Source organism: Triticum aestivum, chromosome 5D (genome assembly GCF_018294505.1).
Source record: "Triticum aestivum cultivar Chinese Spring chromosome 5D, IWGSC CS RefSeq v2.1, whole genome shotgun sequence".
Classification (NCBI taxonomy): domain Eukaryota; kingdom Viridiplantae; phylum Streptophyta; class Magnoliopsida; order Poales; family Poaceae; genus Triticum; species Triticum aestivum.
In genome coordinates this window covers 513,896,508-513,968,596 of record NC_057808.1, presented here as the reverse complement: position 1 = coordinate 513,968,596, position 72,089 = coordinate 513,896,508, and the positions used below count along the sequence as shown (strand labels likewise).

Sequence of the window (72,089 nt, the reverse complement as noted above, 5' to 3'; positions counted from 1 at the left end):
GAGACATTTTCATCATGACTAGTGCAATCATCATTAGTACTATGGATATTCAAAGAGTTCATACTAACAACATTGCAATCATGCTCATCATTCAAAGATTTAGTGCCAAACATTCTAATGCATTCTTCCTCTAGCAATTGAGCACAATTATTGGAATCCTTATTCTCATTAAAGATATTAAAAAGATGAAGCATATGAGGCACCCTCAATTCCATTTTTTTGTAGCATTCTTTTATAGACTAAACTAGTGATAAAACAAGAAACTAAAAGATTCGATTGCAAGATCTAAAGATATACCTTCAGGCACTAACCTCCCCGGCAACGGTGCTAGAAACTGCTTGATGTCTACTACACAACCTTCTTCTTGTAGACGTTGTTGGGCCTCCAAGTGCAGAGGTTTGTAGGACAGTAGCAAATTTCCCTCAAGTGGATGACCTAAGGTTTATCAATCCGTGGGAGGCGTAGGATGAAGATGGTCTCTCTCAAACAACCCTGCAACCAAATAACAAAGAGTCTCTTGTTTCCCCAACACACCCAATACAATGGTAAATTGTATAGGTGCACTAGTTCGGCGAAGATATGGTGATACAAGTGCAATACGGATGGTACATATAGGTTTTTGTAATCCGAAATATAAAAACAGCAAGGTAACAAATAATAAAAGTGAGCACAAATGGTATTGCAATGCTAGGAAACAAGGCCTAGGGTTCATACTTTCACTAGTGCAAGTTCTCTCAACAATAATAACATAATTGGATCATATAACTATCCCTCAACATGCAACAAAGAGTCACTCCAAAGTCACTAATAGCGGAGAACAAACAAAGAGATTATGGTAGGGTACGAAACCACCTCAAAGTTATCCTTTCTGATCGATCTATTCAAGAGTCCGTAGTAAAATAAAACGAAGCTATTATTTCCGTTCGATCTATCATAGAGTTCGTACTAGAATAAAACCTTAAGACACAAATCAACCAAAACCCTAATGTCACCTAGATACTCCAATTTCACCTCAAGTATCCGTGGGTATGATTATACGATATGCATCACACAATCTCAGATTCATCTATTCAACCAACTCAAAGAACTTCAAAGAGTGCCCCAAAGTTTCTACCGGAGAGTCAAGACGAAAACGTGTGCCAACCCCTATGCATAAGTTCACAACGTTATGGAACCCGCAAGTTGATCACCAAAACATACATCAAGTGGATCACGTGAATATCCCATTGTCCCCACAGATAAGCACATGCAAGACATACATCAAGTGTTCTCAAATCCTTAAAGACTCAATCCGTTAAGATAACTTCAAAGGGAAAACTCAATCCATTACAAGAGAGTAGAGGGGGAGATACATCATAAGATCCAAGTATAATAGCAAAGCTCGCGATACATCAGGATCGTACCATCTCAAGAACACGAGAGAGAGATCAAACACATAGCTACTGGTACATACCCTCAGCCCCAAGGGTGAACTACTCCCTCCTCGTCATGCAGAGTGCCGGGATGATGAAGATGGCCACCGGTGAGGGATTCCCCCTCCGGCAGGGTGCCGGAACAGGGTCCCGATTGGTTTTTGGTGGCTACAGAGGCTTGCGGCGGCGGAACTCCCGATCTATTCTGTTCTTTGATGTTTTTAGGGTATATGGATATATATAGGCGAAAGAAGTTGACCAGGGGAGCCACGAGGGGCCCACGAGGGTGGGGGGCGCGCCCAGGGGGGTAGGGCGCGCCTCCCTGCCTCGTGGCTTCCTCGAAGATTCCCTTATGTCTACTCCAAGTCTCCTGGATTGCTTCCGTTCAAAAAATAACTCTCCCGAAGGTTTCATTCCATTTGGACTCCGTTTGATATTCTTTTTCTTCGAAACACTGAAATAGGCAAGAAAACAACAATTTGGGTTGGGCCTCCGGTTAATAGGTTAGTCCCAAAAATAATATAAAAGTGTTTAGTAAAGCCCATAAACATCCAAAACAGATAATATAATAGCATGAATACTTCATAATAGATACGTTGGAGACGTGTCAAGGAAAAAACGCATATGTGATGAGCTTGATGCTCGGAAAATAACAATAATAAGCTTCTGTCCAAGAAGCCTCCAGGTATAATGGACGTACATATTTGAGGATGTGTACGTCATAGGTGCACGTTTTAGCCGCACGAAAGCTTTAAGGCTAAAAAAAGAAAAGGCGAAAAGAGAGGAAAAAATAATGGAAACAATAGGGAGATGGAGACGAACAAAGAGTTCGGCGCTAGGCATAGAATCTTCGGAGTCTGGCCGCGTTCCAGGGGTTCGGCTCTAGGCGATTGTCTGATGCATCACGCAGGCGGGATGCTCCTCCAGTGGGAACTTCGTCAATGATGAAGGGACCCTCCCACTTTGTCTTGAGTTTGTCCTTTTTCTTCTCTGGTAAGCGTAGAACGAGTTCACCAACATTATAAGTCTTGGCCCGCACTTCTCTGCTTTGATATCTGCGGACCTGTTGTTGATAAAATGCGGAACATGCTTTTGCAACATCGCGCTCCTCCTCCAGGGCATCTAGGCTGTCCTGCCGATCAAGCTCGGTCTCTCTCTCTCTTCGTACATGCGCACTCGAGGCGAGTCATGAATAATGTCGCAGGGTAACACAGCCTCTGCGCCGTACACCATGAAGAAATGTGTATATCCGGTAGTGCGATTGGGCGTGGTCCGCAGCCCCCAGAGTACGGAGTCGAGCTCCTCAACCCAGTGCTTGTGTGATTCTTTCATAGACCGCACTACTCTGGGCTTAATGCCACTCATAATAAGACCATTGGCTCGTTCGACTTGACCGTTTGTTTGCAGGTGATAGACAGAGGCGTAATCGAGCTTAATGCCCAGATTAGCACACCAGGTTTTCACCTCATCGGCTGTGAAATTGGAGCCGTTATCGGTGATGATGCTGTGTGGAACACCATAACGGTGCACAACACCGGATATGAATTCTATCACTGGTCTTGCTTCGGCCGTTTTAACTGGTTTGGCCTCTATCCACTTAGTGAATTTATCCACCATGACCAGCAGATACTTTTTCTTATGGCTTCCTCCTTTAAGGGGTCCGACCATCTCGAGCCCCCAGACCGCGAAGGGCCAAGTGATGGGGATTGTTTGTAGAGCGGTGGGTGGCATATGGCTTTGGTTGGCGAAAAACTGACATCCGACGCAACGTTGGACAAGGTCCTGTGCATCTGCTCGGGCCGTCGGCCAATAGAAACCTGTACGGAAGGCCTTGCTTACAAGGGCCCGATCCGCGGCGTGATGACCACCGAGACCGGCATGAATTTCAACCAAGAGCTGCCGCCCCTCTTCCTCAGAGATACATCTTTGAAGTACTCCGGTAGCGCTTTTCTTGTAGAGTTCTCCGTCGTGAACCTTGTAGGCTTTCGAGCGCTAGACAATGCGGTGAGCCTCATTCTGATCCTCAGGGAGTACTTGCCTATTAAGGTAGGCCAAGAAGGGTTCGGTCCATGGGGCAATGACTGAAGATGCGGGGGAGGGGGAAGGGATCCTTAGGGCAGGCCTTATTAAGGTCTTTGAAATTGACGCACAAGCGCCAGGATTTATCCTTCTTTGGCACCATCACCAGGTTTGCTAGCCAGTCCGGGTGTTTTATTTCTCTAATGAATCCAGCTTCGATTAACTTGGCTAGCTCCTCCCCCATAGCTTGACGTTTGGGTTCGGAAAAGCACCGCAGTGTTTGCTTGACCGGTTTATATCCCTTCAATATATTGAGGCTGTGTTTGGCCAACCTGCGTGGGATTCCTAGCATATCAGAAGGGTGCCAGGCGAATATGTCCCAATTCTCGCGCAGGAACTCTCGTAGCGCGGCGTCAACCGTTGGGTCCAGCTGTGCCCCGATGGATGCTGTCTTCTTGGGGTCTGTTGGGTGGACTTGAAATTTGACTATTTCGTCTGCTGGTTTAAAGGAGGTGGATCTGGGTTGCTTGTCCAGGATTACATCGTCCCTATCCACCATGGAGTGTACTGCGGTTAATTCTTCAGCCGCGAGGGCTTCGGACAATGCCTCGAGGGCCAGGGATGCGGTTTTATTTTCGGCGCAGAGTGCTATGTCCGGATCACTGGCAAGACTGATGATACCATTGGGCCCGGGCATCTTGAGCTTCATGTACCCATAGTGAGGTATAGCTTGGAAGCGTGTAAATGCATCTCACCCTAATAGGGTGTGATATCCACTGTTGAAAGGGGCCACTTGGAAGGTTATTTCTTCGGACCGATAATTCTCTGGCGCGCCGAATACCACATCGAGTGTGATTTTTCCCGCGCATCGCGCCTCCCGACTGGGAATAATTCCTTGGAAGGTCGTGCTACTTTGCTCGATGCAGCTCCTGTCTATTTCCATTTTGTTGAGTGTGTCCTCGTAGATGAGGTTTAATCCGCTGCCGCCGTCCATGAGCACTTTGGTAAGCCGAAAGCCGCCCACGATTGGACTACGGACCAAGGCGGCTGGTGCCCGGACTGTCCTGAATTTTGGTTCATCGCCGGCATTGAAAGTTATGGCCATGTCGTTCCAGGGGTTTATTGCTGCGACTTGGCAGACTTCGGCGAGGTCACAGAGTGCCCTTTTGCGCCTGTTATTTGAAGCGAAGGTTTCGAAGACCGTCAATACTCTGAGGTCGTCGGCTTCCGGGGGGTGTTGATCTGAGGTATTTGTAGTGAGGAGTTCCTCGCCACTCTTGGCCACTTGCTGGAGTATCCAACATGCTCTAAGGCTGTGGGTTGGTATGGTATCCGGTGTTGTGTGTATTTTGCATGGCCTATCGAGCCATCCCTCCAGAACGGAGGAATCTGGCCTAAAAGTTATGGACTGTTTCCTGAGACTGTTGTCGTATGTGCATGAGATCGTTTATATCTGGGCGGGTGGGTGGCTTTAGATCCGAACCCTGACCCGATTTGGAATCCGGAGTTTGAAAAACTTCCGAACTTAATAGCTCGGGCTCCGGGATATCAACTGATTTTTCAGGCCCGTCATCTGATTCTAGGTTCGGAGGGCAGGGCGTATCTCTCCAAAGGCAGGTATCCGGCTCTTCGAGCTCGGAGATCCGAACGTAGTTCGTCCTCAGTATAGAGGAAGAGTTGTCATCTTGCTCCTCTACTACCGCTATCTGGTGGGTGATCGGTGGAGTTTTAATTTCTCTCTAGTCGGGTTTAAGCCCAATCCGATCATAGTCTGTAGCGACCCCCAAGGCGGCGATGCGATCTAGGAGCTCGTTTAAAGATGACAACTCCGCCGGATTCATCTGCTTGGAGTATTCGGAGTCAACACGGAGGGGATTTGCGATGACTCGAGAAGTCATCGTCGGCTTAACGGCCGAACGGGCAGTCATGGTAAAGCCGCCCAGCCGGAGGGTTTTGCCTGGGGCCAGTACTCCTCCGGAGGTGACACTGTCCTTGATAACAAGGCGAGCCATCAATCCTGTCTTTGACGTCACAGCGGAACTCTCAATGAAAGCACCAATGTCGATGTCAAAACCGGCGGATCTCGGGTAGGGGGTCCCGAACTGTGCGTCTAAGGTTGATGGTAACAGGAGACGGGGGACACGATGTTTACCCAGGTTCGGGCCCTCTCTATGGAGGTAATACCCTACTTCCTGCTTGATTGATATTGATGAATATGAGTATTACAAGAGTTGATCTACCTCGAGATCGTAATGGCTAAAACCCTAAAAGTCTAGCTGTATGACTATGATTATGATTGCCTCTACGGACTAAGCCCTCCGGTTTATATAGACACCGGAGGGGACCAGGTTTTTACAAAGTCGGTTACAGAGAAAGGAATCTTCATATCAGGGCGCCAAGCTTGCCTTCCACGCCAAGGAGAGTCCCATCTGGACACGGGAGAGAGTCTTCGATCTTGTATCTTCACAGCCCATCAGTCCGGCCTACGTACCATAGTCCGGACGCCCGAGGATCCCTTAATCTAGGACTTCCTCACCTCCTACGGTCGAAACGGGGTCCTGTTGATCGGGAGGGGGTGGCGTACCGCAAAACGGAGGAAACGGACTTGTGTTGGGCGCTAGGGTCGAAACGGGGGTCCTGTTCATCGGGAGGGGTGTGGCGTACCGCAAAACGGGACTCCACGGGATACTGTTCATCTCCACCATCGACCTCCTCCAGCCTCCACGTGCGACTGTTCATCCACGGGCTCCTGTTCATCCAGTCTCCATCGCGCGCTCCTCCACCGGCTACTGTTCAACCAACCCTCTCCATGGGGTCCTGTTCAACCACCCCTCCACGGGCTACTGTTCATCCAGCCCTCCACCGGCTACTGTTCAACCAGCCATACACCGGCTACTGTTCAACCAGCCCTCCACGGGGTCATGTTCATCCACCGGCTCGATCGATCGGGGTACTGTTCATCCAGCGGCAACGGCCTCTACTACCATGGGGTCCTGCTCATCCAACCCCCCACCGGGAACTGTTCATCCAAACCCCCTCAACAACGCTCACTGTTTATCCAGGGAAGGAGGCAGCAGTGTTCGATCGGCTTCAGTTAGCAGCAGTAGCGAAGGAATCACTCATGTTCAGTTAACAGCAAGGGATCGATCGATCGCTCGGGTTCAGTAACGCGTAGCCTGCAGTGCAATCGCGCGGGTTCAGTTAGAGCCCAGCGCCTCGCTCGGGTTCAGTTAGAGCCCAACGCCTCGCACACACGCGCGTACGTACGAGAGAAACGCGCGTCGCTCGGCCCCCGGCCACCCACCGTAACCAGGAAATCCCCGATATTTTCTTTGCCCTCGCTTCTACCACGGTTTTTTCCATCATGGACGGCCCAAAGAATGTCATGCAGCTGCGTCTCCGGCCTGCCCAGGACGAAAAGCCCATTTTCTGCCATGATTTTTTCATAGAAGTAGGACCCCACCGCATCTATGATGATACCGGGTTTTGTCACAATTATCGTCATAGAAGTGTCATAAGTGTGACATAATTTTTTTTCGTTCGGCCCAAAATGTCACGGATGTGTCTTTTTTTTGTAGTGCTAGCGGTGCATCAAGGACATAATTCTTCTGTGCAGCAACGAGGATAATCCTCAGATCACGGATCCAGTCCGCATCATTGCTACTATCATTTTTCAACTTATTTTTCTCTAGGAACATATCAAAAAATAAACGGGGAGCTACATCGCAAGTTATTGATCTACAACATAGATATTCAAATACTATCAGGACTAAGTTCATGATAAATTAAAGTTCAATTAATCATATTACTTAAGAACTCCCACTTAGATAGACATCCCTGTAGTCATATAGATGATCACGTGATCCATATCAACTAAACCATGTCCGATCATCACGTGAGATGGAGTAGTTTTCAATGGTGAACATCACTATGTTGATCATATCTACTATATGATCCACGATCGACCTTTCGGTCTCAGTGTTCCGAGGCCATATCTGCATATGCTAGGCTCATCAAGTTTAACCCGAGTATTCTGCGTGTGCAAAACCGGCTTGCACCCGTTGTATGTGAACATAGAGCTTATCACACCCGATCATCACGTGGTGTCTCTGCACGACGAAATGTAGCAACAATACATACTCAGGGAGAACACTTATACCTTGAAATTTAGTGAGAGATCATCTTATAATGCTACTGCCGTACTAAGAAAAATAAGATGCATAAAGGATAAACATCACATGCAATCAATATAAGTGATATGATATGGCCATCATCATCTTGTGCCTTTGATCTCCATCTCCAAAGCACCGTCATGATCACCATCGTCACCGGCTTGACACCTTGATCTCCATCGTGGCATCGTTGTCGTCTCGCCAACTATTGCTTCTACGACTATCGCTACCGCTTAGTGATAAAGTAAAGCAATTACATGGCCATTGCATTTCATACAATAAAGCGACAACCATATGGCTCCTGCCAGTTGCCGATAACTGTTACAAAACATGATCATCTCATACAACAATTTATATAGCATCACGTCTTGACCATATAACATCACAACATGCCCTGCAAAAATAGGTTAGACGTCCTCTATTTTGTTGTATCAAGTTTTATGTGGCTGCTACAGGCTTCTAGCAAGAACCGTTCTTACCTACGCATCAAAACCACAACGATTTTTCATCAAGTGTGTTGTTTTAACCTTCAACGAAGACCGGGCGTAGTCAAACTTGATTCAACTAAAGTTGGAGAAACAAACACCCGCTAGCCACCTGTGTGTGAAGCACGTCGGTAGAACCAGTCTCATGAACGCGGTCATCTAATGTCGGTCCGGGCCGCTTCATCCAACAATACCGCCGAATCAAAGTAAGACGTTGCTGGTAAGCAGTATAAATATTATCTCCCTCAACTCTTTGTGTTCTACTCATGCATATAACATCTACGCATAGACCTGGCTCTGATGCCACTATTGGGGAACACAGTATTTCAAATTTTTTGCCTATGATCACGCAAGATCTATCTAGGAGATGCATAGCAACGAGTAGGGAGAGTGTGTCCATGTACCCTCGTAGACCGAAAGCGGAAGCGTTTAGTAATGCGGTTGATGTAGTCGAACGTTTTCGCGATCCAACCGATCCAAGTACCGAACGTACGGCACCTCCGCGATCAGCACACGTTCAGCTCGATGACGTCCCTCGAACTCTTGATCCAGTTGAGGCCGAGGGAGAGTTCCGTCAGCACAACAGCGTGGCGACAGTGATGATGAATTACCGGCGCAGGGCTTCGCCTAAGCACTACGACGATATGACCGAGGTGTGTAACTCTGGAGGGGGGGCACCGCACATGGCTAAGAGAATACTTGGTGTGCCTTTGGGGTGCCCCCCTCCCACGTATATAAAGGAGGGGAGGAGAGGAGGCCGGCCCTAGAGGGGGCGCGCCAAGGGGGAGTCCTACTTGGACTCCCGGTCCAAGTAGGATTCGCCCCCCCTTTCCTATTCCAACTAGGAGAAGGAAGGGAAAGGAGAAGGGGGAGAAGGAAGGAGGGGGGCGCCGCCCCCTCCTAGTCCAATTCTGACCAGCCCATGGGGGGGCACGCGGCCACCCCTTGAGGCCCTCCTCTCCTTTCCACTAAAGCCCATTAAGGCCCATTACTTCCCCAGGGGGTTCCGGTAACCTCCCGGTACTCCGAATTTCACCCGAAACAACCCGAACCATTCCGGTGTCTGAATGTAACCTTCCAATATATGAATCTTTACCTCTCGACCATTTCGACACTCCTCGTCATGTCCGTGATCTCATCCGGGACTCCGAACAAACTTCGGTTCATCAAAACACATAACTCATAATACAAATCGTCATCGAACATTAAGCGTGCGGACCCTACGGGTTCGAGAACTGTGTAGACATGACCGAGACACATCTCCAGTCAATAACCAATAGCGGAACCTGGATGCTTATATTGGTTCCTACATATTCTACGAAGATCTTTATCGGTCAAACCGCATAACAACATACGTTGTTCCCTTTCGTCATCGGTATGTTACTTGCCCGAGATTCGATCGTGGGTATCATCGTGCCTAGTTCAATCTCGTCACCGGCTAGTCTCTTTACTCGTTCCGTAATGCATCATCTCGTAACTAACTCATTAGTCACATTGCTTGCAAGGCTTATAGTGATGTGCATTACCGAGAGGGCCCAGAGATACCTCTCCGATACACGGAGTGACAAACCCTAATCTCGATCTATGTCAACCCAACAAACACCTTCGGACACACCTGTAGAGCATCTTTATAATCACCCAGTTACGTTGTGACGTTTGATAGCACACAAGGTGTTCCTCCGGTATTCGGGAGTTGCATAATCTCATAGTCAGAGGAATATGTATAAGTCATGAAGAAAGCAATAGCAATAAAACTTAACAATCATTATGCTAAGCTAACGGATGGGTCTTGTCCATCAGACATTCTCTAATGATGTGATCTCGTTCATCAAATGACAATACATGTCTATGGTTAGGAAACTTAACCATCTTTGATTAACGAGCTAGTCAAGTAGAGGCATACTAGGGACACTCTGTTTGTCTATGTATTCACACATGTACTAAGTTTCTGATTAATACAATTCTAGCATGAATAATAAACATTTATCATGATATAAGGAAATAAAATAATAACTTTATTATTGCCTCTAGGGCATATTTCCTTCAGCTAAGCCCTAAGTCTCCTGGATTTAGTACTGGAATTAGGGCCAGTCCTAGGTTTAAGGTTAAAGCTGAGAAAGTCAGACTTAATCAATGTCATGCAGACAACAACAATGTAACAATGAAGGGAGTGGCAGTGTTCCACCAATGGCACAAAGTGTTGTACATGAGCTAAGAAGAATCAAGAGAAAACTTGTGTTAGGAAAAGAATCCCCCTATGAAAATGGCAGTGACAGTGATGACAACAAATGGGATTTAGACTGGGTTGACTCTGACAATTAAGTAGGTAAAGATGATGATGATCTTTATGAAGAATGGGTAGATGAGAAATTTTAGCAAAAAAAGAAGAAATCTAAAGGGGGGAGGACTATGACTATGATCCATATGAGTTGCAAGAGCTGCAAGATTCGGAGCTTGAAGATAGTGATTCAGCAAAGGAAGTGTAAGTAGTTGATGCTCAAGGAAGGAAAACATGAAGAAAAAAGTGAAGCTCGAAAGGTGGAGGCCAGAGAACATGAAAGATGTGAACTTTCACATAGGCATGGTGTTCTTGACTGTGATTGAACTTAGAGCAGCAATTCAAGAGTACATTATCAACACTGCTAAATGCATGACTAACGTGCCCATTTTTTAACAAGAAATTGATGTGGTTATTTGGCCCATATTCTCAATAGTAAAGTTGGCGAGGATTGGGTTCAATCTGGTGCACAAATTCACACACACGAGAAACAGAGAACTGGTTTCGAAATGAACAACAGTGAGCAAAGCACTAAATCGAGCAAAAGTTCAATCTTACATGGTGATTGGGGCACTTATATAAAATCTTCCAGGGTTTGCCTCTGATTTAGACACAATACCAATGGTTGACTGAAAGCGGCAGCTAGGGCACGACACCAACGACAGTGTCCCCGCTGGTAGCGGCAAACAAAGAAGGGCATCTGTCGGCGGTGGAAGCAGCGCTGGTAGAGGCTTCTTCCTGCCACGCTTCCTAGTGTATGAACTACTTGAGGGGAACATGGCGATGAAACGGACGCAGGCAGAGCAAGAGAGAAGATCCAGGGACCATGGAATGAAAAAAAGATTTGCAAGGGACGCATTGCATAAATGCCCAACCACCGGCCCTGGGAAATCTCCTGCCCGGGCCCTCCTGTCGATGTGGCCAGGTTCAAAACCCCAAGCAAGCTGGTCACCGTTGGTCAGACTGATTTAAGACCTCAGATGAATCACTTAAAAAGAACTAGGACGTAGATGTGCATATTGAAAGAATTATGACCCAATTGATACTTTGGTGAAAGATTAGGACCACCCATGCATTTTACTCTTGTTGCACTCACAGTTTATTCATTTGCTACTGAGTGGAAATTTAACATGGGATCCAATACCTAAACAAAATATGCTGACATACAAAGTTAGTTCTCTATCAAACAAAGCACTAAAAAAAATGCTGGCATACAAAGATAGTTCCCCATCAAACAAAGCACTACATTGTGCCGCACTTCCAACTCTCGGCATCCTCACCCGTTTCTCCGATAGCGCCGCGACGAGGAGCGAGGACAACGATGAAGACACCACAGATTGCTTGGCTTCCTCGTCCGTATCCTCGGCTCGAGACGCCGAGGGAAGAGGATGACGACACGGACTGCTCGACCTCCTCGTGCGTCTCTTCGGTACCACGCGCGAATGTGCAAGGACGACGACGGCGCCCAGATGGGACGCTCTAATCACAAAACAGGCTACTAGGCATGATTAAGTCCGTATTGCATGTGTGTGCTGGAGAAACAAGCAACCATATGATACATACCTTATCCAGAAGGTGTATTTTGCAGCAGGCGTCCTAAAAGAAGGAACTGAAGGTCTCGTCGTCACCGCAGCTACAAGATTCTGCGACCTTTGACACAGACACAAATAAAAATCTAGCCATCCAGATAATATAATTTCTGCTCAACAACAGTGACAACAATCTTCTCAAAACTGGCAACCCAACCAATGAATAAAGCGTCGTTGATCTGAAACACAGTGCCTTGCAGTTGTAGTTTCAACATAGATAAGAATCAAGTAATATATATTAAAAAATGCTTGTGTTCCGTTGGACATGAACAACCTTGTGATTCCCGAGCCGGACAAACATAGCAAAATAATAATGAAAAATCGGCATGAGGAAAGGAGAGAATGAGATTTATTTATAACCTGGAGAGGGCTAAAGAAAAAAGACAAGTACACATTTTTAAACGGGCCTTTTATTTTTGTTATTGGGCCGGAATTATGTTTTCTTGTACAGCCTACAAATCACAACATTTTTTGACGAAATTTAACACGTTCTTACAGAATACATATATATTTCCATGGATTTTTTCAGATTTTTGGAAACTTTTAAATATGCTTTTTGATATTTTCAAAATACCAAGCTCACTGGAGCTCAGCCTCCAAAAATCCGCACTCATTTAAACCCGTCCTAGTCATATTCGAAACTTCAAAAGGGTGCAAATGGCGAGACTTGGGCTTCTTTCGTCGGAAATAAAAAATGCACTTAGCGCTGGAGGGACAGGGCCCGGCCCAATACGAGCCTCTCCATCCAAAGCCATAGCGAGCAGCCTCAGTCAGTCCGAAACCCTACGGCGGCGAGCGCGCCTCCCTTCGGCGATCCCCTTCCACCGCCAATTTGATCCTTGAAAGATCCTCCTTACCCTTTCATATCCAGAAGATTTACTCATGTCGGAATCGGACCGTGGTAAGGAAGCAAGTTTTATTGGTTCCACACATGCTAGTTATTGCCCTCTTTTCTTTTCTTGAAAATCGTTTGTGAATGTCAAATTTTCCAATCTAAACTTTGGAGTTTAAAGTTTTCTGCGTGGTCTTCAGATTGTTGTTTAGCCTTTCTACGTCCTACAGTTTTAATGATTCAAAATTTAAATATACTTTTCAATGTTAATACCAGGCACAAATCTCCCTGTTTCAGACAACCAAACAACGGCTCTGGACAGTTCTACACCATTGGGGAAAAACGAGGCTACAGTCATTACTCATCATGGAGATTATTACGATAAAGGTGAAGAAGGTGCAACCTCAGATAATTTGGATCCTTCCCGCTCTTTTCTGGTTCTCAGAAAAAAAAAACGTTTTCGAGGTTTGTTAACTGCCAAATTTATTATCTCCCTCTCAACTTCAATTATCTTCCTTTTAGTACTGTCTCTTACAGTCAAAACATGATTTTTTTTTTGTATGGCAAAACTACACAATTGTCTAGTCATTAATTTGAAGTGATAATTTAGAAGATCGTTTATCGTGAAACTCACTAAAAGAATCAATAGGAATATTAACCATCACGTGACGTGTCTCGTGATCCGGTCAAAAGACTTGGTCTAGTTTTCCTGTTTCGCCATCCAAGAAGAGAAATACAAATTAGCAGAACTATTTATTTGGGTGCTGATAGATGGTTGAACCTGCTTACATCATTATGATGCCATGGCATATCAAAATTAGGAATGTAAACATCAAAATTACCCTTATGAAAAGCTAGTTTTCAAATAAACATGTTTATAATACCCTGGAAAATTACCTAACAGAGCAGATACAGACTTTGCTTATACTACTCACCTATGGTTCCATGGAAAACCTGCCTCGTTATGAGGAGAGATACAACTTCGCTTAACATACTGGCCAACAATTATTAATTTGGTGCCATTTAAAACATGCTTCCAATGCACAAATATTATAGGATACAATAGAGAATAGTTGCAAAAATCAAACTCTGCACTGTGGAATTTCTTGGCTGCATTAACCACCTTTTTCACCGTGGGCCAGATAAGATAGATGCTTCACGAACCGAGTATAGGTATTGATTATCTTGAACAGACATGACTGAGTTTGCATTGAGAAAGCTCTGAATTATGTGACTTTCAACGCTTATAGCACCTTCCAACACCTTGATCACCATTGACATGGAAGGCCTATGGCTGCTATCATTCTGCAAGCACCACATTGCAAGCTTCATCATTTGGATCACTTCCTCCTGGCCTGCGACCATATCATCACTATTATTATCGACAATCAGATCAATCCACTGATCATTTTGAGCCTTTTCTCGTAATAAGTAAATAATATGAACATCCTCCTCAGGCCGAGAACGGTCAATACTTTTTCTTCCACTTATTATTTCCAAGATAACAACACCAAAGCTGTACACATCGACTTTTTCAGTGATATGCGATGTTAACCATTCTGGTGCCAGATACCCAGGTGTTCCTCTCATCATTGTCATTACCTTGCTTTGGTCCCTGTCTATTAACTTGGATAGTCCAAAATCAGCCACTTTGGCATTGAAGTTCTCGTCTAAGAGAATATTTTCTGGTTTGATGTCCAAATGAGCAATTTTTCGTCTGCACCCTTCGTGAAGATAGCATAGGCCCTTTGCAATATCTAGAATAATCTTGCACTGGGTGGACCAGTCTAGACGGCCATTATTACGGCGGTTATAGATCCACCTATCAAGCGACCCTCTTGACATATATTCATATACCAGAAGCCTCTGAGATTTCTCTGCACAGAAACCAATAAACTTTATGAGATTGATGTGTTCAATGCTGCCAATAGTTTCAACCTCTGCCAAGAATTCTTTCTTTCCTTGCCTAGCTCCTTCCAAACGTTTCACTGCAACTGTCTCTTCATCGAGTTTCCCTTCAAAAACAGAACCAAATCCACCTCCCCCGAGTATTTTACTGAAACCTTCGGTGCATTCTCTCAACTTCTCAAAAGAAAACCTCGTTGGCATTCCTGATGATAATTGATCAAATTCAGAGTCTTCATCGCTGTCTTCATACTTCCTCTTCCTTTGCAGATAAAGAATGGCAACAATGAGAAGTGATACAAGAATACTTGTTGTTGGAAGTGTAATGGCTAACATGACCTTCCTTTTGTTTGGAGAAGGAGCAGAACTGGAGTTTGAAGGGCTAAGCTGCACCTTGAGATAAGCAGTGGAGTTGTAATGAGCAGCTTCAGGCTTTATTGATTGCAATGAGAAAACCTTTGTTACCCAGAAACATTCATCATTGGAATCTTCCTGGCCATACCTGAAAATAACAGCCCTGCAGGAGCAGTTCTTCAAACAGGCTTGCTTACAATCATTTCTGTTTGTTAAATTCACAATGGCGTGGCTCTGATCAAAATAGGAAACATCTGTAAGCATTAAGAGCTCATGGTGTTGCATGTCCTGACAAGAGATCGGACTCAGTGGCGTACAACCAAGATTTGCTTTCCGGTCATCCACTGGCTTGAAGTAGTTCGAACTAGTAGTACCCTCAGGAGGACATGTGCACTGTGCATTTGTGCATATCCCGTACGCCCCGCACACTGTTGGGTAAGCACAATCACCAGAGATCTCGTACTCCCTCCCGCACGGTGTTAGGAAATCACAATTACGAGAGATCTCCATTACATCAGACGTAGTCCACCTATTTTCATTATCAGACCATTGATACAGCCTTAGGTGCCCATCAGACTCTAATCTCATATACTGACTGAACTGGGATAGTGGCAGCATGAGATAATCAACAATACCATAGTAGAAAACGGTAATCTGTGAGTCATGATAAGGTTTTTTCGGTGCTTCTAAAATGATACTAAGGTTGCCATTCTGGAATGTAACTTTTGTTGGATCAGTTACAGTCTTATTACTTTTCACCGGTGGATATGAGAAGTAGAGTTGTGGTGGTGTGGATTCGACATAACCGTATAATCCATCTCGGAGTACAGTCACATAAAACTGATTCTCAGTCGAATTTGTTGCAGATGTATTAGCTGTGAGCCTCATACCTTCCGTAAGTGATTGCCCGGGTACCAATGAATCAGTCGGATGGTCAAATGACTGCCACACGATGGCATTCTTCTGATCAAACATCACCAGGTTGCCGTGCTTCGTGATCTCCATGCCAGCCACGGATTTTCCTGAAGTGCCACTTGACCAGACCGTCCTCCCATCAGCATCACGGAGGACCAGGTCGCCATGCCTAGTAAGCTCAATGGTGGCGTTCTCCCTGACAGGGCTAGCCCTGCTGGCTGACCAGACAACCTGTGGTCCCGACGAGGTAAGTGGTGGTGATTCTCCATTCTCATAGGCCCCGCCGTTGGTTGCAATGAAGACGGAGAAGACGAAGAAGTCGCAAGGGGAGGCGCAGAAGAACCCTGCACCAAAAGACCACCCCTGAAAGCGCCCGCCAACCCTCGTCGAACGGAGGACGATGGGGCGCACGGTTGTGCCGTCGGCGTACTTGTTGTCTGATAGGGAGACGTTGTTGTTGATCCACCGTGTTGCGAGGGAGGCGTTGTTATTGATCCCCAGTCTTGCATCCGGGTTGTAGTCATAGTCGCGGCCCTGCACGGCCAGAGATGATGCTGCAGCTGCGAGCACGACGAAGAAGAAACTGGCAGAACCCATGGTGCCTGCAAGAATATGAATGGTGTAAGAAGACACTGCATTTTTGACGAATTAGGTGGCAAGAAACGGGAGGTGCAGATCGGAGCAGACTAAGAAGAAATTATCAAACCTGCAGACCGGAGCCAAATGAGCAGATGGATTTGCTCGCCGGAAAGGTGGCCTCGCCCCAACGAGAGGTGCCTATAGACTCGGAGTCTTGGTCTTCCTTCGTCTCCGGTTCATTGAATCCAGCATCTGAGCCTCTCAGCGTGGTTTCTCTTTTTCAGCTCTCCGTACGTGGACTGTCCAAACGCGTGCCAAAAGGTCACGGGTTGGCTGTTCAAAGTCATTGCATGAGAAAATGCTCGTCCTAGCCTGTCAGAATCATACTGCCGAGAAAAGCGAAAAAAGAATCATACTGTCAAGAAAAGCAGGTGTTGATGGCAAGGGAGGCATTTTCAGAGTAAACACAGTTAAACAAGAAGCTTCGTGATTAAGTCTGCCATGGAATCCTCCTTGCTAACCGTCGATCCTGGGGTGCATGTTGCTTGGTTGCTTATGTTGGCTGCTCAGATATTTACATTGCGAATTGTTTGTCGATTTCACGAGTTTGTGTACTGAATCTGCAAGTTGATGTGCAGCGTTTGTTCTTTTTTTCTTTTCAACACAATGCTATCTACTTTTTCTTCAACTTATAAGGCTATGATTCTTCGTAACTATTTATAAGTAAAATGCACTTGTAGTTTTTTTTCCGAGCAACTGTCGTGGTGTTGTAGGTTGTCATCTCTGGTTGCTTGGGTGATTGAGTCGGCGACTTGTCTGGTCCACGGTCTTGGTGCCGGCGTGGATGTCGGAGCGACGACTTTAGATCTGGTTGTAGAGTGTCCGTTTTGTTTGCTCGGGTGGTGGAGCCGGCTCGCGTGGTCTGCAGTTTCTTCTTCATGTGTACATTGATGACGTATTGGTTTTCTGCCAGCTTTACTTACTAACTGACTAATTTTTATTCTTTTTAATGAAATGAAAAGGAGCTTCTGCCGGTTGCTCGAAAAAAATGTTGTACTACTATATATAATCACTAGAGGAAGCCCATATGCATGTCGGCAAACACTTTGCCGAGTGCTGCACTTGGCGACGGCGACTCGGGGTACCCCATGTCGGCGAAGGGACATACGCCGAGATCCTTTTCAGTCAAGGTCTGAGGATGAATCATTCTATGTTTTACAATTTATGGTATCAGTGTTGTACTTTATTTTTTGAGTCGGACTAAACTGCTGTTATGTGAGTGTCGGCCTTGCGTGCCACTCGTGTGATCGTTTTAGTGCTCACCTTTTCAGCATGTCATCTCCTGTCGAAGTTATGCTTGCTTAATTTGGAGAACCGCAGATTAAGTACCAGTGGTGTTGATCTCATGAACATAATGGATATTCTGGGCATGCAACGTGTGTGTGGAACTACTTGCTCAGACAGGAACTACCAGTGGTGTGAGGCATTTTCAGCAGGAACTCAGCGTATTAGTGTTAGATGTGTACAGTCTCTCTTGCACTTTACCATACACATGTATATGTATTGGCCCTTGGCCCTCCAGTGAATAATTCACTGTTGCCCATTTCTAACATGGTATCAGATGCTTAGGTTCCTCTCCCGCTCCCGCACGCTCGCAGCTCCGTGCCTCGCTCCCCCGTCGCCGGCCTCGCTCCCCCATCGCCGACCTAGCTCCCCCGTCGCCGGCCTCCCTCTACCTCGTCGCCGGCGCCGGCCACCTCCTCCCTCGCCCCCGGCTCTCTCCCTCCCCGCCACCACGCCGTCTCGCCCCGGCCTGCGCTGCCCCGAGCTCGGGTGCGGCCTGCTGTCGCTGTCCCGCGCCGCCCCGAGCACGGCCGCGGCCTGCCGTTGCCGCCTCGCGCCGCCCCGCGCCTTCCCGTGCTCGGCCGCGGCCGGCAGCCCCCTCCCCGCGCCCGGCAGCCACCTCCTCGCGCCTCCCCGCGCCCGGCCGCGACCTCCCCGCGCCCTGCCGCCCCTGGCCGCCTCCTGCTGCAGCCGGTGCTGCTCAGAGCCGGCCCCTCCCACGCTCGCCCTCCCCCCCGCTTCCTCCATCAGGGCTGGATCGAGCCAGCGCGAGCCCGATCCCGATCTGGATCGGGGTCTCCTGTAGCAGTCTACCGTAGCAGTTGACCCAAAAAAAAGAGCTCCTCATGTCCTCTTCGGGCTATGTCGCCGTTCCTCGGTGCTCGGTGCTCTTCGATGGCACCAACTATGCCGAGTTTGCGGGGTTTATGCGTATCCACATGCGCGGTCTCCTTCTGTGGGGTGTTCTCTCTGGCGAGGTCCCCTGTCCGCCTTGCCCTGTTGCTCTAGTGGCTCCTACCCCGCCAGCACCGCCGGTTCTTGCTGCTGATGCTTCTCAGGCTGATCGCGATGCCGCCAAGGCTCTCGATGATACTGCAGTTGATGCCTATGATCAGCAGATGTCAGCCTATTCGGATGCCCTTTCTGCCTATCGTGATGATCTGTCTGCTTACACTCAGTGGTGCAATGATGATGCTCGTGCTGCTGCTGTTCTTACTGCGAGTGTCCTTCCTCAGTTCGCCTCGGAGTTCATGGGACTTGGCACAGTTGCAACAATGTGGTCTTATCTCTGTCAGCCCTATCAGCCCTCTGGTGATGCTCTCTACCTATCTGTGGTGCGTCAGGAGCATGCACTCCAGCAAGGTGATTCCTCTGTTGATGAGTTCTATTCACAGTGCTCTGCCATCTGGCGTCAGCTTGACTCTCTTCGGACCGTCATTTGTGGAACTTGCCGTTGCTGTCAGACTACACGGTCCGATTTGGAGTTTCAGCGGGTTCACGAGTTCTTATCTCGTCTTCGCTCTGAGTTCGAGCCTCGCCGTGCTCACCTGCTCGCTCGTGGTCGTGTTCCTATCTCGGAGGTACTTGCTGAGCTTCGTGCTGAAGAGACCCGCCTACGCTCTGCTGGGTTACTTGTGCTTCCATCAGTGTTGGCCGCCCGAGCTCCTATGCCACCTGCTCCAGCACTCCTGCCTACTCCTTCAGGGGGGGTGGGTCATCCTTCTTATGCTGAGAGGGGCCGGTCGCGCCGTGACACCTTCTGTGGCTACTGCTCTCGACCAGGTCACCCAGAGTCTGATTGCCGTGAGAAGAAGCGAGACCAGAGGCGCTCCTCTTCCAGTGGGACTCCTGGATCCTCCTCGACCCCGTCACTCACTGACCAGGACATTATGAGGCTCAAGCGTCTCTTAGCTTCCACAGGCTCTTCGTCGACCGGTTCCGTTGCTGCTGTGACTGCAGCCACTGCTCCAACACCGCAGGCATCTACACAGTCAGGTACATCTTCGTGGGTTCTGGATTCTGGAGCCTCTTTTCATATGTCTTCTGATTCTTCCGTGCTGTCTTCTCTCCGACCTCTTGATTCACCTGTTAATGTTCTTACTGCTGATGGCACACCTCTTCCTGTTGCTAGCCGTGGTCTTCTTTCCACTCCATCTTTTTCTGTTCCTAGTGTTTCACATGTTCCTCGCCTCACCATGAATCTTTTTTCCGCTGCCCAACTTACTGATTCTGGTTGTCGTGTCATTCTTGATACCGACTCTTGCTCCATTCAGGATCGTCGCACCAAGGCTTTGGTTGGTGTTGGCCCCCCGGCGCCGTGAGTCAGAGGGCCTTTGGGAGGTTGACTGGCTTTGTGTTCCTTCCGCTGCCACCACTTCAGCCAGCTCCCATGCTCTTGCTGCCTCTTCGTCTGCGTCCTTCCAGCAGTGGCATCATCGCCTTGGTCACATATGTGCCTCTCGCTTGTCTTCTTTAGTTCGTCAGGGCCTCTTAGGGTCTGTATCTGGAGATGTTTCTTTACATTGTAATGGTTGCAGACTTGGCAAACAGACCCAGTTACCTTATCCTACCAGTGAGTCAGTATCTCAGCGTCCTTTTGACTTAGTTCATTCTGATGTATGGGGTCCTGCTCCCTTTGATTCGAAAGGTGGTCACCGCTACTATATCTTGTTTATTGATGATTTCTCTCGCTACACTTGGCTCTACTTTATGAAATCTCGTAGCGAGGTTCTCTCTATATACAAACGTTTTGCTACCATGGTTCACACCCAGTTTTCCACGCCCATTCGTACTTTTTGTGCTGACTCCGCTGGTGAGTTTATCTCCTAGCTGTTGCGTGGTTTTCTTGCGGAACAGGGTACTCTTGCCCAGTTCTCATGTCCTGGTGCACATGCTCAGAATGGCGTTGCCGAACGTAAGCATCGTCATCTACTTGAGACGGCTCGTGCTCTGATGATTGCCGCTTCTCTCCCACCCCATTTTTGGGCTGAGTCTGTTTCTGCATCCACCTATCTCATCAACATACAGCCATCGACTGCTCTGTAGGGTGGTATTCCTATGGAGTGTCTCACTGGTCGCTCTCCTGACTACTCAGCTCTTCGTATGTTTGGATGTGTGTGCTATGTCCTTCTTGCCCCGCGAGAACACACCAAACTGACTGCTCAGTCGGTTGAGTGTGTTTTTCTTGGCTACAGTGATGAGCACAAGGGCTATCGCTGCTGGGATCCTGTTGGTCGTCGTTTGCGCATCTCGCGTGATGTGACCTTTGACGAGTCTCGCTCTTACTACCCACGTCCTTCTACCTCGAGCTTCTCTGTGTACGATCTTTCTTTTCTTCTTCTCCCTGATACACCCTGCTATGTGCCTCCTCATGTTTTTCCTCCTCCGCCTGCACCTCTCCTTCCTTATCCTTCACCACCGACACCATCTTCCCCATCCTCCTCCTCCAACTCTCCACCATCATCTCCAGTCCGTCGCCCTCTCTCACCATTTCCTCTTCACTATACTCGTCGGCCTCGTTCTGAGGATGTTTCCCCTGATGCGCCTTCCACCTCTGGTGCACCTCCTTTCACGCCTCCCCCGGTTCATAACCTCCGTGCTCGGCCTCGCCCCCCACCTGATCGCTACTCTCCTGATCGGTACGGTCTCTCTGTTATTGCTGAGCCCACTTCCTATCGGACTGCCATGACTCAGCCTGAATGGCAGCTTGCGATGGCCGAAGAGCTTGCTGCCCTTGAGCGCTCTGGCACATGGGATCTGGTTTCCCTCCCTTCCGGTGTCCGTCCCATCACCTGCAAGTGGGTCTACAAGATTAAGACTCGCTCTGATGGTTCTCTTGAGCGCTACAAAGCGCGCCTTGTGGCCCGTGGTTTTCAGCAGGAGCAGGGACGCGATTATGATGAGACATTCGCTCCTGTGGCCCACATGACCACTGTTCGCACTCTTCTTGCTGTTGCTTCTGTTCGTCATTGGTCTATCTCTCAACTTGATGTTCAGAACGCTTTTCTTAATGGCGAGTTGCGTGAGGAGGTTTATATGCAGCCCCCACCGGGGTACTATGCTCCTGATGGTTTGGCCTGTCGACTTCGCCGCTCCCTCTATGGTCTTAAACAGGCTCGTCGCACCTGGTTTGAGCGCTTCGCCTCTATGGTGACTGCCGCTGGCTTCTTGCCCAGTGATCATGATCCCGCGTTGTTTGTTCACACGTCTCCTCGTGGTCGGACTCTGCTCCTTCTCTATGTTGATGACATGATCATCACTGGTGACCACTCTGACTACATAGCCTTTGTTAAGGCTCGCCTTCGCGACTAGTTCCTCATGACTGATCTTGGTCCACTTCACTATTTTCTTGGGATTGAGATCTCCTCGACCTCTGATGGCTTCTACATCTCCCAAGAAAAATATATTCAGGATCTTCTTGCTCGCGCTGCTCTCGGTGATGAGCGCACAGTTGTGACTCCTATGGAACTCAATGTTTAGCTTCGTGCTTCTGATGGTGACCCTCTCCCTAACCCCACTCGCTATCGTCACCTTGTTGGCAGTCTTGTCTATCTTGCTGTTACGCGTCCTGATATCTCCTATCCTGTTCATATCCTAAGTCGGTTCGTTTCAGCCCCCACCTCTGTCCACTATAGTCATCTCCTCCGTGTTCTACGATATCTTCGTGGCACGCTCTCTCAGCGCCTTTTCTTTCCCCGCTCCAGCTCTCTTGAGCTCCAGGCCTACTCTGATGCTACCTGGGCTAGTGATCCCTCTGATCGACGTTCGCTGTCTGCTTATTGTGTCTTTCTTGGTGGCTCTCTTATTGCCTGGAAGACAAAGAAACAGACTGCCGTTTCTCGCTCGAGTACAGAGGCTGAGTTGCGAGCCATGGCTATGCTGACGGCTGAGGTGATCTGGTTACGGTGGTTACTTGAGGACTTTGGTGTGTCTACTACTACCTCGACTCCCTTATTCTCAAACAGTACTGGTGCTATCAGTATTGCGCGTGACCCGGTGAAGCATGAGCTCACCAAGCACATCGGTGTGGATGCCCACTTTGTGCGTGCTGCTGTGCAGGATCAGACTCTCGCTCTTCACTATGTGCCCTCTGAGTTACAGTTGGCGGACTTCTTCACGAAGGCACATAGTCAAGCGCAGCATAGTTTTCTTCTCTCCAAACTCAGTATTGTTGATCCACCATGAGTTTGAGGGGGGTGTTAGATGTGTACAGTCTCTCTTGCACTTTACCATACACATGTATATGTACTGGCCCTTGGCCCTCCAGTGAATACAGTTGCCCATTCCTAACAATTAGATCCTTGTTTCATGTAATAAAATTGCAAAATAAAGTGAAATTGACATCTGTGGACAACCTGATGTAATAAACATGCACCTTAATTCCACATGAAACAAGGATATAATATGCTGTGTTTACTTGCGTTGGCCAGGGGTATCGGCTTCAATTACTCTTGGGTTTTTGATAAAGCTAACCTTTTTATTATCTTTTTAGGTGAAACTGGTTTTCTTTAGGGGATTTTGTTTTTGAGAAAAGGTGAAACTGGTTTATGGGAGCATTCCCAGTCCGGAAGGCCGCCGAAGCTCTTATCCACGACCACCAGGAACCCGGCCCAGCCCAGTAACAGCCTCTTTCTTCCTTAGCCTAACGAGCAACCTCAGTCCAATTATGGTCGCCACTTTTCCACTCCTAGAACTGGCAACAGCGAATCCCCATTCTCCGGCGAGCGGCGGCGAGGCCCTCCGCTGCTTCCTGCAGCATCCAGATCCCCGTCCCGCTGCCTTACCTCGGCAGCCTCTCTACTGCTTGCCTCCTCGCCGACCACGCTCGCCGACCGGAAGCAACCATTACGCGGTAAGCTCCCATTCCTCTCCTCCGGGCTAATGCCGCATGTTGGTGCTGAGTGTTGTTTCTAACCCGAGCTCGTGCAGATGCAGCCTGGCTCTCACCGCCGTCCGTTCCCCTACCCCTAGGCCCTAGCTAGTGAGCCATCCTGTAAACTGACGCATTTCCCTCACCCTATCGTCTTCGTCTGCGAAATGAAGTCGCGGTTTAGAGCGTATGATCTCATTTCTGTTGGTCAGTCGCACTTCGGATGGATACTGTGATACTATTGATTTGCCCTAGCACCTGTCTCAACTTTTGACGACTCCTAACATGTCCCTAAGATTATAGATCCTGCTACATATCTACACTTTGTTTCTCATTGCGCATTGTGACAACAGATGTATCATGTTTCATTATTGCCGGCTTATTGTGAAATGAATTGTGAAGTAATCATGGAAAAAATATAGGGATTGTGTTATTACATATAACCAGTAGATATGTAGCAGTACCCCGTGTCAACCAAATGGTGAATCCCCGTGATACCACTCAGCATAGGCCATAAGCCCATACTAAAATCTGCTTCAATTTTCCCCGTTTGCAAATTCTGGTGTAAACCGCAAAAGCATTGTTAGAAGGGGATCAACAAAAAAAATCAGTCATTGTTTTTAGTGTGAAAGTTGGATAGTAATATTTCAGTTCAAATGACAGAGATGATTCTACATCCATATTTCCAGCATGTAGTCAATGTTTACCATTTATCAAGTTCTGATCTCAGCTTCAATCCATTAATTTTCGTAGCTTCCATTAATCGTTAAAGTATGGGTATCATTGCTTCTTGCACTTTTGCATAAACAATAAGTTTCTCAGTTTTATATCATCTATTTTCTTCTCTTTTGTTGTAGATATAAGTTCATCTGCTAGATAAGCTCAAAGGAGATATGGAACCTCGGCAGGGGATGACCACAACCATACTAACTGATGATTTGGTGGTGGAGATCTTGTCTCGGCTGCCACTGAAGTCTTTTTGCCGTTTCAAATGTGTCTCCAAGTCTTGGCTTGCCTTCTCATCTGATTTGCACTACCGCCAGAAGCTCCCTAGAACTCCTGTCGGTCTTCTGTACCAAAAAAGAGAGCATGACACTGCCATCCATCTTGCGGGACTTCCCTCAAGTGACAGGGATATTGACACAACACTTAGCTTTGTGCCATGTACTAAGCATCCCTTAGAGCTTAAGTATTGCAGCAATGGCCTAGTGCTTTGTTATCATGGTGGTATGTCCTCGAAAGAAATTTCCGACGCCATCGTGTGCAATCCAGCAACTCAAGAGTGGATGACACTTCCAGATACTGAACCTGGACCAGCCGTCTCTTATGCTCATCTCAACACTTCTATGTCTTCAAATTTGAGTCAAGCTCAAGCCCAAATGGTGGATATGACACTAAAGTTAAGGTATTTCTCTCTGAGGATTTCACATGGTCTAGTTGTCTTTGGGAAACGGACGATGCATTTGATGGTTATTCGTTGTTCCTAAATGGGGTGTTGTATGTGGAGCACTTATGGGGGCATTATCTTCTCGCACACGATGCACCTGACACATGCACACAGTTGCTCAATCACAGGACCTTTCGGTTGCCAGGGTTTCCATATGGACCAGATCAGAGGTTTTATTGCTTTGACGGGCGTCTTTGCCAGTCATCTGGGGTCTTATGTTACGCACAACAAGAATCGGATGGTTGCATGATCCAAATTTGGAGTTTGGAAGGATCTGATAGGTGGGTGGTGAAGCGTCGTCTAAGTATGAACAATGTATTTGGGAGGGACATAATGCTCCGTACTAGCAATGACGGATTTTGGTATTTTGATTATGAAATCCTGGCATTTGACTTGGAGAGAGAGCTAGTTATCCTTGCCGACACAATTGCTAATAATAAGATCATCTCATATAGCATCAGTACTGGAAAAGTCTGCCAGATTCTAAACATTCCAAGGTTCATTGACCTGTATCGAAGTCTACTCTATGTGCCATACTATGGCAAGTTTCCAGCCTCTGTGTTTCATGGAGCTCAAGACAAATGTTAGAATATTTACCTGATGAATGCTGCAATCTCTAGTTATCTTTTGTGCACTAGCTGTACCAAACATCTGTTATGTGTGTACCAGATTGTTGTTATGTGTTATGTTCATATATTTGGCACTTCTCATTTCCCCTGTCAACTCTGGTCTTACTTATGCTAGCGTAATCTGTAAGTGCATCTAGTGCCCCTTAGTGATTTTGGTGTATTGAAGACTTATAGGTTAAGAGACTGATGCGTTTGTGAGTGTACACAGGTCTATAAGTCTATGAGGAGTTTGATATTTACAGAGAAAGTCGACCCCTAAAAATGAAGTTCTTCGATTGAAGACTTTGGATTTCTGAAGACTTTGAAAGTGAAGAAATTGGTGTGACCTTCAAGACTTGGTATTCATTCGAGGAACATGAAGCGTGAAGACTTTTGTTTTCGTAGTTTCATTTTTCTCTTTCTTGAGTCATAGGAAACACCGTACTGTTAAAGGGGGTCGAGGAAATACTAAGGAAAAATTTTCAAGTGATGCTCAACTCAAAATCCTACACCTACCAATCCCTTTGAGTGAAGCCATTGGAAATCTCATACAGTTCAGTCAATTTCTTCAGTGACAGAGACGAAATTCTTCTGGTCTCTGAGGAATTTGTTCTGACCGAGGAGTTAGGAATTCGCCAGTGCGGATTGCCTACAAGTGAGGAACATGATAGCCCTGAGGAATCTGAGCCTCAAATATCCGACCGTTGCTGTGCTACGCGCCAGCTGTCCCAAAATATCTACGCACCTAACGGTCATATCATGAAGGGCATTTATGTCTTATCATGTCGGGCTGCTCCCTAGGCTATAAATAGCCGCCCCCTGCAACCACTAGCTGGTCGGCTGCTCCGAGAGAAACTGACACTTGTCATTTGAGAGCATCCCATCCTCCGAGGACTTTGAGCGAAAATCATCAAGTGAGGAAAACCCAAACCCAAACACCTACAAACCCAAAGTGATTGAGCATCACTGAAGAGATTGATCCTACGTAGATCGCCGAGTGACCAAGTTTGTGAAGGTTTGGAAGTCACCTGAAGATTGATCCTGCGTAGTTGGAACTTGTCTACCAAATCATTGTCTTCACCAAGCCTACTGCTTCTATTTCCTCAACTCTTCCATTTCCTCATTGCTGTGTTGTGTGCTTGTTCATATCTGTTTGAGGACTTTGACTGAAGACTTTCTTTATCTCCTCAGTTCAATTTTTTCAGTCAGTTTGTCTTCATCCTGTGTTATCCTGTGCTTACGCTTCTCGTACTCTGTGTCTGTTTTCATTTCATCATAATGTCCAAGTTTATGTTATGTCATATATGCATCTGAGTACTTATTCCGCTGTAAGTAGTTCTTCACTTAGGAATTTCCTCATCCTGAAATTCCTCAGTGAAGAATTCATAAAAATCGCCTATTCACCCCCGCTCTAGTCGACTTAACGCACTTTCAGTTGGTATCAGAGCAAGGTACTCCCTTGTTATGTGTGATTTTGGTTTAACCGCCTGGAGTTTTAGTTATGTCGACCGCAGGAATGAAGACCACGTCATACCCCATCTTTGATGGTCATGATTATCCCAAGTGGAAGGCCATGATGAAGAAGCGCCTCATGGCGATGAACAGCGAGCTGTGGACCGTCACTGAGATTGGTCTTACCGATCTGTGCAAGACGGAACTGATGACATTCGCAAGTACACTCTTCTCAACCTCACGGCGAAGGGCGTCATTTGCTCCTGTCTGTCTCAAAATCAGTTCAGGAATATCATGCATCTCAATCATGCGAAGCTTATCTGGGACCGACTCTCTGAGGTCTATGAAGGTTATCAAACCCGTCATGATCCTTGGTTTGAGGATTTCAAGGAATCTCTCAAAGCGATGACATTCGAACCAGAATCATCATCTTCTACACCATGCCTTATGGCAAAAGGTGCTAAGGTAACTGAATGCTACCTATCCGAGTCCAGTGATGATGAATCTGGTGATGAATTTGGACCCAGTTATGTCAAACTTGCTTCCCTTTCCACTAAACAACAAAGAGCTTTGGAAAAAGTTCAATACATGCTAAATAAGAGTGATGATATGTTGGGTGAAGAAATGGATCGCACTAAAACCTTGACTGAAAATCTTCAGAGACTTCAGTCCAAGTTTGACAACCTTCAAAGTCATCATAACACTCTTATCTGATCATGAGAAGCTTTCTTATGAATTTATTCAAAGAAAGCAAGATCTTGAAAAGCTAAGGGTGAGTTATGAAGATCTTCAGAAGGAGCGCGATTCATTACTTGCTCAACAAATCAGCGCTGCTCAGGAAGAATTTGTTCCTCCATGTTTGAAGTGCATTGAACGTGAATCTTCTAATTCTTCACCTGAATGTTCAAATGCTTCTAATACTACAAATTCTTCACCTGTCTCTGCTATCACTAATTCCTCATCTGAGGACATTGCTAGTATCACTGATGATGCAGGGCTGAAGGAATTGTATATGACAGACATGTACAAAAGCCTCAAAGGGCATCAGGCTCTTTGTGATGTGCTTAAAAAGCAGATCCTCAACAAGAACCCTAGGAAAGAGGGTATTTCCTTTGAGAGAAAACTCAATGCTGATGGGACATACTGGAAGCCTGAGCAGTATCCCAAAACCTCATGGGTTGCTGAAAGGGACCTCCAGTAGATCCATCTACTTTATCTGGCTTTACATGCAAATCTCCTCATTCTTCTGATGAGTCATTTGACTCCAACTATAAACTGTTAAAAAATCAGAATAGTGATGTATTTGCTAGATATGTTGGCACTAACTGCAGGAACGGTTCCCCTATGAAGAAAATCTGGGTTCCCAATAGGTGCCTTGAAAGTCTTCAGGTGAATGTCATCATGACACCACCTGTGAAGAACAGGAACCCCAGATCAACTTCTTCATATGGATCCAAGTCCTCATACGGATCAAATTCCTCACGTGGATCAAATTCCTCAAAAGGATCAAAGTCCTCATATGAACATCATTGTGCTAACCCTTCTGTTTCGCAGGGAAGATTTAAGGGCTATGAATATGAGCATTATTCTTCTAACCATTATGATCATAAGTCCTCGAAGAATTTCTCTGCTTATTCATATGCTTACCCTAACTCCTCTTATGTGAAACGAAGTGGACTGGCTTCTATGCCACCGTTCTCTTATGGAGCTCGCAGAGTGATGAACTCTTTGCCACTCCTTCAGATGTGGGTGGTGAAGAAAAAGAACTAATCTCTTATGCAGGGTCAGGTCTCCAAACGTACTTAAACATCTGAAGAATTTACTGGAGACCTAAAAATGCCTGAAAGGACGCAGGCTAATCATGAAGAAATGAATTCTCATTTCTCACGCCCTCTTACTGCTTTATCTGTTCTATTGCTTGATGAAATTGATCTGATGAAATTGATGTCATATTCTTCACTGATGAAGTATATGAGTTCGTAAGATGCACTAATTCATCTGCAGGGTGATCTACCCAAAGCCACTGAGTGGGTCCTTGATAGTGGATATACGAATCACATGACTGGTGACAAGAACCTATTGATGGATGTTCCCTTATCTCCATCGCATCTGAAGCATATCATCTTCGCTGACAAAGACAAAAGCAAGGTATTGGGTCTAGGTAAGGTTGCGATCTCAAAGGATCGACACATGGACAAAGTCATGCTTGTCGAGTCCTTAGGATACAACCTCATGTCAGTTTCAATGCTTTGTGATCTTGATATGGTTGTTATCTTTGGCAAGTATCATTGTGTTGTGATCATGGAAGCTGACAATTCTAAAGTCTTTGAAGGCTTTAGGAGAGGAGATCTGTATATTGTTGATTTCTCTACAGGACCACAACCAGCTATATGTTTACTTGCAAAAGCTTCAGAAGGCTGGCTATGGCATCGACGACTAGGTCATGCTGGCATGAGGAATCTGCACACGCTCGTGAAGAAGAAGCATGTCATTGGCATTGAGAATGTCAAATTCCTCAAGGATCAGTTGTGTGGGGCCTGTGAAGCTGGAAAGATGACCAAGGCCAAACATCCAGCGAAGACTATCATGACTACCACTCGACCATTCGAATTGCTTCACATGGATCTCTTTGGTCCTAACCATTATTCTGCACTCACTAATGAAGCATCTCTATATGGCTTTGTTATTGTTGATGATTACTCTCGTTACACATGAGTGCATATTGTCACTTACAAACATGAAGTGCAGGAAGTCTTCAAACAATTTCCTCGAGGGCTTCAACCAACTTTGGTGTGAAGATCAAGCACATCAGAAGTGACAATGGAACTGAGTTCAAGAATTCTCATGAGTTATCTGCTCCTTATACTCCTCAGCAGAATGGCGTCGTGGAGCGCAAAAACAGGACTCTTGTTGAGATGGCTCGCACTATGCTTGATGAATACAAGATGCCTCGTCGGTTCCGGATTGAGGCAATTGACACTGTGTGCCACATCAGCAACAGGGTATATCTTCACAAATTCTTCAAGAAGACTACATACGAACTCCTCACTGACAAGAAACCCAATGTGAGTTATTTCAAAGTCTTCGGTGCTAAATGTTGGATTAGAGATCCTCATCACAATTCTAAATTTGCACCGAAAGCACATGTAGGTTTTATGCTTGGTTACGGAAAGGACTCGCACACCTACAGAGTCTTCAACAACGTTCACCACAAGGTTGTTGAAACTGTAGATGTGCGGTTCGATGAAACTTATGGCTCGCAAAGAGAGCACCTACCTCCTGTGCTAGATGAAAAATCACCTGAGGAATCCATCAAGTTCAAGGCTACCGAGGATGTCATTCCTACCGAAGAATCTGCTGAAGAAGTCATTCCAGAATGTGAAGAACGTCATGCTGATGCACCTGAGGAAAATGGTGCTGAAGAAAATGCTGATCAAGTTCCTCAACGACAACCAACTCATCCTCGCGTTGCAAATGAAGTGCAGATTGAGACAATCATCAGCGACATCAACATTCCAGGTCCTCTCACACGCTCAAGAGCTTCACATTTATCTAACTTTTGTGGGCACTTTGCTTTTGTCTCTATCTTAGAGCCCACTAAGGTAGATGAAGCATTTCTGGAGCCTGAATGGATTCAAGCTATGCAAGAGGAATTATATCAATTCGAACTCAACAACGTCTGGGAACTGGTCAAACGTCCAGATCCTCGCAAGCACAATATCATTGGCGCAAAGTGGATCTACCGCAACAAGCAAGATGAAAATGGCCTTGTGGTGAGGAATAAGGCACGGCTTGTAGCTCAAGGCTACACACAGTTTGAAGGAATTGATTTCGATGAAACTTTTGCACCTGTTGCTAGACTTGAGGCTATTCGCATATTACTTGTTTATGCTAACCATCATGATATCACTTTATATCAAATGGATGTGAAAAGTGCATTCCTCAATGGTAAGCTTGAGGAAGAAGTATATGTTGCTCAACCCCCGGGTTTTGAAGATCCAAAGCATCCCGACAAAGTCTTCAGACTCAATAAGGCCCTCTATGGCCTCAAGCAGGCCCCTCGGGCATGTGATGAATTTGCCTATATGATGAGTGAAGAATATCAAATGTCTATGATGGGAGAATTGAAATTCTTCTTAGGTCTTCAAATTCATCAACAGCGCAATGGCATATTCATATCTCAGGAGAAATACCTCAAGGATGTACTGAGTTAATTCGGCATGCAAGATTGCAAAGGGGTCAAAATTCCTATGCCCACAAATGGCCATCTATGCACTGATGAAAATGGTATTGACTTCGATCAAAAGGTATACCGCTCCATGATTGGTTCTTTATTGTATTTATGTGCATCTAGGCCTGATATTATGCTTAGTGTTTGCATGTGTGCCCGATTTCAAGCTACACCGAAGGAATCACACCATAAGGCTGTGAAGCATATTCTTCGATATCTAACTCACACACCAACACTTGAATTATGGTATCCCAAGGGCTCGGCTTTTGATCTCATTGGATATTAAGACTCTGACTATGCTGGTGATCGTGTGGACCGCAAGTCAACATCAGGCACATGTCATTTCCTCGGACGATCTTTGGTCTGTTGGTCCTCGAAGAAACAGAACTGCGTATCACTGTCTACTGCTGAAGCTGAGTACATTGCTGCTGGTTCTTGCTGTGCTCAATTGCTGTGGATGAAGCAAACCCACAAGGACTACGGCGTCAACATGAAGAATGTGCCTCTCTACTGTGACAATGAGAGTGCCATCAAGATTGCTCACAACCCAGTTCAGCACTCGAAGACAAAGCACATTCAGATTCATCATCATTTTCTTCGTGATCATGTGTGGAAGGGCGACATCTCTATTGAGCATGTAAGGACTAAAGAACAGCTAGCCTATATCTTCACAAAGCCCTTGGATGAGAAGAGATTTAGCAAGTTGAGGTGTGAGCTAAATATCATAGAATCTTCGAATGTTCTTTGAAAAGGACACACATCCTAACACTTATGCAAAATTGATGACTTAGATGCGCAACACACGAAGAAAAGTTTTTCTTCAATCAATGAAGACTAACACTCTAAGTGTGAAGAAATTAACGAAGAATTTGATTCTCAGAACCCTACGACAATTGTACACGGTGTCTGAAATCATCATTCTTATACGGTGGATCATGCCACCACCAAAAGTTGAAAATCTTCAATTTGAGTTTTTCCTCATTTTTGAAATTCCTCAGTTGTTCAATTTCTTCAACTTTGCATTGTCTTCACTCTTTCCGTTGTTGTTCTTCATTGGCTATATATATATATATATATATATATATATATATATATATATATATATATATATATGAGTTCATGTCCTCTACAGCATTCACTTATTGCTATTTCTTCAAATTGCTTTTTCTGCTAAGTGAATGTGATCGGACCCTTCCCCCTCTATGCTAAAATCAACCTAGTCTATTCACAAATTCTTCATGTGCGTTCTATTTGAAACTCGTTCAAAATCTTCACTGTGTCCTTGTCAGCTGAAGTATTTGCGAATGAAACTTAAAACTTATCTTATCTGAATTTTCGGCTTTTGCCGCTCAAACCGTTCCACATTCGATGATACATTATCCTATTCACCCACGATCTCGCACGATCGCCACCTCTCAGTACGTGGGTGATACATGTCACGCGAATGAGAAGGGTCAGGGGCACGTTCGTCCAATTTCCTCGGGCGAGCAGTTTTTCACTTCGGCTATAAATACCCCTCCCCCTTCCTCACTTTGTTTTTACTCCGCTCGACCTCACTCCCTGGCTCGAGCACTCAAACCCTATCGCCGCCGCTACTTCCATCATCGTCGGTGAGGAAGAGCTTCACTGCCTCGACCTCGTCGCCGTCGTACTCGCGCCGGCCGCGGATTTCTTCACTCCGCCGCCGCCGTAGCTGTCTTCCTCTGCCAAGTTAAGGCGTGGAAGATCTGAACCGACGAGCTTCAAATCTACACTTCCCAGTTCGTCGTGTTCTTCGTCAAGGGTAATTAAAAGTTACTTTTACTGCCCTTGTTAATTCTGATGTTTTCTACAAAATCTTCAAAAGGTGTTTATTCTTCAAATCTTCACACACTAAACACCTCACATATCTTCTGTTCTTGATCTATTTCCCTAAGCAACATTTTTCTTCTAGATTCCTCAATTGTGTGGATATTTAATCTGTACAACTCTGGAACCTAAGTCAAAGAACGCTTAGTGAAACTCCTCAAGACACATCTGGTCAAATTCCTCAAATTTGTTCTTTTTGCAAAAACTTCTGAGAACGCATATGACCTCTCCAAATTCCTCGCGACTATATTTTGTTCACAGGTACACATGTCCGCTGCTGAATCTCTAGGTTCTCATCAACTTAACTCATTTGCAGCGTTCCTCAAAAAAAGTTGCACACCTCTTCAGAGAATTATGTTGTTCATATTCCTCAGCTGAAGAAAATGGCTGATGGCAAGAAACCTCAGAAGGGAGGGAAGAAACCTGATGTCAATACTGCGTTTGAAATCCCTGAGGATATCTATGATGAATATTGCACACCTGATGAGGCTAAACATGGCAAGGAGACCAAAAATCAGCGCAAAGTGCGCATCCAGAGGATAGAGAGGAGATGGGCCAGAGAATGGAGAGAATATTGTTATGTTACACCTAAGTACATGAAGAAATTTGCTGTACACCCTCCATGCCCAAGACCTCCATTGGCACCTGGCCAAGAAGCTGATCCCTCTAGCATCAAAAGACGTGAAGAATTTCCCAAGGAATGGGCCAAGCGTCAAGCTAAACTGGCCAAGCTGGCAAAAGAAGCAGTGAAGAAATTTAACAAAGATTCTGCTGCTGCCACTGCTGAGGCCTCTGCTAGCAAGCCTAAAAAGGCTATGCCCAAGAAGCCTGCTCACAAGCCCAGTGCTTCAACTTATATGCCCTCACGGCCAAGCTCCTCAGCAATGCCCTCACGGCCAAGTTCTTCAAAGCCCTCGCGTCAAATTCCTCAAGCTCCACCAGCTCCTCCAAAGTCCTCAGCTCCTCCATTAAAATCCTCAGCACATGTACATCTCGCCTCGTGCAAAGGACAACAGGCATCTCCATTGCCTCAGGAGCCTCTGCTAGTTCTTCAGCTCCTCCAAATTCCTCAACAGGCCCCACACTGCTGAAGCCAAAGGCCACTGCTGGACGAGGTTCTCGACCAAGTCCTCACAAGAAGCAGGTCGCCTTTCAAGTACCGTCTGATAACGACGAAGCTGATGATGAAGAACTCGCTGAAATCATCAGAGACAGGCAGCACCGGGCCGCTAGAGCCGAAGGCAGCAATGTGCCATTGATGCTGGATCCAAAATTGATCCTAGACTTCATTGACTTGTCGCACAAGGACCCCAACACACCTCTGCCTAAGATGAACCTCACTCCTGATCAAAGTCATGTATTGACTGCCTTCATTGATGAAGAGAAATGGAAATATGAACAGGGGAGGAAGGTGAAGAAAGCACAGTATAAGAAAGAGCGCTTTCTGAAGCAAAACATCTTGAAGCTTTCACCTGAAGAACTTGTATCTCTGCAATCAGAGGTCAAGAATCTGAGTGATGAATTCGATCGCTATCATGCTGACTGGCTTGGAGCCAAGGTCAGATTTGTGAAGATAGCTGAGAAGTTCACTACCAATGTTGCAGCCCCAACGCAATAAGAAATTCCTCAGGCTGAGGCATCTGCTCAGCCTACAGAAGAACATGCCAGCACCGCTGATGAAAATCAGGCTGCTGATGAAACTGCTAGTGTCAGTGCTGATGACTGCATTCCAGCCGTTGATGACTCTGCCAGGGCAACCACTAGTGTTGCGCCTGAAGAAATAGTCAGGCCAGCTGAAGCTTCAACCATTGTGCCTGAAGAAAGTGAAAATGCCAGGGCAACTGCATCAGTTGTGTCTGAAGAAACTGAACCAATTTCCTCTGCTCCTCCTGCACCTACACCAAGTACAATTCTTCCTTCTGCATCAGATGTGAAGAAGACCAAGGCTGCAGAGCGTGCAACTGTGAAGAAAAGGAAAGCATCAACTTCATCAGAATCTTCAGCTCCGAAGAAGATGAAGAAATTGACAAGCTCTTTTGAGAATCCGATTGATGTTGTTCCCGTCTCAGGCATGCCATCAAAGTAACTCATTCCTTTTGATGAAGAATATGTGATCCCAAGCGGATTAGATAAAGAGATTCCTTCTGCTACTTCTTCAGAGCAGTTGGATGAAGAAATTGAAGCGGATGCAATCCCTTCAACTCCAATTGTCTCATCGCCCATGCCTCAGTTCACAGTTGAAGAGGCCGGCGTTGAAGAAATGAGTGATGAAGATGAGGATGTGGACATTGGGTGCACAACGCATGTGATGAACGATGACTTTTGGGGAAGTCAGCACCCCAATTCTCCTCTGTTCACACCTGTGCAACAAATTCCTCAATCCCCAGTGTGAACTGAAGTTCAAATGGGGTCTGAAGAACCTCACCCCACTCCGACTATTCATGACGAGATTCCAGCCACTAGTGCTGATGAAATTGCTGCTGAAGAATTGAAGACCCAGGCTGCCACTGAAGAAGAAACTGAAATTCCTCAACCTGTGGATCCTGAGATTGCGATTCCTGAGGTTGTGATGCAATTGACTGATACTCCTCAGCCCAAACCAAAGGATCCCTTCCCGAAGAAGCAAAAATTCAAGGCTGATGACTTCTTCGGCGAGCATGTGTTCTTCACCGAGTATAACCCATATGACTCTGCTCGTCTTAGAAGGAAGCGTTTCTGGACTGCCAGCCAAGCCAACTTCTATTCTTCACTGCTATTCAACAAAGACAAAGTCTTCGACCATGAGCATATTCCTCACGTGGACATGGAATCACTGCCTTGCTTCACACCAGTCCTCAGTGTTCTTCATGACGCAGGACTGCTCAACTTTTGCACTGACATTGCTGATTGGAATGAAGAGCTAATTCTTCAGTTCTATGCAACGCTGCACATCACAGGAGATGCTACTGATGTGAACTCTTGGGTATTGGACTGGATGACAGAGAATACTCACTTCAAAGCACCGGCCTCTGAATTGCTTCATGCCCTGCCTGTCAATCCTCCCCTTGAAGGAGCTCATTGCCTGTACCATGAACCTGAACTTACCGCTCACTACATGCAAGTGTTGATGAAGCCACTGAAGCCCGTTCAAGACCCAAGGACCAAATTCCTCGTGAAGGAATTGCTCTATGTGCCTCAGACTGTCTATCGCATTCTGACGAAGACAATGAGTCCAATAAAAGGCCACGACTCGAATGATGAATAAGTCGTTGGCATCATGAAGAATCTGCTTTTCAATATCATGCATGGCATCCCTGTCAACTACCATGATTTCTTCATGAGGACTCTTGCAAATGTTGCACTCTCTCCGTTTGAGTTGAAGCCTTACACTTCTTGGATTATGAGATTCCTCGGAACAAGGTCTTCACACAACTATAAGGCTGACTTTCAAAATCATCTCAACTACTTGCCCCCCATTGAAGTCCTCAAACGGACATTTTCCTCAGCTGATGAAAAGGGCAAGGCCACTGCTGTTCTTGATGAAGGCATTCGTCCATTGGATGGTCAGTTCCACAAAGCTGCATCTTACTCCACCAACGATGACTCTGCCACTCATGACTCTGCCGCAAATGCTTCAAAGCAAAATCCTCAAGGCACAGCTCCAAGGGCGATGACTAATCGTGAGCTTCTCCTCAGTCTTCACCAGAAGGTCGATCACAACCACAAATGGGTTAAGCATTAGTTTGGTTCTATTCTTCACAACATGACTGCTACACACAATGCAGTGAGGAAAAACCATTACTACCTCCATGAAGTCTTCGGTCGCACCTGGGCTATTCTGTCACATCTGTATGGTGAAGAAGATCTGAAGCAAATGGGTCTCAAGCCGGACTTTGACTGGTCTCAACCACCAGCGAAGAAATTCAAGAAGGTCAAAGTTCCCTCCTTGGTGGCCTGCTCATATTCTTCATCGCGTGACACGGATGAGCATGAAGACTTGGACGCCACTGCGGCAGGCCCTACTACAAAAAACGACCCCAACAACGCTGGCGCTCCTTCATCATCATGATATTCTTCAGGGGCATTAGTCCTCATTTTTGATCCTTTTGGTCATTCGATGACAAAGGGGGAGAAATTTGAGTTAGTCTTCAAGTGGGTCTACTTATATGGGCATTTTTTTTCTAAGTTACAACTCTCGTTCTTTTGAAGACTTTGCTGCATCGAGTTGTAAACTTAAACCCGATGGTGGTCTGATACTTTTGCTGTGTTTTTTTCTGCATGCTTATTCCTCATATATGTTGATGCATGCATGCTGAATTACATCAGTCACCATATTTCATCATGCATTTCAAATTCTTCATGTTATATGTCAAATGCGTGTATGAATTACAAGATATAGGGGGAGATCTCCATGATTCCACTCTTCAAGTGTGCATTGCTTCAAAAGCAAATTCCTCACTATGCACATCTTCAGGGGGAGTTCTTCTATCTCTTGCAATCAAATTCCTCAATATCAGTATTTACACTTCATATGTTTATCCCCGTTGAAAACTTAACCTATATTGTCATCAATCACCAAAAAGGGGGAGATTGTAAGTGCATCTAGTGCCCCTTAGTGATTTTGGTGTATTGAAGACTTATATGTTAAGAGACTGATGCGTTTGTGAGTGTACACATGTCTATAAGTCTATGAGGAGTTTGATATTTACAGAGAAAGTCAACCCCTAAAAATGAAGTTCTTCGATTGAAGACTTCGGATTTCTGAAGACTTTGAAAGTGAAGAAATTGGTGTGACCTTCAAGACTTGGTATTCATTCGAGGAACATGAAGCGTGAAGACTTTTGTTTTCGTAGTTTCATTTATCTCTTTCTTGAGTCATAGGAAACACCGTACTGTTAAAGGGGGTCGAGGAAATACGAAGGAAAAAATTTCCAAGTGATGCTCAACTCAAAATCCTACACCTATCAATCCCTTTGAGTGAGGCCATTCGAAATCTCATACAGTTCAGTCAATTTCTTCAGTGACAGAGACAAAATTCTTCTGGTCTCTGAGGAATTTGTTCGGACTGAGGAGTTAGGAATTCGCAAGTGCGGATTGCCTACAAGTGAGGAACATGATAGCCCTGAGGAATCTGGGCCTCAAATATCCAACCGTTGTTGTGCTACGCGCCAGCTGTCCCAAAATATCTACCCACCTAACGGTCATATAATTGAAGGGCATTTATGTCTTATCATGTCGGGTTGCTCCCTAGGCTATAAATAGCCGCCCCCTACAACCACTAGCTGGTCGGCTGCTCCGAGAGAAACTGACACTTGTCATTTGAGAGCATCCCAGCCTCCGAGGACTTTGAGCGAAAATCATCAAGTGAGGAGAACACAAACCCAAAGTGATTGAGCATCACTGAAGAGATTGATCATGCGTGGATCCGACGCTTGTTACCTTTGAAGATGGTGCATCTTCCAGACGGTTAGGCGTCATGGTCTAGAGCATCCAAGAGGAAATTGTGGATCGCCGAGTGACCGAGTTTGTGAAGGTTTGGAAGTCACCTGAAGACTTACAATGAGTGATTGGGCGAGGTCTGTGTGACCTTAGCTCAAGGAGAATACGGTGAGGACTGTGTGTCCGGGACTGTGTATCCTCAGGTTTAAATACCTGGCCGCTCCAACCAGACGTACAACTTTCACAGCAGTTGGAACTGGTCTACCAAATCATTGTCTTCACCAAGCCTACTGGTTCTATTTCCTCAACTCTTCCATTTCCTCATTGCTGTGTTGTGTGCTTGTTCATAACTGTTTGAAGACTTTGACTGAAGACTTTCTCTATTTCCTCAGTTCAATTTCTTCAGTCTGTTTGTCTTCATCATGTGTTATCCTGTGCTTACGCTTACCGTACTCTGTGTTTGTTTTCATTTCATCATAATGTCCATGTTTATGTTATGTCATGTATGCATCTAAGTACTTATTCCGCTGCAAGTAGTTCTTCGCTTAGGAATTTCCTCATCCTGAAATTCCTCAGTGAGGAATTCACAAAAATCGTCTATTCACCCCCCCTCTAGTCGAGTTAACGCACTTTCATAATCTATGAAAACTGCAGAGCACATTGCTATATCTTGTTGATGTTATGAGCATCTGAGTAACATATAGAGCTTTCTATGCAAGGACGTGCCAAGTGCAGTATGAGCTTTCTATACAATGGCTGGGAGAACTCATATATTAGGTTGATTTACCAGAGGAGCCAATAATGTTTCAGCCATAGCGAAGTCGAGTAGGATCCCCCTCGCGGAGAGAGTGCGGAGATTCGAGGAGCTAGCGTGCATTGCTGACGAGTTCTTCAGGTACATCCAGTTCCAGTTTGGAGGAGTTTGGTCATGGTATCCTCCTATAAAGTTCCTATGGAGCCCCTGCTTGCAGGCAAGGATGCCTCCTCTTGCTTCATCCATTCGCTGGTGGCATCGCCTGTGATCACATCTTTATTAAAACTCAAACCGGGTTACATCGTTCGCAAGCACACTGATAGCAAAATTAGGATGCTCGTCTAAACGAAGTAAAAGAAATCTTATTAGAAAAACTATGATTCGCTGGCAAATGAGCGGCTTTGTTAGCAGTTTGTGAACAATGCTTAAACATGACCTTTCCAATCATGGACACCGTATCCACACACTCAACAAATATTGCTGAGGCTGCATCCCACCATTGTGTTTGCCATGTGCATAATTCAATTACTCGTGAAGAATCTGATTCTGCTTCAAGATGATTAAAACCGAGGGAATTTGCAAATTCCAATCCATCCCTCGTTGCCTATACTCGAACTCTAATGACGTTGTACTATTGTGCAGATTCGCTGATAGGCCGCCGAAACTCTAGAAAAAACAATTGAATATGAGGGACTTGGCCCAGCCCAGTAAGAGGCTTTCTTCCTTTGCCCTAGTGAGAAGCTTCAGTCCAAATACCGTCGTCACTTGCAATACGAGTCTCTCCCAAGTAGCGGCGAATCCCCATCCTCCGAAGTGTGGCGGCGAGACCCTTCTCCGGCACTTACCGCTGCTTCCGGCAACGTCCAGCTGTATCACCAGCTTGCCGCCTGGCCGACCACGCTCGGCCACGACGGCCGTCCGCCGATTACGCGGTGAGCTATCGTGCCTTTTCCTCTTATCGGTGCTTATGCCGAATGTTATCCTCATGTGCCGTTTCTGACCTGAGCTCGTGCAGATGCAACCTGACTCTAACCGCGGCCCGTTCCTCCACCTAAGTTAGTGAGTCTGCATTTCCCCTCATCCTGTCGATTTCGTGCCACGAGAGCAAATCGTGGGTTGGAACATATACCTGATCTGACGGTTAACATTTGACAAAGCATAGGCTTTCATACACCCCCTTATCTAGCCATTCATTTCTGCATCAAGATTTGTGCGAGTACTTTTGTCTTTTTTGTTTCTTCCAAATAAAACAACATATAAACTTCAATCTTTTGGAGGACAACAAAACATTCTAACTAGAATATTGGAAAAAACTTTCAGATTTTTTCGTGAAACATATATACTAAAACTAATACTTTTTATCTAAAAAAATCTCATTTTGTGCTTCAAAACTTTCCTCAATCCTCATTTACAAATTCTGGTGTGAACTGCAAAAGCTATTGTTAGAAGGGGGCCAACAACAAAAATTTAGTCATGGTTTTTATTGTGAAAGTTGGATAGTAATTCAGTTCAAATGGCATCCACAATCCTACATCCATATTTTGGGCACGGAGTCAATGTTTACCAATTATCAAGTGCTGGCCTCAGCTTCAATCCAGTAATTTGCTCATTCCGGTTAATTGTTAAATTATGGGTATCACTACTTCTTGTAGTTCTGCATAAACACTAAGGTTCTCAGTTTTATTTCATTTATTTTCTTCTATTTCGATGGAGATCTAAGTTCATCTGCTAAATAAGCTCAAAGGAGTGTTGTTAACAGAAAAAATCTCAAAGGAGATAACCTTGTTAGGGGATGACCACAACCGTACTACCTGATGACCTGGTGGTGGAGATCCTGTCTCGGCTGCCGCTGAAGTCCTTTTGCTGTTTTTGTGTCTCCAAATCTTGGCTTGCCTTCTCATCTGATCCGCACTACCTCCAGAAGCTCCCAAGAACTCCCATCGGTCTCCTCTACCAAAAACCTACCAAAAACATGAGCGTGGCACTGCCATCCATCTCGCGGGACTTCCCTCAAGTGATAGGGATATTGATACAACACTTGGCTTTGTGTCATGTTGTGAGCATCCCTTAGAGCTGAAGGACTGCAGCAATGGCCTACTTCTTTGTTCCTCGAAATAGGCTTTCGCCCCGCTTTATATATAAAGCAACAACCACAAAAGTACACGGTTGAACGATACAAGGTGAAGAGGTAGCTCTCTTACAAAGCCGATCCTAGGATGATCGGAACATGCACACCACAAGCGACTATGCTACCGAAAGATAACACCGGAGGAACTGAGTACAACGCCATGCGCCGCCCTAGTACACCTAAGCTACATGACAACGACCTCAGGAGGGAAACCGAGACCAGGCACCGCCGTTGCCGAGTCCATAGTGGATAAAAGGTTTTAAACCGAAACCCGGACACGAAGGGGAGCACCACGACGACGTCTTCAAGAAGATAGCGGCGCCCACGAGCGTCGGCGCCAGAGCACAAGGTCTCCAAGAGGAACACGACGAGATCAAAACCACATATCCGGATCGGGGCATCTCCACTGCCAGAGACAGAGACAGCGGCAGAGCCACCCTTTGCTATGCCCCTTGCTGCCCACACGATCAAGAGGCGACACCACCACCGCCACCATGGTGCCCGCCGGAGAGCCAACCATGTTGTGGGCATCCCTTAGAGCTCAAGGAATGCAGCAATGGCCTACTTCTTTGTTACCATGGTGATACACATTATAATGAAATTTCTGACGCGATCATGTGCAATCTAGCAACTAAGGAGTGGATGACGCTTCCAGATACTGAACCTAGACTAGCCGTCTAATTTGTTGTCCTCAGGTTGTGTTTTGATCCATTATAGTCTCAACACTTCTATATCTCAAATTTGAGTCTAGCTCGAGCCCTTATATAGGGTGGACACAGTCCAGGCAGGTCTAGTCCCTGACCGAGCCGCCGTTCGATGGGCCGCTGGCGGGCTGGACCGGACCGCACCGACCAGCCTGGCGGTCCTGTTTTCAGGGACCGGACCGGCAACGGCGAAGCCCGGACCGGACCGAGAGGACCGGCAAGTGGCGATGTGGTGACCATGGCGGCAGGACATGGAGTAGGTGGTCATGAGCTCCTGCGCGGCGACTGGGAGGCATAGGAGCCAGCCGTCACGGCCACGAACGGCACACCGGCGGCAACAGCAACGTGCACGCGCCAGGGTCCTCCGGGAGGCAGAAGCTCACGACACGTCCGGTGCGAGACCTTGTGCACCTCTTTGTTGTTTTTTCCTTAGCGTTTTCTTAGCCTCATGCAAATAAGGTAGGAGGTGCATGAGCCCACAATTTTTTGTGTGCGAGCCTTCCGTGATTATTAGTGGATCAAGCATGATGTGGGCTGAGTCGTGGGCATAGTGGACGCAGAAGCTGGATGGCAGGGGATGTCACGAACGTATGCGATCAAGCCCATCTTTCTCGCTCTCTCTGTTTCTGCTCCCTTGAGTATAAGGAAAACTCCAACGTTTTAGGCAACAGAATTCCTATTCCTATGGGCCTTCCCTTAAAAAAAAAAAATCCTATTCCTACGAACTAGATTGTTGGTTGTGTGTCCTTCGTGTGAACTGTATGTAGTACTTGTCTTTTCGGCCGGTCAACTGTTATCTAACTTATGCTGCTCACTGAAGGAACTGCTACTGAAGCTGCACAAAACTTATCATTTCAGTAGGAACTACTACTGAAGTGGTGACTGTTTCAATGCTGCTCGCTTCAGCTGACCATGTAGAAAATGCCTTGTTTAGCTCTGTGTATCCTCTGCACTCCATCTTTGACTTGTCCAGAATGTAGGTGAATCAGGCTCCAAGAATGGGTTTGAGACCGACTTTCTTCTTGTTCCAGAATGTAGGCGAATCAGGCTGGCTTTCCGTTCCTTTGGCCAATGTGGGAAGATCTGGTAGAGTGGACTCAATCATAGGTTCTCTTCACCCTTCCCCTCACTGTAGAATTCTTCTAAATGTCTGTTTAAACATAGGAGCGTCAGCTGTTCAACTTCTGTGGGATTTCTGGGGACTCTTAGAAGGTTGGAGTCTCCTGGGATCTTCCATGTTGTGGATTATTCCAAGGATAGTTTGTGAAGGCCGAATAGTGGTTGAGCTTGGATTTGTGGCCAAAGCTCAAGGAGAGTAACGCTATGTCTCTGTGGTTGTTGGTGACTTGGTGTCCCACGTATCTCCAACGGAGATTAGAACCCCAAGGACTTAAACTTCGAGCGAATATCGTAGTCTTTGTGTGCTCCCATTTTGATTATTTATATCATCCTCTTCGTTGATTTATGCTTAGTGCAATTGTAGCTTGTTTACCTTGTTTAATATTTCTTGCTAGAGCTCCCTTGTCATATAGTATGAATCACATAGTTTCATGGTAGTGAACTTATAATTCCACACTTCCTAAAATCAATGATTTTGTAAAAATTTATAGTTGCCTATTCAATACCCCTCTTGATATCTTTGAGACTTTGATCCTTTCAGTTGGTCGGACATGCGTTAAGCGGATTTTTTCGCGCATAGGTTGTTTACTGCATACACATGAACGAGATTTTGTAAATGACTCCAGACTTCTGTCACGAAGGGATTGCAATTATGTTACAAATGTTTTCTTCGTTATTGTATGTGTTGTGCTTGTATATTCTTACATTGATTTTTCATGTTGCCCGTGTTCATGCTATTTTGACCCTTTTTTATGTCCTATATTTTTTGTGGGCATGTTTTAAATGTTGCAATTCTATGAATAATTTTTTATGGGTTCATGGGGGGGAATATTCTAACTAGTTCAGATTTGGGTGTTTAGTGTTACAACGATAGGGATACAAAAATTACCATTTTAAGTACAATGGATGGCTGGAGAGATAGCCGACGGAGAAAATATCACCCTAGCGACTCCCAACGTTGTTTTCACGTGAGATTAGTATTATTTTTTCTAAAGGAAAATAATTTTGTTCGGTGGGGTGACAAAAGCGCTGGCGTCAGCCACCTCACATGCAAAACATGTGTCGATGTGGTCCCGCGTGCTTTCCCTTATCCCTTTATCTCTAGAAGGGCCTCGAGCACTCACTTTACTTCTTCCCTTGATTCAGATTCAACACATCCTCTCCTATCCCCCTTCTCTCTAGGCACTACGTTGCGCCCACCTCCAAATCCTGCGTTGCTGCCTCACCTCTGCAGCCTCGTTTCCGCTTGCCGCTTGGCCGACCGTACTCGCCGACGACCCGAAGCAACCATTACGCGGTGAGCTCCCGTTCCTCTTCCTCTCCTCGGTGTCTATGCCCCATGTTTGTCCTCGTGTGTTGTTTCTAATCTGAGCTCGTCGCAGATGCAACCTAGATCTCAACGCCATCCGTTTCGCTAGTTGGTGTGCCATCCTGTAAATTGACGGGTTTCCCTCATCCTGTCGTCTTCGTGATGCCAAAGGAAGTCGCGGTTAGGAGCATATACATGATCTGATGTCTGATGAGTTCGTTTCTGTTGGTCAGTCGCACTAAGGATGGATACATGATATTCTTGACTTGCCCTGGCTTATCTCACGAGTTAGCACCTGTCTCAGCTTCTCACGGCATCTGATAGGTCCTTAGGATTATAGATCCTGAAGGTACTTTCTCTTCCCTTTTTATTAGATCATATTTTTTATAGCAACATGTGTATTGTGTTTTCACCATTGCCGACTTGTTGTGAAATGGACGGCGATGTAATCATTGGAAAAACTTGGTCATTTTATTTTATCTTGCACATAACTACTAGATAGCAGTATCCCTGTGTCAACCAAACGGTGAATCCCTGTGACCCACTCAGCATAGGCCATAAGTCCATACCAAATCTGTTCTTTCACATTGAATCCCTGTGACCCACTCAGTACATGTCATAAGTCCATACCAAATATGTTCTTTCATATACACAATGGTGTCATTGTCATAAGGCATGAACATGATCACATACGTTTCAACGGCCACTCGTTTACTAATTCAAGCATCAATTGGGACCAACAGAAAAATGTGCATTCATTGTTTTTTGGAGGGTGAAACTTTGCTGGATTTTTAAATTTTGGGTTCAGATGACGTTGACACACGTACTTTATTGTTTCCCAGTTTTATATTATCTAATTTTTTCTTTTCTTTTGGTGCAGATAAGTTCAGATCCTAGATTGGGGATGTCCACATGTGTACTACCTGATGAGCTGGTGGTAGACATCCTGTCTCGACTGCCGCTAAAGTCCTTGTGCCGCATCAAATGTGTCTGCAAGTCTTGGCTTGCCTTCTCATCTCATCCATACTATCGGCAAAAGCTCCCAAGAACTCCCGCTGGCCTCTTGTACCGGAAATTTGAGCGTGGCAGAGTTGCCTCCCCTCTTGGCAGTGCCATCCATCTCGCCAGACTGCCCTAAGGTGACAAGGAAATTGACACAACACTTAGCTTTGTGCCATGTTATAAGTACCCAATACAGCTTCGGGGTTGCTGCAATGGCCTACTTCTTTGTTACCAGAAAATTAGAAGTGAAGAAATTTCCAATGCTATTGTGTGCAATCCAGCAACTCAAGAGTGGATGGCACTTCCAGATACTGAACCTGGCCCGGCCCGCTCCAATAATGCATTTGAGTTGTGTTTCGATCCATTATGGTCGGAACACTTCTATGTCTTCAAATTCCAGTCTATCGAGGTCATGAGCTGTATCAACACTGAAGTTAAGGTATTTTTCTCTAAGGATTCCACATGGTCTAGCTGTCTTTGGAAAACTAGAGATCCATTTGAAGGTGATTCTCTCTTTGTAAATGGGTGTTGTATCTGAAGCACTTCATCTTGAATAAAATCCTGGCGCTAGACGCACCTGACACATGTACACAAGGGCTCAACCATAGGTTCATTCAGCTGCCAGGATATCCAGATAGGACGGACATATTTTGCTGTTATAACGGCCGTCTTAGCCAGTCCTCAGGCGTCTTGTGCTATGCGAAACAAGAATGGGATGGTTGTGCGATAAGGATTTGGAGTTTGGAAGGCCCCGACAGGTGGGTAGTGAAGCATCGTCTGAGTATGGTCGATGTATTTGGGAGGGACATGTTACTCCGCACTCACAGTGATGGATATTGGCATTTCGATTATGACATCAGGACTGTTAACCTGGAGAGGGAGCTGGTTATCCTTGATGACGAAATTGCTGATAAGATCATCTCGGTTAGCATCAGCACTGGAAAAGGCTCACAGTTTCAAAAGATTCCAAGAAGATTCACTAAACTATATCACAGTCTATTTTATGTGCCGTACTATGGCAAGGTTCCTGCTTTGGCCCGTTAAAGGTCTGAGGCTGAATTATGTTATGTTGTACCTATTATGCTATCAGCTCTGTAGTTAGTAAGCATCTTTTGTGAATGTACTAGATTGTTGGTTATGTGTGCCATTCGTGTGAATGGTATGTAGTACTTGCCTTATTGGCCGGTCAACTAGTATCGAACTTATGCTCGCTTAATTTGGAAATCTAGAGAGTAAGTACTACTGGTGTAGATTTTATGAACATGTGGAGTGAAATGAATGAATATTCTCCATGGATGTGCTGAACTAATTTGCTCATTGCATATACATTCAGAGGGCATTTCAGTAGGAACTACTCCACTACTGAAGCTGTGACTGTTTCAATGCTGCTCACTGCAGCTGACCATGTACAGAAGAATAGCTGGCTTTCTTCTTGTTAGCTTCTTTATGCCTTTCCTTCCTTTGGCTATTTTCGGTAGAGGGGGGAGATCCGGTAGAATAGACTCATCATAGGTTCTCTTCACCCTTTCCCCCACTATAGAATTCTTCTGAATCTTTGCCTATTTATTAAACATAGGAGCACCAACTGTTCTAACTTGTGTAACAGTTGGCTTTTGCTATTCTGAATCTCCGTGGTCTGATTTTTTTCTGTAATACATGATCTATATACTTAGAAGAAGAAACCCGTAACCGCATTAACGGCATGAGTGATGCCCAGGGTGTACCAAATCGCGAAGAAGACAAGGTTTCGTCGGAGATCCTCATTCCGATGCTGAAAGCAGGCTTCTCCTTAATAACCATCTAAAAGTACTCATGCTGTCATACACTGTAACCTGACATGAATAACACGACACCAACTGGAGAAATGAATTGGCTTGCCTTGTTTACCTCTGCGACTAACTCAGGAGAACCACCCTTCGATACCATGAGAGATGGTTTGATTACAAGGTTCTTTTTATTTTTAATTTTTTGATTTTTTTTAAATTCAATTAAACTAGATTTTGGGGGCATGGCCGCATGGGTTAATTCGAATGAAAAATGAAGCAGGGCAGACCGAGCCCGGCCTTTGGGTTGGGTGGCAGCTCCACTCGTCCCATTCACGGGCTCCCTAGAATTTTTTCGATAAAGGGTGAATTTTATTGACTCAAAATGAAGCATCAAAAAGATACGTAACACAGTGAGCATACATCCGGCCTCTGCATAGCTAGGATGTACACAGCCAACACCACACACGCACGCAGAAAACACGTCCACAACTAGCAAAGTCATATAAGACCAAAGCTATGCGTAGGCGAGAAAAAAAATCCCAAAGCGATCTGATGTGCGATCGACAAACTACAACAATAACCATATCCGCACCAACTATCTCATGACATCACATGGACGACGAGATTCTTCAACAACAACGCCTTCAGGAAGGGAGGGACACACAAGTGTCGTCGTCACCGGATCCAACCATAAAGTCAGAATCTAGGTTTTCACCCTGAAGAAGCAGTCTGAGCATATTCGAGCAATGCCTTCAATAAGGTAACGACGTAAAAAAACATCGCCATTGCCAGGCATAACCACTCTCGGTTGACCTAGGATTTCGCCCCGAAGCTCAAGACCAGGTGCTCGAGTAGCACCACCATCGAAGTCAGTCATGTGTTGTCGCCACCACTTTTCCACAATCTCAGTGGCTACATGCGATTCGACCGCCGCCACTGTACAACCATCCCTCTGCGTCAAATCATCGTCCATAATTTGTATCTCACCGCCGAAATCAACAACCGGATCAAGCGGGATGAACCCCCCAAAAATCTTTCGTTGATCACCGTCGTCGTGGAGCTATAGAAAGTCCCTGCATTTTGCAGTCACCACCATCCGGCCGATCGGATCTAGATCGACCACCATGCCGCGGACCGTAGCGCCGGCGGCAGCCACCGCATGTGCGGAAGGCTGGCCATTGCCGGCAGCACCGTGGGAGCCAAGTGCAGCACGCCACCACCGGAGGCCTAGCGCGAGCACGTGGACGGGCAGGTAGTGTTGGGGCAGATCGACGAGGCGGCGGAGCTCCGGTCGCCTCTCCCGGAGCGGCAGCGCAAGGGCAGCCTTGCAGCAGCAGATCAGCGCCGGCGGCGCCCCAAGCACCAGGCCCGTGAGAACGAGACGAAGAACCACCACGATTGACTATCAGATCCATGGATGTTGGAGTCTTGGAGAGGAAGAGGAAGATGGGAGTTGCGCCCGTCCGGTCGCTGGAGCCGGCCTTGGCCGCCGCCGGCGGCGGCGGAGTGGTGATAGATGGGATCCGGGCGGCTAGGGTTGGGGGCGCCCCGGTGTCGCCCTCGAGCGACACGGGAGCGATGGGTTCTATGTTCTAGACGCTGTGCCGATGTGACTGTGCATATCCCTAGAAAATGGCCTCTCTAGGTCATCGGGCGCCACCACTAACAAGCTGGCAGAGGCGGTAGGGGGCACCGCCATGCTGGTCCAACCCCATATGTCTATTGTTGCCGCTGCAGCCACATAGGGTCCTTCTCTTGCCCCTCCCGTGGTCGCCGCTATCGCGCCTCTCCAGGTCATCGGGACGCAGTAATTGACATTGTCGTTCTCTTCTCCTTCTGCCCTAGTTGCCGGCCCTATCTCCACCGTAGCCACGCAGGTTCTTTCCACCTCCATTGCTCCTCCCATCGCCACCACCTTTGCTCGTCCAGCCGATGCGGCCACCGCTGCGCGGAACAATGCAGGAGATATCGATCACACTGGTGTTGTGTGATACGTCTCCAACGTATCTATAATTTTTTATTGTTCCATGCTATTATATTATCTGTTTTGGATGTTTAATGGGCTTTATTATGCACTTTTATATTATTTTTGAGACTAACCTATTAAATAAAGGCCCAGTGCAAATTGTTGTTTTTTGCCTGTTTAAGTGTTTCGCAGAAAAGGAATATCAAACGGAATCCAAACGGAATGAAACCTTCACGAGGATCGTTTTTGGAACAAACGCAATCCAGGAGACTTGGAGCGGATGCTAAGGAAGCAACGAGGCGGCCACGAGGTAGGAGGGCGCGCCCAGGGGGGTAGGCGCGGCCCCCACCCTCGTGGGCCCCTCGTGGCTCCACCGACCTACTTTTTTCGCCTATATATACTCATATACCCTGAAAACATCCAAGAGCACCACGAAACCCTATTTCCACCACCGCAACCTTCTGTACCCGTGAGATCCTATCTTGGGGCCTTTTTCGGCGCTCCGCTGGAGGGGGAATCGATCACGGAGGGCTTCTACATCAACACCATAGCCTCTCCGATGATGTGTGAGTAGTTTACCACAGACCTTCGGGTCCATAGTTATTAGCTAGCTAGATGGCTTCTTCTCTCTCTTTGGATCTCAATACAAAGTTCTCCTCGATCTTCTTGGAGATCTATTCGATGTAATTCTTTTTGCGATGTGTTTGTCGAGATCCGATGAATTGTGGGTTTATGATCAAGATTATCTATGAATAATATTTGATTCTTCTCCGAATTCTTATATGCATGATTTAATATCTTTGCAAGTCTCTTCGAATTATCAGTTTGGTTTGGCCTACTAGATTGATCTTTCTTGCAATGGGAGAAGTGCCTAGCTTTGGGTTCAATCTTGCAGTGTCCTTTCCCAGTGGCAGTAGGGGCAGCAAGGCACGTATTGTATTGTTGCCATCGAGGATAACAAGATGGGGTTTATATCATATTGCATGAGTTTATCCCTCTACATCATGTCATCTTGCTTAAAGCGTTACTCTGTTTTTATGAACTTAATACTCTAGATGCATGCTGGATAGCGGTCGATGTGTGGAGTAATAGTAGTAGATGCAGAATCGTTTCAGTCTACTTGTCACGGACGTGATGCCTATATACATGATCATGCCTATATTCTCATAATTATGCGCTTTTCTATCAATTGCTCGACAGTAATTTGTTCACCCACCGTAGATTATGCTATCTTGAGAGAAGCCACTAGTGAAACCTATGGCCCCCAGGTCTATCTTCCATCATATTAATATCCCGTCAATTAGCTATTTCTGCCGCCGTTTATTTTTGCAATCTTTACTTTTCAATCTATACAACAAAAATACCAAAAATATTTATCTTATTATCTTTATCAGATCTCACTTTTGTAAGTGGCCGTGAAGGGATTGACAACCCTTTTATCGCGTTGGTTGCAAGGTTCTTGATTGTTTGTGCAGGTACGAGGGATTTGCGTGTAGTCTCCTACTGGATTAATACCTTAGTTCTCAAAAACTGAGGAAAATACTTACACTACTTTGCTGCATCACCCTTTCCTCTTTAAGGGAAAACCAACGCATGATCAAGAGGTAGCATTGTGCGAGTCCAACACATAGTTGTTGCTGGCGGCTCAGGAGATGGAGGCGTGAGTGAGCCACTATCATTGCCGTGGGGCTACGCAAGCGAGATCTTTCTTTTTCGGATCATGAGGTTTCATGATACCTTCAAATAGACACAAGGTATTGCTTGGTGAATTGAGCAGGATGAGGTCCGGCCTGAAGCCACCCTGTAGTTTTGTGCCATCCACGAGGGGCAATATATCCGTTGCACTGGAGAATTGATTGATTCTTTAATCAACTGTTTTCTAGGCGGCATCTAAGAGCTTGAAAATTTATTCTATATCTAGCAGTTAAATGGAAGAACAAAAGTACGAGTTTTAAACCCACAATAGAAAGTGAGAATTCGTTAGTTACATATCACATACTTTGTTTTCAAGTTTTGTGCAACGTTAGGTATGGAAACGTGGGATCTTATGTTGAATGTTGTCTCGTACTATTTCAACATAGAAATGGAAATGTCTCAGACAATGAAGAAAATCAAATCTGTTCTTTTATATGCACAACCGTGTCATTGTCATAAGCCATGATAGTGCCACTTGTTCTTTGGGGGTGAAAAGTTTTCCGAAGTTTCCATTTTTTGGGTTCAGATGGCACATACGCGTTTTCCTTATTGTTTCTCAGTTTTATATCATCTATTTCCTTATTTTTAGGTGCAGCTAAGTTCCGATGCAAGATTGGCCAAAACCAGATATAATACCCTGGCAGGGAACGTCCACATGTGTGCTACCTGATGAGCTTGTGGTGGACATCCCGTCTCGACTACCGGTGAAGTCCATTTGCCGCTTCAAATGTGTCTGCAAGTCTTGGATTGCCTTCTCATCTCATCCATACTACCGCTAGAGGTTCCCAAGAATTCCCACTGGTCTCTTGTACTGGAAACGTGGGCATAGTAGGCTTCCCCGGTCTCTTGGCATTCCCATACATCTTGCAAGATTTCCTTCAAGTGATAGGGAAATCGATACAACACTTAGCTTTGTACCATCTTACAAATTAGACCAACAGGGGAGGTGCCCCGCGGCATTATTATTAAGAAGAAAGGTGTGAGACATCAAGTTTCAAATCCGTGAAATAAATTCCGCCCACATGATTCGAACTTGGGTTTGCCAAGGCACACAGCCGTGCTCTTGCCACCGGGCAAGATGCCCATCCACTTGTACTATCTTACAAGTACCCAGTGCAGCTTCAGGATTGCAGCAATCAGGCCCGTCACAGGGCTGGATCATAGGATCATTTAGCTGCCATGGATACCTTCTGACACACCTGACACATGTACACAGTGGCTCGATCATAGGATCATTCAGTTGCCAGCATGTCCGAATAAATGGGTGTATTGGCCGGTCCTCAGGGTCTTATGCTACACGAAACAAGAATTGGATGGCTGCGCAATACGGATTTGGAGTTCGAAAGTCCCTGATGGGTGGGCGATGAAGCATCATGTAAGTATGGTCGATGTATTTGGGAGAGACATGTTTCTCCGCACTGACAGTGACGGATACTGGTTGTTAGAATAAATCCGAGATATACTGTCGATCATCCGAGAAGCAAGCAATCACACGAGGCACGACATCGAGATTTGTTAACGAGGTTCACCGATATCGCTACATCCCCGGAGCTTGACTATGGGCGCTCCTCCCCTATGACACCGCTACAATACCGCACCCGGTCGCCCTGGACGCCGGTACATGCCGCCGACTTCCCCCTGCGTTCCTGTGCTATTATTTTGGCATAGGTTACATCGTGTGTCTAACCACACTATATATGAGAGGCCTAGTATACAAGCGTCCTATTAGGACACGACTCCATATCCTATCTAAACACAATACAACTACAAGTCCAACTGTAACCTAGCTTGTACACTATATTCGACACAACTCTAACAAACTCTACCTTGGCGAATATTCTCCACCACCTTGAATTCGTCAGTGCGTCAAACTTCCATGTACATTGGACTTGAGCTTATCCCATGAGTACCGCTGCTACTCCAAAGACTCCATATGACTCCACCTGCAACTTGTAATCCCTTTATTTTCCTTGACCACAGTCAACACTCGAGCAAAATTAAGTTCCTTGTTACTCTAGTTTGTGCTCCCAACTTCCAGAGTATCCGTCCAATGCCATCACACACTGATCACTCACCTGCGTAAAAGTGAACAACTCACATATTGGGTGTTACACATAAGAGTGACATGAACTCAACATCACCGCTCCTTTCTTGACCGCCTATCCGAAACATGAAGGAATTTCACTGTTGCTTGTAGTCATCCTGAGTCAAATTTACAGTTATCTCACCACATGTATGACCATCAGAGCCCTGGCCCGTCTCCATGCTCTGTGCATACCGCACACCTCGCCGCTATTACCGAGTCGAGCCTCCGCTGTCCCGGTCGAGTCTCAAGGGTCGCGAACCCGCACCACTCAACCCGCACTTCAGAGTACCACCTATCATCACCGACCGATGACGAGTTTCATGCTTCCATCAGACCACTGGGCTCCAGTTCGAACTACGTGTCACTCGCTTTTCTCCAGTTGGAATAGGCTTTGATTCTCTGGATCCTTACATCGTAGCCCCTCAATCTAGCTCCACCTTCAACATGACTCCACGGTAGATGATCAGTCCACCCTCACGCCCCGTCGACTTCAAGATCTCATGTGCACCGTCTTGAATCAACCCCGCGCGATAGCCTTGTCGAAGCCACACAAGCCCTCGGGCCTGCGCCACGTGTTTCCACGCCCCAGAAGTCGGTCACCATAAGCTTCACCGTCTTCTGTACCAACCGACTCACGTCGATCCGTCAGACTGCCTAGTCGGACCCAGCCGAACTCGTTCGACTGTACGACACGCTCGAGGCTCCCAAATCATCAACTCTGACTGCCATCCATACACAAATTGTGTACCAAACAAAAAGAAGACCAAAATAAAATCCCTTGTAGCCTTCCTGTGTGCACACATCAAAAGAGATCAATGACAAGCTAGCTAGTCAAACTCCAATCCGTCACATGTAGCTTCTGGACTTGTATTTCTTTCCTCTTTTTAGATAGCATCACGCCTGATCCTTGGTCCTTGCGCCAATACTTTTTGTCCAAACAAATCTTGTATACGTTACCCAGATTGCTCCTCCAATCGCTGGTTTCACCCGTCCCTGATTGCGCCGCCACAACAGCCCAACACCCGCACGCTGCTCGTGCCATGGGCCGCTGTCTCCCGCGATCCACAGCCCTTTAGCCGGCCCCACGCCTGGGCCTTGACCGCTGCTGCTAACTGTGGTCGTGCGAAGCTGCACGTGCGCGGTTCCAACACCAATCCGATCTCGAAGAGTCTTCGACTCATCGTCCAAAACGCCCGCGCCGCTAGCTTCGACTGCTACGCCGCCTTCCGTCGCTGCTTCCGGTGCAAATCACATAATCGCGATCATCAACACCACCGACGAAATCAACCAGCCAACGAGCTATCCTCTTGATCAACCTTCCACGACCTCCGAACAACCTAGCTCATGATACCACTTGTTAGAATAAATCCGAGGTATACTGTCGATCATCCGAGAAGCAAGCAATCACACGAGGCACGACACCGAGATTTGTTAACGAGGTTCACCGATATCGCTACATCCCCGGAGCTTGACTATGGGCGCTCCTCCCCATGACACCGCTACAATACCGCACCCGGTCGCCCTAGACGCCGGCACATGCCGCCAGCTTCCCCTGCGTTCCTGTGCTATTATGTTGGCATAGGTTATATCGTATGTCTACCCCCACTATATATGAGAGGCCTAGGATACAAGTGTCTTATTAGGACACGACTCCATATCCTATCAAAACATAATACAACTACAAGTCCAACTGTAACATACCTTGTACACTATATTCGACACAACTCTAACAAACTCCACCTTGGCGAATATTCTCCACCACCTTGAATTCGTCAATGCGTCAAACTTTCATGTACATTGGACTTGAGCTTATCCCATGAGTACCGCTGCTACTCCAAAGACTCCATATGACTCCACCTGCAACTTGTAATCCCTTTTTTTTCTTGACCACAGTCAACACTCGAGCAAAATTAAGTTCCTTGTTACTCTAGTTTGTGCTCCCAACTTTCAGAGTATCCGTCCAATGCCATCACACACTGATCACTGACCTGCGTGAAAGTGAACAACTCACATATTGGGTGTTACACATAAGAGTTACCTGAACTCAACATCACCGCTCCTTTCTTGACCGCCTATCTGAAACATCAAGGAATTTCACCGTTGCTTGTAGTCATACTGAGTCAAATCACAGTTGTCTCACCACATGTATGACCATCAGAGCCCTGGCCCGTCTCCATGCTCTATGCATACCACACGCCTCGCCGCTATTACCTCGTCGAGCCTCCGCTGTCCTGGTCGAGTCTCAAGGGTCGCGAACCCGCACCACTCAACCCCCACTGCAGAGTACCACCTATCATCACCGACCGATGACGAGTTTCACGCTTCCATCAGACCACTAGGCTCCAGTCCGAACTACGTGTCACTCGCTTTTCTTCAGCTGAAATAGGCAACGATTCTCTGGATCCTTACACCGTAGCCCCTCAATCCAGCTCCACCTTCAACATGACTCCATGGTAGATGATCAGTCCACCCTTACGCCCCGTTGACTTCAAGATCTCATGTGCATCATCTTGAATCAACCCCGCGCCATAGCCTTGTCGAAGCCACACAAGCCCTCGGGCCTGCGTCACGTGTTTCCACGCCCCAGAAGTCGGTCACCATCAGCATCACCGTCTTCTATACCAACCGACTCACGTCGATCCATCAGACTGCCTAGTCGGACCTAGCCGAACTCGTTCGACTGTACGACACGCTCGAGGCTCCCAAATCGTCAACCCTGACTACCATCCATACACAAATTATGTACCAAACAAAAAGAAGACCAAAATAAAATCCCTTGTAGCCTTCCTGTGTGCACGCACCAAAAGAGATCAATGACAAGCTAGCTAGTCAAACTCCAATCCGTCACATGTAGCTTCTGGACTTGTATTTCTTTCCTCTTTTTAGATAGCATCACGCCTGATCCTTGGTCCTTGCGCCAGTACTTTTTGTCCAAACAAATCTTGTATACGTTGCCCAGATTGCTCCTCCGATCGCTGGTTTCACCCGTCCCTGCTTGCGCCACCACAACAGCCCAATGCCCGCACGCTGCTCGTGCCATGGGCCGCTGTCTCCCGCGATCCACAGCCCTTTAGCCGGCCCCACGCCTGGGCCTTGACCGCTGCTGCTAACTGTGGTCGTGCGAAGCTGCACGTGCGCGGTTCCAACACCAATCCGATCTCGAAGAGTCTTCGACTCATCGTCCAAAACGCCCGCGCCGCTAGCTTCGACTGCTACGCCGCCTTCCGTTGCTGCTTCCGGTGCAAATCACATAATCGCGATCATCAGCACCACCAACGAAATCATCCAGCCAACGAGCTATCCTCTTGATCAACCTTCCACGACTTCCGAACAACCTAGCTCATGATACCACTTGTTAGAATAAATCCGAGGCATACTGTCGATCATCCGAGAAGCAAGCAATCACACAAGGCACGATACTGAGATTTGTTAACGAGGTTCACCGATATCGCTACATCCCGGGGCTTGACTATGGGCGCTCCTCCCCATGACACTACAATACCGCACCCGGTCACCCTGGATGCCGGTACATGCCGCCGGCTTCCCCTGCGTTCCTGTGCTATTATGTTGGCATAGGTTACATCGTGTGTCTACCCTCACTATATATGAGAGGCCTAGGATAGAAGTGTCCTAATTTTTTTTTGCAGGGAACAAGTGTCCTATTAGGACACGACTCCATATCCTATCTAAACACTATACAACTACAAGTCCAACTGTAACCTACCTTGTACACTATATTCGACACAACTCTAACACTGGTTTCGATTATAAAATCATGGTTATTGACCTAGAGAGGGAGCTAATTATCATTGAGGACAAAATCGCTGATAAGATCATCTCAGTTAGCATCAGTACAGAAGAAGGCTCGCAATTCCAAAAGATTCCAAGAATGTTCACCCTACAATATAGCAGTCTATTCCATGTGCCATACTACAGCAAAGTTCCAGCTTTAGCAATTGAGGCCTTGAGGGTACGAGGATGAATCATTCTGTGTTTTACAATTTGTGGTATCTCGTGTGAACGTTGTAGTACTCATCTTTTCAGCCTGTCAACTCTTATCGAAGAGTTATGCTTGCATAATTTGTAAAACTGCAGATTAAGTACAACTGGTGTTGATGTTATGAACATGATGGATATTCTTGGCATGCACATGTGTATGGAACTACTTGCTCAGTTCATATATTCAGACACGATGCATGCAGAGGTGTGAGGGCATTTCAGACTTTCAGCAGGAACACTTGCAGGTGTAAGGTCATATATTCAGCAGGAACGCCGTGACGGTTTTCAGTTCTACTCGCTGCAGCTCAGTTTGCGCAGAAGACTTGATATTAGTATACATCTGCTTAGAAGAAGAGACCTGCAGCAGCATTGACAGCATGAGCGATGCCCATGGTGTACAGGTTCATCCTCCTGACCCTGAACTTCTCGTGGCGTATCGCGAGGAAGACAAGGATCAGTTCGAGATCCTCGTTCTGATTCACCGATATTGTGTAGCCCTTCCCTCCGATGCTGAAAGCAGGCTTCTCCTTGACCATCTACACTCACGAACAACGCAAACTGTGACCTGCCTTACGCATTATGACGCCCACTTTCCCACTTAGGGAGATGGTAGACCAAGCGCTCTCACCAAGTGCAACGTGAGCCATTGATCTAGGCCACGAGCCTTGTCGATCACCCGTTGACCCCGTCGAGGTAAGTAAAGAGCATGGAATGGATGCGGAAATGAAGTGGCTATTTAGCTTTGGTTCCTCACCTGTGCAACGACCTGAGAAGAGTCGCCCTTGTAGACCTTGAGAGATTTCGTGAGGAAGCTCCCTTGGACACGATAGTCGCATCGTTGCCTGGTGGAGTTGGCCGCCAGGAAGAGCTTCATGGTGGCGTTGATCTGAAACCTCTTGTCTGGCTCCACCGTGAAGGCGAGATTGTTGGGGTCGAAGCTTTCGCCCCTGAAGACTTGCCACCCGTGGTGCGAACCCATCCACTGCAGCACAACATGATACCGTCGAGCTGCTGTAATGACCATTCGATTCGGTAGAGAATAGAGATGAAATGGAAGCAACACGCACGCACGCACCTTCCTGCGGAAGCGCATGAGATGGTTCCCTGACGCGTCGGCGAGCGCGGTCCGGAGCCGGAAGTTGAAGGCGGGGCGGACGCTCACCGTGCGGAACACGAGGCTACCCTGACCGTCGGTGACATGCAGCTTCCGGTCGAACAGCCCGGGGACCCGTCTGGTTAGCGTCAGCTTGAGAGGTCCAGACGTAACGCCATTGCCTGCTGCTGCTTGATCCATTGCTGAACTCGAATGCTCCCCGGCCTGTGTCCATCTGTGAGTCTGTGCGCCTCTTGTTATAGGACTGGGATTATTCTGCTACCGGGTTGTGTCATTGTCAAAGTCAAGCTAGCACCTGCGCAGAAATTCTTGATACGAAATGTTGGAACCGGCTACCACCGCGTAATTGACAATTATTTAGTGGTGGCAGCTCGTAATTGACTTATTTCCCCCTGAACGGAACGATGGCAACTCGAGATCATCAGTAAAGTCCTTGGTTTCCTTTTTCATTTTCTTTTGCGTCGTGCGATCGTACACAAAAAAAACTCAACTATATATTTGACCTTTCTTAAGGAGGGAGGTCAAAGGTTAGACCATGGGCTTTATGAGGATGATCAAATCAGGCTTATAATATATCTTATATCTTATATTTTATCTTATATATTATATTTACTAATTGGAGGCACCATACAAGGCACCAGGTTAATTCTTAGAATTAAATAATTTTGACCGTTGGATTAACATATAATCTATCCGTAGCCATCAGATGATATATAAGATATGTTGTCTCAAACTACAACGTATGGAAGTCTTGATCCCTTGGGACTCTCTCTATTTCCTAAAAAAAACAAAAATCTGAGCGGCCATATCAATTAGATAAAATGTTAGATTTGTAGTCCTCCTTCCTCACGTTCAACATTGGTTGAAAGAAAAAAAAATCAGCCCTATTTGCCAGCAGTACAGGCCTATTTGCCTGCTGAGATGCCCATATAAACTGATTACCAAAGTCCTCGACCGAAGAGTTGCTATATATGCAAACAAACTCATTAGCCCTACTCAGAACGCCTTTGTAAAAGGAAGAAATATCATGGATGGAGTCTTGTCCCTCCATGAAATTCTTAATTACACTTATGTTAAGAAAAAAGTGGGGATTGTCCTTAAATTGGACTTTGAAAAAGCCTATGATAAGGTGAATTGGGACTTTCTCCTAGAATGCCACAAGATGCGGGGCTTTAACGATACTTGGTGCAGATGGATTGAACAGATACTGCATAATGGGACAGTTAGCATCAAGCTTAATGGTAGTGTTGGGCCATATTTTCAAAGCAAAAAAGGGGTGAGACAGGGGGACCCACACTCTCCTTTCCTATTCAATCTAGTCGTTGAATGCCTCACCAAAATAATCAAAAATGCCCAAAAAAACAAACTTATTATGGGTCTGGCTGCTGACCTTATTCCTGATGGGGTGGCGGTCCTGCAATATGCGGATGATACTATCATTTGCATTGAAGATGATGTTGATAAGGCAGTCAACCTGAAGTTGCTGCTGTATATGTTTGAGATGATGTCCAGCCTGAAAGTTAACTTTCAGAAAAGTGAGATTCTCACTGTGGGTGGAGATGAAAGTGTGGTGAATAAATATGCAGAAATCTTTAATTGTGAGGTTGGCAGTTTCCCACTAAAATACTTGGGGATGCCTGTGAGCTACGCTAATCTAAGAACGTCCGATTGGGAGTTTATTGTTAGTAAATACCTGAAGAGGTTCGAGGCCTGGATTGGCAACGCTGCCTCAATGGGGGGAGACACACTCTACTTGATTCCATCGTCACACAGATCTCTCTCTATCACATGTCTATGTGGCTCATGAATAAAACTTTCATTGAGAGGCTAGATAAACACAGGTGCAAATTCTTTTGGCAAGGCTGCAACAAAAAAAGGAGATACTATCTTGTTAAGTGGGGCAAGATATGTAGATCCAAAGACAAAGGGGGTTTAGGTATAAAAGATCTTCGTAAGAAAAATATTAGTCTCATGGTTAAATGGTGGTGGAAGTTAGAGACACAAAATGGGCTGTGGCAGGATATAGTCCGTGCCAGGTATCTTCACAACAATTCTGTTGCGGAAGTTTCTCCCAAATTCTCTGACTCGCCCTGTTGGAAAGCCTTGCTTAAGATCAAAAACGTCTATATGATGGGCAGAAAGATTGAGACTGGTGCTGGGAACTTGATTAGACTATGGAAAGATCCAATAAATGGGCCGATCCCATTTCAGGATCGATATCCTCGCTTATTTGAGATCTGCAATTATCCAACGAGCACCCTGGACAAAAGAGATGAACTTGATGACACTTCTATATTCAGACGCAGGCTTACCCCTGAGCTGTTCAAACAGTGGGTAGATATGCGCGCTATAGTTAAAAGTATTCCCCTTGATGAGAGGAGTGATCGTGTCTTTTGGGGACTAAATCAGAATGGCAAGTTCACCACTAAGTCAGTCTATAAGATGTTGGAGAGACCCCTAAGTGGGTGCCATTATAGATGGATTTGGAAAGCCAAGATTCCTCTAAAAATCAAAATCTTCATGTGGCAAATGTCACAGGACGCAGTTCTTACTAGGCAAGTGATGAGCAAGAGGAAATGGCCAGGGAATCCCTGTTGCTCTTTCTGCAAACAGGTGGAAATGGTGCAACACCTGTTCTTTACTTGTCCCGTGGCCAGAATTGTCTGGCGATCTATTGGAGTAGTTCTTGGCACTGATAGATGCCCGTCGAATTACTGGCAATACTTCGTATGGTGCCACACATTTCTTCCTGGGAAGCAAAAGTTTTATACAGTGGGCTTAGCGGCCACATGTTGGGCCATTTGGTTGGCACGCAATCGAGCTACTTTTGAAAAGAAACAAATCAAGACTCCTTTTGAGATTGTGTTTTTTCTATGCTCTTTTCTACTTTACTGGACAGGGCTACAACAAGGAGAGGACGCCAAGGAGCTGCGCACTGGAGCTGAGATGATCAGGGCTAGCACAATGCAGCTGATGAAGATGTGTGGTGCTTTCAAGCAACCAATCCAAGGTGCTTGACGTTTCTGGAGTTGGCTGGATGAAGAGTTGCTGGGCGCGCGATTTCGATGCTGTCTCTTCCCGGGGAAGATAGCTTTATGTCTGTTTGACACACGGCTGTGTTTTGATACTTAGTCTGATCTTTTGAGAATGTAATAGGCTAGATGTTTTGTCATGCTAGCCAGGTTTTCGCCCCATGATACTCGTTTCGACGGCGAGCGAGTGTGGTGGGTTTTCTGGTAGTGCTAGAACTCGCTATACCTCTTTCCCTCCTCCTGTCTTTCTCGCTTGAACTGGTTGTATTTCCATTCTTTGCAATGGAAAGGGGTAAAGCCCGGTTCCAAATAAAAATCAGCCAGGGTTCCATAAAAAAGGATAGCCCCCTTCCATAAAAATTGGGCGCTGAAAAAGAAAAAAAACAGATCGCATCTAGAAAAAAAAACAGACCACATCTGACACGTTATAATTTGGTGAAACTAAACTAGGAAAGACTCCACGGTTCCCTCAAAAAAGAATAATATCCTTCTATAAAAACTCCAACAATGAAAACAAACAAAAAAATCAGATCTAATCTCCTTGCATAAAAACTCCAGGGATGAAAAAAAAAACCAGATATGTTTGACTAACCAATCTTTTTTTTCCTGATTGAAAAGGAAAAAAACAGCCACACAAGACTTCCATACGTGGGTGAAAGTTATACGTAACATATAGATGGTCTGGCCAAAAAAGAAGCATCTACACGTAACAGGGATGAAAAAAAAACAGATATGTTTGACTAACCAATCTTTTTTTTCCTGATTGAAAAGGAAAAAAAACAGCCACACAAGACTTCCATACGTGGGTGAAAGTTATACGTAACATATAGATGGTCTGGCCAAAAAACAAGCATCTACACGTAACGTTGGTGAAAGGAAAGTAGGAAATCATGCACCACACAAGGCACCACGTTAATCCTTAGAATTAAAGAATTTTGACCGTTGGATTAACATATAATCTATCCGTAGCCATCAGATGATATATAAGACATGTTGTCTCAAACTACCACGTATGGAAGTCTTGATCCCTTGGGACTCTCTCTATTTTCTAGAAAAAACAAAAATCTGAGCGGCCATATCAATTAGATAAAACGTTAGATTTGTAGTCCTCCTTCCTCACGTTCAACATTGGTTGAAAAAAAAAAAAAATCAGCCACGGTTCCATAGAAAAGGATAGCCCCCTTCCATAAAAGTTGGGCGCTGAAAAAGAAAAAAAAGAGATCACATCTGACACGTTATAATTTGGTGAAACAAAACTAGGAAAGACTCCACGGTTCCCTCAAAAAAGAATAATATCCTTCTATAAAAACTCCACCGATGAAAACAAAAAAAAACCCAGATCTAATCTCCTTGCATAAAAACTCCAAGGATGAAAAAAAAACCAGATATGTTTGACTAACCAATCTTTTTTTTTCCTGATTGAAAAGGAAAAAAACATGCACACCAGACTTCCATACGTGGGTGAAAGTTATACGTAACATATAGATGGTCTGGCCAAAAAACAAGCATCTACACGTAACGTTGGTGAAAGGAAAGTAGGAAATCATCCTCACATAGATGGTTCCTTATATGAAAATGGATAGCTTCTTTCCATAAAAACTCCACCGATGGAAAGAAAAAAGAAACAGATCAAACGTAAGAAAGGAACGACATCTCATCCTCAAAAAAAAGAGGAAAATATCCCCCTCGACTTCTGTACATGGCCACTTAATCCTGTATAAAAAGTATTAACATGATTCTTTGGAGGTGTAGATTGTCATAAATAGTAAGCATGTACATGTATCTTTTATCCTAATAAAAAGAGAAAGACAATAGCTATTAAAACATCATTATATACATATAAATCGCTGAATTATTAAAAAAAGAATTGCATTGTATCATGTGCCACAAGGATCTCATATAAACAGTACAGTTTTTCTACAACCACTACTGTCCCTCTCATATAAACATGATTGTCTATGTGATATACATATGTATAATATGGATAGAAAATATTAAAATTTTCCCATACATGTTAATCATAAGAGAAATTATTTAATTTTTTTTGGTATAGACAAGATCTTATAATTAGAATAATCTATGGTGCTTATAGTATAATGAGAATATACAACTGCCACTGCACCATACGAGGCACCAGGTTAATCCTTAGAATTAAAGAATTTTGACCGTTGGATTAACATATAATCTATCCGTAGCCATCAGATGATATATAAGACATGTTGTCTCAAACTACCACGTATGGAAGTCTTGATCCCTTGGGACTCTCTCTATTTCCTAGAAAAAACAAAAATCTGAGCAGCCATATCAATTAGATGAAACGTTAGATTTGTAGTCCTCCTTCCTCAATTTCAACATTGGTTGAAAAAAAAATAACCACGGTTCCATAAAAAAGGATAGCCCCCTTCCATAAAAGTTGGGCGCTGAAAAAGAAAAAAAAAACAGATTGCATCTAGAAAAAAAACAGATCACATCTGACACGTTATATTTGGTGAAACAAAACTAGGATAGACTCCACGATTCCCTCAAAAAAGAATAATATCCTCATGTAAAAACTCCACCGATGAAAACAAAAAAGATCAGATCTAATCTCCTTGCATAAAAACTCCAGGGATGAAAAAAAACCAGATATGTTTGACTAACCAATATTTTTTTCCTGATTGAAAAGGAAAAAAAACAGCCACACAACACTTCCATACGTGGGTGAAAGTTATACGTAACATATAGATGGTCTGGCCAAAAAACAAGCATCTACATGTAACGTTGGTGAAAGGAAAGTAGGAAATCAGGCACCATACGAGGCACCACGTTAATCCTTAGAATTAAAGAATTTTGACCGTTGGATTAACATATAATCTATCCGTAGCCATCAGATGATATATAAGACATGTTGTCTCAAAATACCACGTATGGAAGTCTTGATCCCTTGGGACTCTCTATTTTCTAGAAAAAACAAAAATCTGAGCGGCCATATCAATTAGATGAAACGTTAGATTTGTTGTCCTCCTTCCTCACGTTCAACATTGGTTGAAAGAAAAAAAACCAGCCACGGTTCCATAAAAAAGGATAGCCCCCTTCCATAAAAGTTGGGCACTGAAAAAGAAAAAAAAAACAGATCACATCTGACACGTTATAATTTGGTGAAACAAAACTAGGAAAGACTACACGGTTCCCTCAAAAAAGAATAATATCCTTCTATAAAAACTCCACAGATGAAAATCAGATCAAATCTCCTTGCATAAAAACTCCAAGGATGAAAAAAAACAGATATGTTTGACTAACCAATCTTTTTTTTCCTGATTGAAAAGGAAAAATCATCCACACAAGACTTCCATACGTGGGTGAAAGTTAAACGTAACATATAGATGGTCTGGCCAAAAAAGAAGCATCTACACTTAACGTTGGTGAAAGGAAAGTAGGAAATCATCCTCATATAAATGGTTCCTTATATGAAAATGGATAGCTTCTTTCCATAAAAACCCCACCGATGGAAAGAAAAAAGAAACATATCAAACGTAAGAAAGGAACAACATCTCATCGTGAAAAAAAAAGGGAAAATACCCACCTCGACTCCTGTACATGGCCACTTAATCCTGTATAAAAAGTATTAACATGATGCTTTGGAGGTGTAGATTGTCATAAATAGTAAGTATGTACATGTATTTTTTATCCTAATAAAATGAGAAAAACAATAGCTATTAAAACATCATTATATACATATAAATCGCTGAATTATTAAAAAAGAATTTGATTGTATCATGCGAAAGATCTCATATAAACAGTACAGTTTTTCTACAACCACTACTGTCCCTCTCATATAAACATGATTGTGTATGTGATATACATATGTATAGTATGGATAAAAAACATTAAAATTTTCCCATACATGTTAATCATAAGAGAAATTATTTAAAAAAAATGGTCCAGACAAGATCTTATAATCAGAATAATCTATGGTGCTTATAGTATAATGAGAATATACAACTGCAACTTTTTTAAATATGTATATTATTCGCTACGACGTGGCGTAGGTTGATAAAAAGTCGTTCATGTATGTATCCATTATTCTATATAGAAACAAATTTTTTCTAATTCTACCATGCTTCCGTGGCAAAAAAGAAGATGTCTGTCTTTTTTTGACTTAATAAGAAAGTAATATATATGCCGCAATTGGGCACTTCATCTTTATACCTTCTAGAAACTTTTAGATCACGAGTACATGATGCATGCAACAACTTCTAGGTTTGTAACCATGTTTTCTACCAACATAACACATATACCCTTATGTAACCTTGACAAGTAGGACATCCATATGTCCACATGTCGGCCATAAATCTGACGTGAATCGATGTGACATAATTGGATGCAAACAATCTAATCACAAAACAGTCAAAGCAATGTAACTTCATTGTAACCTATGTGCATGTGTGATAATAATAACCTATATCAACATATGCAAATTATTATTTTACATTTCGAATCTCTCAAAACTTTGTTCTATCTAATATTAAAATTGCTAGCCCGTACAGGTGCACAGGTTGACGACTAGTATATATAATTGAACGCACAACGTCTCAAAGACAAATAAACCCGGCATAGTCACATTCGAAACTTCAAAAGGGAAGGAAACTTTCAAAAAAAACTTCAAAAGGGTGCTAACGGCGAGATTTGGGCTTCTTTCGTTGGAAAAAAATCCCCGCACACAGTAGAGTAGCGGTCCAGAGACAGGGCCCGGCCCAATACGAGCCTGCCCATCCAAAGCCATAGCGACCAGCCTCGGTCCATCTGAAACCCTACGGCGGCGAGCGCGCCTCCCTCCGGTGAACCCCTTCCACCGCCAGCCAATTTGATCTGTGAAAGATCCTCCTCACCCTTTCACATCCAGAAGATTCATTCCTGTCATTGTCGGCCTACGGTAAGGAAGCAATTTTGTGATGCTTCCCACACATGCTTTTTACAGCCCTCTTTTCTCTTCTTGAAAATCGTTTGTGAATGTTGACATCTCTTTCTAAGGCGTCGTTGCTTCTTCAAAATTGGTCTCATCTTGTCAAAATTTCCAATCTAAAATTTGGAGCTTAAAATTTTCTGCATGGTCTTCAGGATCGTTGTTTAGCCTTTTCTATGTGTTACAATACTAATAATTCAAAATTTTAAAATAGTTTTAAACATAAATACCAGGAACAAATCTCCCTGTTTCAGACAAGCAAACAACTGTTCTGCACAGTTTTATACCATTGGGGAAAAAGGAGGCTACTCATCATGGAGATTGTTATGGTAAAGGTGAAGAAGGTGCAACTGCAGATAATATGGATCCTTACGGCTCTTCTTTGGTTCTCGAAAAAATCATTTGGAGGTATGGTAACTACAATCTTATTATCTCCACTAGACTACAATTAACTTCCTTTTAGTATTGTCTCTTACAGTCAAAACAAGTTTTTTTTTGTATTGCAAAACTACATAATTCTCTAGTATTTTTTCCCTTTACATTGCTTTGAAGTGATAATTTAGATTCACTTGATATATGTTTTGGCACTCAACTCGTGGATTCCCAAGGTGACATTGGGTAATCTACGCAAAGGGGGTTGATGCACGTTCTTATCTTTGTTTCTACGGTAGAAATCTTGGGGCACTCTTTGAGGTTCTTTGTGTAGGATTGAGTATTATGAATCTAAAATTATTTGGTGTTATTTTAGTACGAACTCTTGGATAGATCGATCGAAAAGAATAGCTTCGAGGTGGTTTCGTACCCTACAAATGATTTCTTCTTATGTTCTCCTGGATAGAAACTTTGAAGTGATTCTTCATCGCACGTTGAGGGGTGGTTATATGATCTAATTATATTAGCATTGTTGGAAGATTGCACTAGCGAAAGTACGGACCCTAGGCCTCATTTTCAAGCATTGCAATACCGTTTGTGCTCCATTTTACCAATTGCTACCTTACTATTTTTTATTGTTACTATTACAAAACCAATATCTACTATCATTACTACACTTTTATTACCATCTCTTCACCGAACTAGTGCACCTATACAAATTAACATTGTATTTGGTGTGTTGGGGACACAAGAGACTCTTTGTTATTTGGTTGCAGGGTTGTTTGAGAGAGACTATCTTCATCCTACACCTCCCACGGATTGATAAACCTTAGGTCATCCACTTGAGGGAAAATTGCTACTGTCCTACAGAACTCTGCCCTTGGAGGCCCAACACGTGTCTACAAGAATAAAGTTGCGTAGTTGACATCAACGACGAAAGTGAGATCATAAGTATTTGATTCGAACCAGCAAGTCAGGCAGAACTGGTTTTTCAAAACTTTTGTGCAGCGAAAAACATTGTCATCCGAGGCGGTAAGGATACCTCCAGAGGCACCAAGAGAGGGCAGAAATTCAAAGGTCCTAAGGTTCTGGGGTAGAAACGAGATAGCCTTGAAAGCGGGGATATCAACAAGCTTAGTTTCTTGGTAGCGATGATCGAAGAGGTTGAAGCGCAAAGCGCGGCTTTAACATCAGTACATTTAGCGGGCCTCCAAAGACCCCTCACATTCCAGGATGATAGAATAAGATCTTTAATCATTAAAACAAGGGGGCGCCAGAGAGAAAGCTGAAGTAAAAGAGAAAGACACTAAGGATATCAATGGTACTGTCGGATACATTAATGTGGGTAAGCAAATAGGTGTTCGAGACAGACAACAAGGGAGGAACTACATCGCAGCTCGCCCTAAACAACATAGAGTACGAACTAGAGAAAGCTAAAACCATAGGAGGGAGAGCCCTAGAGAGGCGCGACCTACAGACTAAACTGCAACTAAAAATGCCATAGGAGCTGGGGTTACAAGGAAGAGGAAAGCAGGATCAAGCGCCAAGGGCATTCAAGCATCAGAAGGTTGTCATACATCACTGTCGGAGGCCACCTTGTTCAGGTCGATCTCAGAGACCCCGCAAGCCACGGCAAGCTGCATCCCATCTTTACGCGGCAGGGGTGGCGCGTCCTCAGTAGCCAGCTCCAGGAGCTCAGTGGAGGGGAGGACTAGCTCAAGGTTGGTGGTACTCTTCTTCGTACCCTCCAGCTTCATCTTCTTGCGAAGCGATGCCTTCTCCAGCATGGTGAGGCGTGAGGGGGCCTCAGTCAGCTGGAGACGAGCACTCCTGCGAGAGTACACGATCGAGGGCGGGCCAGCACGGGGAGGGAGGTTGGGGATGACATCCGTTGGTGCCGGGGTGGCCAGAGGTGGAGCCACAAGGGCGTTGACGAAGGCAGCTTCATGGTCATCAGGGAGAGGATGGAGCCCCGCATCGAACCTGGAGATGGCCTCCATGACCTGCGCTTCCCCTTCGAAGAGACAGGAGGTGGCACGGCCGGCTTAACTTACTAACTGGCTAATTCTTATTCTTTTTAATGAAATGAAAAGGCAGAGCTTCTGCCGGTTGCTCGAAAAAAAATATTGTGCTATGGTAAGGGAGCAATATAGATAATCACTACAGGAAGCCAATATGCATCTTGGGAAACGCCGAGTTCTGCACTTGGCGACGGCGGCTCGGGGTACCCCATGTCGGCAAAGGGACATACGCCGAGATCCTTTTCAGTCAAGGTCTGAGGATGAATCATTCTATGTTTTACAATTTATGGATCAATGTTGTAGTTTATTTTTTGAGTTAGACTATAAACTGCTGTTATGTGATTGTCGGCCTTGCGTGCCATTTGTGTGATCGTTCGTTTTAGTGCTCGCCTTTTCAGCATGCCATCTCCTGTGGAAGTTAGGCTTGCTTAATATGGAGAACCGCAGATTAAGTACCACTGGTGTTGATCTTATGAACATAATGGATATTCTGGTGTGGTGTGGAACTACTTGCTCAGCGCGCGCGCGTATATATATATATATATATATATATATATATATATATATATATATATATATATATATATATATATATATATATATATATATATATATATATATATATATATATATATATATATATTGCTATTCATCACCCATTATTCTTCACCCGAGGTAATCTTACGATCATTTCATAATTAAATTACATTTGAAATTCAAATAGTTACATTCCTATTGATTCACTACGTAAAATTTGGTATAAAAAATTAAAATATAGGTCGTAAGACAAGAAAATTTGGAGTTTATGTATATTTTACACTATGTTTTTACGTTTGTAATTTTACATAACATAAAATATTTTTTACGGCGATTATATATTTTCTTACGGTATCTTTTCATGTCAGAAATAAAAAAAACTTACGGAACGTAAAATTACAGTGCATTCAGCAGGAACTCAGCGTATTATGTCCTTGTTTCATGTAATAAAATTGCAAAATAAAGTGAAATTGACATCTGTGGACAACCTGATGTAATAAACATGCACCTTAATTCCACATGTAACAAGTACATAATACGCTGAGTTTACTTGCGTTGCCCGGGGGGGGGGGGCATCTGCATTTCTGTCATTTCAATTTCTCTTGGGCTTTTGATAAAGCTAACTTTGTTTAATCTTTTTTTAGGTGAAACTGGTTTTTTTTAATAGAAAAGGTGAAACTGGTTTATGGGAGCATTTCCAATCCGGAAGGCCGCCGAAGCTCTTATCCACGACCATGAGGAACCCGGCCCAGCCTCTCTTCCTTAACCTAGTTAACGACCAGCCTCGGTCCAAAAAAAATGCCTCGGTCCAATTATGGTTGCCGCTTTTCCACTCCGAGTCTCTCCCAGAGCTAGCAACTAGCGGCGAATCCCCATTCTCCGCCGAGCGGTGGCGAGGCCCTCCGCTGCTTCCTGCAGCATCCAGATCCCCGTCCCGCTGCCTCACCTCGGCAGCCTCTCTACTGCTTGCCTCCTCGCCGACCATGCTCGCCGACGACCGGAAGCAACCATTATGCGGTGAGCTCCCATTCCTCTCCTCCGGGCTAATGCCGCATGTTGGTGCTGAGTGTTGTTTCTGATCCGAGCTCGTGCAGATGCAACCTGGATCTCACCTCCGTCCGTTCCGCCACCCTGGATTCCCCTCCCCCTAGCTGGTGAGTCATCCTGTACACTGACGCATTTCCCTCACCCTATCGTCTTGGTCTGCGAAATGAAGTCACGGTTTTGGAGCATATGATCTCATGTCTGATGAGCTCGTTCCTGTTGGTCAGTCGCACTTTGGATGGATACGGTGATATTATTGATTTGCCCTGCCTTACCTAGCAGCTGTCTCAACTTTTCACGACGTCTGACATGTCCCTAAGATTATAGATCCTGAAGGCAGTGGCAGAGGACGATTTTTTTTTTTTTTGAGGTGGGGCGAACTCTTAAGCATATACTCCATCCGTTCACAAATATAAGATGTTCTAGTAGTTTTTTTTTCCTGAATTGGATGTATGTAGCCACATTTTAGTGTGTTTGCTCAAACATTTCAGTCCGTATGTAGTGTACTAAAATATCTTGTATTTATGAATGGAGGGAGTATATTTTTGATGCAGCTAACAACCACCAGAAAATTTTATTTTCAAATATTCAATTCATCACAAAAATGCCACTAATTAATCACTATATGTAGATTGTCAAACCATTATCTAAAAGAATGACACTAAAATCTAAAACCAAATTACCGATGTCCATGCTAGCCCTGTTCCTTTCCCGTTTATGGTCTCCTACTGGCTACCGGCCTCACGCGCACAGTGTGCTACTGGCTGCCGGAAACGTGAGTACATGACGACGTCCGCGTGCGCGCTCCTGCTGGCCGTTGGCGTCACGCACGAGCTCGGTTGGCCGCCGCGAACGTGAGAGCTCGCCCCTTTTCCTGTTACGGTTTGTGCGTCGACTAGAAGCGAGGCCGCTCGACTTCCAGCTACTTCCTCCGTTCCATAATATAAAAACATTTTTGACATTAGTATAGTGCCAAAAATGTTCTTATATTATGGAACAGAGGAAGTACTTGCTACAGCCCAGTTGTCGGGACGACTGATAGACTGGATCGAGCGAGGCGTGCGAGACGTCGGGACCAGCTACTTGCTACAGCCCAGTTGGTTGGGTAATCACGGCCCAACAAAACGTTTCACGCTGATTTTTAAGCCGTTCTACTTTTTAGCGATCGATCACGTTGTATATAGGTATACACAAAACAGAAACGCCAAAAATCAAGGTAGGGTGAGCGCCCAACCTGACCCTACCGGGAGCTCTGCCAGTGCCTGAAGGTGCATTTTGTTTCATTGCGCATTGTAACAGCAGATGTATTATGTTTTCATTATTGCGGGCTTATTGTGAAATGAATCGTGAAGTAATCATGAGAAAAAGTATAGGAATTTTATTGTTACATATAACTAGTAGATATGTAGCAGTACCCCATGTCAACCAAATGGTGAATCCCCGTGATACCACTCAGCATAGGCCATAAGCCCATAATAAAATATGCTTCAATTTTCCCCGTTTGCAAATTCTGGTGTAAACCGCAAAAGCATTGTTAGAAGGGGATCAACAAAAAAATTAGTCATTGTTTTTAGTGTGAAAGTTGGATAGTAGTATTTCAGTTCAAATGACATCGATGATTCTACATCCATATTTCCAACATGGAGTCAATGTTTACCATTTATCAAGTTCTGATCTCAGCTTCAATCCATTAATTATTTCAACTTCCGTTAATCGTTAAAGTATGGGTATCACTACTTCTT

General features: G+C 45.2%; 3 protein-coding genes, 1 long non-coding RNA gene and 1 other non-coding gene across 5 annotated transcripts; 2 read left to right on the top strand and 3 right to left on the bottom strand.

Moving 5' to 3' along the window:
* Positions 1 to 13,645: 13,645 nt before the first annotated feature.
* Positions 13,646 to 16,558, bottom strand: LOC123123359 (G-type lectin S-receptor-like serine/threonine-protein kinase SD2-5). Its single transcript, XM_044543854.1, has one exon. It carries the CDS (start codon positions 16,556 to 16,558, stop codon positions 13,916 to 13,918), a length of 2,643 nt encoding a protein of 880 aa, XP_044399789.1. The 3' UTR covers positions 13,646 to 13,915.
* An 8,106-nt stretch (positions 16,559 to 24,664) lies between these two features.
* LOC123121065 (putative F-box protein At1g19160) lies at positions 24,665 to 25,788 on the top strand. The gene is made up of 2 exons (XM_044540998.1): positions 24,665 to 25,158; positions 25,329 to 25,788. The coding sequence occupies exons 1-2, from the start codon at positions 24,665 to 24,667 to the stop codon at positions 25,786 to 25,788; spliced, it is 954 nt and encodes a 317-aa protein (XP_044396933.1).
* Positions 25,789 to 44,603: 18,815 nt separating this feature from the next.
* On the top strand, positions 44,604 to 46,358 carry LOC123125865 (uncharacterized). The gene is made up of 3 exons (XR_006461505.1): positions 44,604 to 44,759; positions 44,845 to 45,120; positions 45,652 to 46,358. It is a non-coding gene; the product is annotated as an uncharacterized lncRNA (long non-coding RNA).
* Positions 46,359 to 57,460: 11,102 nt separating this feature from the next.
* LOC123125864 (protein LURP1) lies at positions 57,461 to 58,592 on the bottom strand. The gene is made up of 3 exons (XM_044546310.1): positions 58,361 to 58,592; positions 58,040 to 58,267; positions 57,461 to 57,821 (listed from the first exon to the last, which is right to left on the bottom strand). The coding sequence occupies exons 1-3, from the start codon at positions 58,577 to 58,579 to the stop codon at positions 57,630 to 57,632; spliced, it is 639 nt and encodes a 212-aa protein (XP_044402245.1). The 5' UTR covers positions 58,580 to 58,592; the 3' UTR covers positions 57,461 to 57,629.
* On the bottom strand, positions 57,828 to 57,986 carry LOC123126790 (U1 spliceosomal RNA). The gene has a single exon (XR_006462011.1). It is a non-coding gene; the product is annotated as a U1 spliceosomal RNA (small nuclear RNA).
* Positions 58,593 to 72,089: the final 13,497 nt, after the last annotated feature.

Coding starts and splice junctions, on each gene's coding strand:
- LOC123125864 (XM_044546310.1), bottom strand. CDS start 58,579: ATGGATCAAGCAGCAGCAGGCAATGGCGTTACGTCTGGACCTCTCAAG. Junction 58,268..58,360: donor TCATGCGCTTCCGCAGGAAG/GTGCGTGCGTGC, acceptor GTTGTGCTGCAG/TGGATGGGTTCGCACCACGG. Junction 57,822..58,039: donor CTTCTCAGGTCGTTGCACAG/GTGAGGAACCAA, acceptor TCGTGAGTGTAG/ATGGTCAAGGAGAAGCCTGC.
- LOC123121065 (XM_044540998.1), top strand. CDS start 24,665: ATGACCACAACCATACTAACTGATGATTTGGTGGTGGAGATCTTGTCT. Junction 25,159..25,328: donor GATATGACACTAAAGTTAAG/GTATTTCTCTCT, acceptor GCTCAATCACAG/GACCTTTCGGTTGCCAGGGT.
- LOC123123359 (XM_044543854.1), bottom strand. CDS start 16,558: ATGGGTTCTGCCAGTTTCTTCTTCGTCGTGCTCGCAGCTGCAGCATCA.